General features: G+C 41.2%; 5 protein-coding genes, 1 long non-coding RNA gene and 1 pseudogene across 7 annotated transcripts in view; 6 read left to right on the forward strand and 1 right to left on the reverse strand.

Annotated features, from left to right (window-relative positions):
- Positions 1 to 1,670: 1,670 nt before the first annotated feature.
- Positions 1,671 to 2,294, reverse strand: LOC128309171 (uncharacterized). The gene has a single exon (XM_053045566.1). It carries the CDS (start codon positions 2,292 to 2,294, stop codon positions 1,671 to 1,673), a length of 624 nt encoding a protein of 207 aa, XP_052901526.1.
- Positions 2,295 to 3,821: 1,527 nt separating this feature from the next.
- On the forward strand, positions 3,822 to 4,445 carry LOC128309146 (uncharacterized). The gene has a single exon (XM_053045552.1). It carries the CDS (start codon positions 3,822 to 3,824, stop codon positions 4,443 to 4,445), a length of 624 nt encoding a protein of 207 aa, XP_052901512.1.
- A 17,226-nt stretch (positions 4,446 to 21,671) lies between these two features.
- Positions 21,672 to 22,818, forward strand: LOC128309167 (uncharacterized). The gene is made up of 3 exons (XM_053045564.1): positions 21,672 to 21,816; positions 22,295 to 22,468; positions 22,622 to 22,818. The coding sequence occupies exons 1-3, from the start codon at positions 21,672 to 21,674 to the stop codon at positions 22,816 to 22,818; spliced, it is 516 nt and encodes a 171-aa protein (XP_052901524.1).
- A 6,122-nt stretch (positions 22,819 to 28,940) lies between these two features.
- Positions 28,941 to 30,490, forward strand: LOC128309147 (uncharacterized; annotated as a pseudogene).
- Positions 30,491 to 52,811: 22,321 nt separating this feature from the next.
- LOC128309164 (uncharacterized) lies at positions 52,812 to 57,425 on the forward strand. Of its 2 annotated transcripts, none has more exons than XM_053045562.1 (5): positions 52,812 to 52,939; positions 53,029 to 53,159; positions 53,234 to 53,341; positions 53,413 to 53,755; positions 57,334 to 57,425. In XM_053045562.1, the coding sequence occupies exons 2-5, from the start codon at positions 53,036 to 53,038 to the stop codon at positions 57,389 to 57,391; spliced, it is 633 nt and encodes a 210-aa protein (XP_052901522.1). In that variant the 5' UTR covers positions 52,812 to 52,939; positions 53,029 to 53,035; the 3' UTR covers positions 57,392 to 57,425. The 2 variants fall into 2 exon arrangements, with proteins under 2 accessions (XP_052901522.1, XP_052901523.1); XM_053045563.1 differs by having other exon boundaries at positions 52,828 to 52,939; positions 53,002 to 53,159.
- Positions 57,426 to 57,585: 160 nt separating this feature from the next.
- On the forward strand, positions 57,586 to 58,258 carry LOC128309168 (uncharacterized). The gene is made up of 3 exons (XR_008288836.1): positions 57,586 to 57,837; positions 57,896 to 58,035; positions 58,111 to 58,258. It is a non-coding gene; the product is annotated as an uncharacterized LOC128309168 (long non-coding RNA).
- Positions 58,259 to 71,203: 12,945 nt separating this feature from the next.
- LOC128309148 (uncharacterized) overlaps positions 71,204 to 72,089 on the forward strand; it is a 4,573-nt gene continuing 3,687 nt past the window's right edge. Inside the window, exon 1 of the mRNA XM_053045554.1 lies at positions 71,204 to 71,832. Within this exon, the coding sequence (XP_052901514.1) occupies positions 71,204 to 71,832 (629 nt within the window). The remainder of the gene's footprint in view (positions 71,833 to 72,089) is intronic.

Raw genomic sequence — 72,089 nt, forward strand, 5'->3', positions numbered from 1 at the left:
TTCCACAACTCCACGAAGCATAAATTGCAGAAGTATTCGAATAGGTAATTTTTGTCGCATTGATGTAATATTTTATCACCTTTTACCTATTACAAAATCGAGGTTCGTTCTTGATTGTGGTTCTCGTAATAATAGTTTAAGTAACGTAGTTGCAACCGCATTGAAATTTCACTACAATAAACATTCACGGCGTTTTATGTATTACATATATTATATTTAAGCACTGCTATTCGATTTAAAATTCGAATAAAATCTGCTCTTGCGTTATTTCGCTCGACACAGCTACTTGAGTCATCTGATTCATACCGACCAGATCAGACCTTTTCTCCAGCTTGTTCAATGTTTCTGTATGTTGGTCTGATTCTCTGGTTTCATTTAACTGCGAGAATGTTTTCTAATGTGATTCGCTGATGTTCTAGGTAATATTACTATTCTCATTTGAAAATGCAATCTAAAGTCAATTTATATGTTATGTATCGTTTATATGTTGTATGTTTATATGTTATGTAGCTTTACGCAGAACTGTGTTGTCCTTCTCGATCGCCCGTTCTGTACTGCTGATAGGGACAGTGGCATAAATAGTCATGCTGAAAGTAAAACCTGATGTCCTGTTGCAAAGTTTAGATGTGATATAAAATAGCAAAATGAGCTTTTCTAGGCAAACAATTAAAACGGTTGGTCATGTAGATTTTTGTTCATACTATCGTTTATTTGAATCTCTGTTTTTTTAAGAATATTAAACTATTATTGTTATGTACTCATAGGAAAAATTTTAAAAGCTGTAACTGATTTATTGACCAAACATACAAACGATATAAGCAAGTAAAAACACAAGGGTTTTACGGGAGCTAAGAACGAACATGAGATCACGTCATGCGTTGATAGAAGAAATATCCTAACGGTAGTGAACGCAGTAATAAACGAATAACGATGATCGTCAGCAACCCGTTTGGTTACACGTTAAGGTTTACCGGCCGTTCTTGCACACTACACCGGTTGCTCAAGTACGCCAATGTCGTTTGGTGCTCGCACGAATTGAGTCCATCCAGCGAAAGTCTACTTGGTTCACTCTGCGCTCCTGGGATCATCACCTCGACTATTAGACCAGATGTTTGTAGCCAGGATTCTTGCCCCTCATGGAAAGGGTGCTAAACGCCAGGCGATTGTTCCTGTCGGGATAAATAGATGATCAAATTAACTTTTTTTACTTAGCTATGGGCCAACATCATAAACGTACCGGTTCGTGTCTTACAAGTGTGCGGTCCTAGCTCGCGGTGGAAAATCGGCGCACAGTTTTTCGATGTGTTGCTAATCCGGCGTCCGAATTGCACCGATTTCTGCGACGTGTTCGAGACTGGTATGTTGATCTGAACATTATGTTCATTAGCAATCTGGTCCGTTCAACTAGTAAGAAAAAAAAAATTCTTCTACATATAGATAAGTCCCCCGTCTCAATTAGTGAGTAATCACTGTGTGTTTTGCACAGCAATTACTCTCCAGTCAGCACCACGAGGAGGTTTGAGATCGGAGTTCTAAAAATGCTCGATCAATGCAAAATGTTAATTTAACATTGAGCAAGCATCTTTAGCATTTGCCAACCACCTACCTAACCATCTAATCTTTTCTGCACTATCTAAACTAAGCTCCTATCAGATGCTAGCTATTTGGCCCTAATCTGCTTTCAGTATATTTAAAATCTCCTCAAAACTATTCTGGTTATGACGCTTAAACTGATACTCCCTCAAATAACACCTCATGCTACCTTTGTGCGTTCCCTTACTCCTAATAAAATCCTTTACATGCCTCCATAAATTTTCTATATTCTGTGTATGAATATCGCGATTCCCTGGATCTACAAAATTCTCTGAATGATTTACCCTATTGTGCCTATATCCATGCTGCTCTAATCCTCCGTACGCTGCCCAACAATCTGTCACTACTGTACTATTCCTATCTACGTTGTTCAAAACTAAATTATGTAAAGTTGCCCTATCTCTTTTCTCTACTATTTCTAAAAATATCTCTTTCGTTTCCCTACAAATTCCTCCAACTAGCCAAACCTGATTATTATTTGAAATACGTCCCCTATGATTCTTACGCTTAACTACTACCGACTCGTCTATTTCTACCGTTAATCCTAATCCTCCTATCGGTCTTCTGTTAGCCTCGACGTAACTAGCACATTTTTCCCTAATTTCACTAAACCACTTATAAACTGTGTTCTTATTAACTGCAAATTCCTCAACTATCGTTTCTACGCTAAGATTCCTAGTCCATCCTAATATCAACAGCATACTTTTCCCTAATGTTAACCTCGATCCACTAAAAACACTGCCCTTCCTAACCGAACACTCTGCCCTATTACACCGCGGGTCACAACAAACCCACTTAAAACAGCCTTGCGAACTTATCGGTTTCCTAATCATCCCTGCACTACAGTTCTCGCAATTCTGAGCTGCCCTCAACAATCCTGCATCTAACATCAAACTAACTAGCCCTACCTCATCTTCAACTAACTTCACTAGCTTCGTCACTGTACTTGCCTGTCCTAACACATTCATTTTCCTACACTAATTGCCTACTAACTGCGCTTTTGATATAGAAAAAATTTATATTTGCAAAACACAAAATTTTATCTTCTAGCTGTGTTATTTTATGCGTTTGTTTGTTGGTGTGAAGAATGTCGTTTTTTATGATTGGGGCACCTTAAGCAATGGTTGCCAACTTTACATTCGAACGTGCTTTGGCGCCTATATTTCGAATAAAAATAATTACTGCCGTAATGCTTGTTTAATCTTTCATTATGTGAGTCGTTTTACAATAAAATAATTTGTTAATTTTTCATCCACAATTTGTAAATACACAGTTTAAAATTTTCTGCAAAAACATTTATTGCATTTCGAAGATCGAAAACTAAGCCGTGATGCCAAATATATCCGAATTCAAAAATGCAAAAAGTTGATAATTTTTGGTATCAAAAAAGAAAAGCCAGGCCAAATTAAAAATCATAGAGTTAATTTTTTTTTTCATTTATTCCGGAACGGAGAGTTAAAAAATTAATATGTATTTGAAATACTATATTGAACATTACTCATTATCATTAAACTAGTGAATATTTTATCTGTTGCTTTAAATAAAACAAAACAAAAATTATCAACTTTTTGCATTTTTGAATTCGGATATATTTGGCATCACGGCTTAGTTTTCGATCTTCGAAATGCAATAAATGTTTTTGCAGAAAATTTTAAACTGTGTATTTACAAATTGTGGATGAAAAATTAACAAATTATTTTATTGTAAAACGACTCACATAATGAAAGATTAAACAAGCATTACGGCAGTAATTATTTTTATTCGAAATATAGGCGCCAAAGCACGTTCGAATGTAAAGTTGGCAACCATTGCTTAAGGTGCCCCAATCATAAAAAACGACATTCTTCACACCAACAAACAAACGCATAAAATAACACAGCTAGAAGATAAAATTTTGTGTTTTGCAAATATAAATTTTTTCTATATCAAAAGCGCAGTTAGTAGGCAATTAGTGTAGGAAAATGAATGTGTTAGGACAGGCAAGTACAGTGACGAAGCTAGTGAAGTTAGTTGAAGATGAGGTAGGGCTAGTTAGTTTGATGTTAGATGCAGGATTGTTGAGGGCAGCTCAGAATTGCGAGAACTGTAGTGCAGGGATGATTAGGAAACCGATAAGTTCGCAAGGCTGTTTTAAGTGGGTTTGTTGTGACCCGCGGTGTAATAGGGCAGAGTGTTCGGTTAGGAAGGGCAGTGTTTTTAGTGGATCGAGGTTAACATTAGGGAAAAGTATGCTGTTGATATTAGGATGGACTAGGAATCTTAGCGTAGAAACGATAGTTGAGGAATTTGCAGTTAATAAGAACACAGTTTATAAGTGGTTTAGTGAAATTAGGGAAAAATGTGCTAGTTACGTCGAGGCTAACAGAAGACCGATAGGAGGATTAGGATTAACGGTAGAAATAGACGAGTCGGTAGTAGTTAAGCGTAAGAATCATAGGGGACGTATTTCAAATAATAATCAGGTTTGGCTAGTTGGAGGAATTTGTAGGGAAACGAAAGAGATATTTTTAGAAATAGTAGAGAAAAGAGATAGGGCAACTTTACATAATTTAGTTTTGAACAACGTAGATAGGAATAGTACAGTAGTGACAGATTGTTGGGCAGCGTACGGAGGATTAGAGCAGCATGGATATAGGCACAATAGGGTAAATCATTCAGAGAATTTTGTAGATCCAGGGAATCGCGATATTCATACACAGAATATAGAAAATTTATGGAGGCATGTAAAGGATTTTATTAGGAGTAAGGGAACGCACAAAGGTAGCATGAGGTGTTATTTGAGGGAGTATCAGTTTAAGCGTCATAACCAGAATAGTTTTGAGGAGATTTTAAATATACTGAAAGCAGATTAGGGCCAAATAGCTAGCATCTGATAGGAGCTTAGTTTAGATAGTGCAGAAAAGATTAGATGGTTAGGTAGGTGGTTGGCAAATGCTAAAGATGCTTGCTCAATGTTAAATTAACATTTTGCATTGATCGAGCATTTTTAGAACTCCGATCTCAAACCTCCTCGTGGTGCTGACTGGAGAGTAATTGCTGTGCAAAACACACAGTGATTACTCACTAATTGAGACGGGGGACTTATCTATATGTAGAAGAATTTTTTTTTTCTTACTAGTTGAACGGACCAGATTGCTAATGAACATAATGTTCAGATCAACATACCAGTCTCGAACACGTCGCAGAAATCGGTGCAATTCGGACGCCGGATTAGCAACACATCGAAAAACTGTGCGCCGATTTTCCACCGCGAGCTAGGACCGCACACTTGTAAGACACGAACCGGTACGTTTATGATGTTGGCCCATAGCTAAGTAAAAAAAGTTAATTTGATCATCTATTTATCCCGACAGGAACAATCGCCTGGCGTTTAGCACCCTTTCCATGAGGGGCAAGAATCCTGGCTACAAACATCTGGTCTAATAGTCGAGGTGATGATCCCAGGAGCGCAGAGTGAACCAAGTAGACTTTCGCTGGATGGACTCAATTCGTGCGAGCACCAAACGACATTGGCGTACTTGAGCAACCGGTGTAGTGTGCAAGAACGGCCGGTAAACCTTAACGTGTAACCAAACGGGTTGCTGACGATCATCGTTATTCGTTTATTACTGCGTTCACTACCGTTAGGATATTTCTTCTATCAACGCATGACGTGATCTCATGTTCGTTCTTAGCTCCCGTAAAACCCTTGTGTTTTTACTTGCTTATATCGTTTGTATGTTTGGTCAATAAATCAGTTACAGCTTTTAAAATTTTTCCTATGAGTACATAACAATAATAGTTTAATATTCTTAAAAAAACAGAGATTCAAATAAACGATAGTATGAACAAAAATCTACATGACCAACCGTTTTAATTGTTTGCCTAGAAAAGCTCATTTTGCTATTTTATATCACATCTAAACTTTGCAACAGGACATCAGGTTTTACTTTCAGCATGACTATTTATGCCACTGTCCCTATCAGCAGTACAGAACGGGCGATCGAGAAGGACAACACAGTTCTGCGTAAAGCTACATAACATATAAACATACAACATATAAACGATACATAACATATAAATTGACTTTAGATTGCATTTTCAAATGAGAATAGTAATATTACCTAGAACATCAGCGAATCACATTAGAAAACATTCTCGCAGTTAAATGAAACCAGAGAATCAGACCAACATACAGAAACATTGAACAAGCTGGAGAAAAGGTCTGATCTGGTCGGTATGAATCAGATGACTCAAGTAGCTGTGTCGAGCGAAATAACGCAAGAGCAGATTTTATTCGAATTTTAAATCGAATAGCAGTGCTTAAATATAATATATGTAATACATAAAACGCCGTGAATGTTTATTGTAGTGAAATTTCAGTGCGGTTGCAACTACGTTACTTAAACTATTATTACGAGAACCACAATCAAGAACGAACCTCGATTTTGTAATAGGTAAAAGGTGATAAAATATTACATCAATGCGACAAAAATTACCTATTCGGAATACTTCTGCAATTTATGCTTCGTGGAGTTGTGGAATATTCGGTGAAACAGTGCGTTTGCTTTTTACGATTACCCGTCTTAGCTCTCGTCTTACGATGACGAAGCCACAAATGAAACTGTTGATGTCGAGCAAACAAAGTTCAGCTGAAATTAATTAAGGAATTACAGTACTTATTGGAAGCATTATTGCAGCTGACGAGCGGAACTAAAAAGTGAAATTCGCTCAACGAAGCTCGTTCACCAAAAAGAAAAAGACATATCCCGGCTATGTCCAAACATATGTTGATAAACTTGCCACAAAAAAACTGACCGCGATCGCGTGAGGTCTGGGAAATCCGATCACCAAAAATGTTTGTCAACATAACCCAGCGCGGGCGAGTAATGTACACAGGAAATTGGTGCTTAGTACAATAAAGCTAAAGAATGTAAAGTTAAATAATCCTATTAATACGAAAGGGTAGATAATAAAGAACGTAATTCGAACACAAGTGCCCGGATCAGTCGGAGGTTCTTGCTTCCGGTCCGAACACACCCAACACAACACAACACAACAAATCAAAGCGACATACCAAGGAATAGGATGTAGACCGCAAGTACTGTAGCGCGATAGACATTTTAGCGTAGTTCCAATCCGACGCCACTAAAATGGCGCGTCTTTATTAAATCGCGTCGAGACGATTTTAACCTACATGTGAAGAGATTGCGTAAATTGGATAAACGTATCGAGCACTGGCACATTTTTTGAAGACAAACAAACTGCCTATTGTTGGTTGGCTAGCAGTGGGTGCAAAGCGAGATGAATATAACGAGCTAGTCAAGTTCGTCGAAGAGCAAGTGCCAATGTTAAAAAAATGGGCAATATTGCTGAAGGTGCAGTCAGCTAACAGCATCCTCAAGGTGGCCAGCACTGAAAGTATTAGTGTCGTCTATAATCCATCTCATGATTCATCCAAGAACATGCCTCGTGCATGTTCGTGGGATTGTCCTCTCTCGTGTACCTCTCGCCATGTAAACAAATATGAGGTTTTTTACATTATAAAATGTTAAAAAGCGGCAGGAGCTAAGAAGAACAGAAGCTTTGTTGGAACTGTTTGTGTGCAGAGCATACGGTGAAAAAATGTTGGTCGCAATATCCGCCCATGGCAGGTATGTCCATCATCGGTTGTTCGACTGTGTCGGGAAATCGTACCAGTAAAACATATTTGAATAAATCGGTTAGACGATATTTTGATTGGTGCAGATAAAGTAATATCTGCAAAAATACAAAGGAATCAATCACAGCAGATGCTTAATGGAACATACAAGGAAAGGGGCAAAAGGAGGCTAGACACATCAATTTCGCTAAGCAGGATCGAGGTGATAAAATTGACTTGAGCAAGAGAGCGTCTCTTTTGAAGGGTTTCAAGGCCAGGCCTGGCCTGGCCTGATTATATCTTTTGGAATGCAAAACGACTAAATGCTTTTTGCACTTGCTCAAGTCTCAGGATATGATTAGGAGAAGACGGCGACCATACAACACTAGAAAACTCTACAATTGGCCTAATAAGACTGCAATATAGCTAATATAAAGACTAAAACATATATAGACTCCAATATCCTTCAAACAGAGAGGATTGAAAAATAATACAATACGAGGCAATACGACGGAATAAGGAAAGGGAACGGTAGGATTTTTTCGAGGAGCATTGAAAAGCTAAGTCTGCGATCAAGACACCTAAATCTTTTACAAACGACACCTGATCAAGAGGAACGCAGTGACACAATAAACAAAATCAGTGCGGTTCGGGAAGCGACAAAATAAGATAACATTACATTTAGTAAGATATAAAATAAGATCATTAGCAGCACACCAGGTTGAAGAAGAGTTAAAATGGTCTTGAAGTAATAAACAATCCCTCATATTGCGAGAAGATAGGAAGAAACAGTTTGAGATCGTCAGCAAACATGATTGAGGAAGGTGAAGCATACACTGCCTTGCGGAACACCAGAAGGATAAAAGAGAAAAAAGAGGGAATAAAGGACACAATCGAATGCGGCCCTAAAGTCGGTGTATACAACATCGACTTAGCGATCAGCATCCAAATGGGAAAACAACATTGCAACAGAGTACATAAGGTTAGACACAACTGATTTTTTGGGCATAAATCCGTGGTGGTTGCGGGAAACATTATTATGCACGCAGGGACCTTACTTCGAGTGGACAATGTAATCGAGTATTGTAGATGACGCACATTGCTTTGTAATTCCTTTATAATTAAATACATTACTACGACTGCCCTTCTTCTAGGTTTTGATTAACCAGCAGGAAGGGTCGCATGACTCTTGCAAGGACCAAAATTGGAACAAAATTAACAGGCACGGAACAATAATGACGCCACAACACTTAACACATACATAGGTAGCCCATCAGGACCAGACGAAAAGTACTAGCCCTGTGTGAAACTAAAAGTAATAAGCCACGCACTCACAATCTAATTATCAACAGGTTCAAACAGCTTCCTTGCGGTACTGAGAATGTGAAACTGTTTGCCGTTTGTAATCGTTTATGATGTTGTAGGTTGTTAATGTACAGTGTATTTTGGTTACCCACCGTTCAACATTACTGTTGATGGACAATCCGTTGAAAAATTAACACGACTTGGGAAACATGATCGCACACACTATCTTCATTGTGCATATTAAGCTGCATTACATTGGCCGAGCATTACAGGAAAGCGAAAAGAAAATGTGCATAATAAAGAAACTAGTTTTTTTAACCGTTCCAAAGGATAAAGATTAGTAAATAGAGAACTGATCATGAATTGCCCGTAGATAGTTACAGTTTTACCTTTAAATAAATAATAATCAATAAATAAAATAAATCAATATTCCATTGTTATCATAAAATGCTACAATTGTTTTCCTTTTTTGAAAAGCACGTTGTAACCATTTGTGGTGATTTTCCCATTATTTGTACGCAGAATTAATAAATATGTACCGTTTGAATATTTATTAGACCCTTATACAATTATTGGAATGTAATAAAACATTAAACGATGAAACCCTTGTGTGCTGAAAAAAACAATTATCCAAAATTAATAAACCCACCAACGGTCAACTTTATTCGCAATTCGAAAAAAATAATTTGACCATTACAGTCATGTGGAATTCACACTGTTGCCGACGAAAAAATTGTGCCCCTACATGTATGCAATGTGAAAATGAGGGAGCATGAAATTTCACCGGGAGCTATATTAGTTTTTTACCAATATATCTACAGCGGAGATTAATACCACAATATATGGAGCAGCGAACAATTTAATAAGAGCAGATCAAATGCTTAAGATACTACTAGATTGTAGGTAGCATCAAATAATAAAATTAATATTATTTTTACAAATATTGTGCACCTATTAATCTTGTCCTAAATATTGTTTACTGCAATGCACAATAGATGGCGCTTTCGTAAAACGTCCCGCTCGATTTTCATCGAAAATGCTCGAACGCGTCTTCCTTGCGAGCTCGAACAATGGCTCGAACGACCCAACAAACAATTCGAACTGGTTCGAGGCTCGAACAGGTCCGGTTCGAGCGTCGTTCGAGCCATTGTTCGAGCTCGCAAGGAAGACGCGTTCGAGCATTTTCGATGAAAATCGAGCGGGACGTTTTACGAAAGCGCCATCTATTGTGCATTGCAGTAAACAATATTTAGGACAAGATTAATAGATGCGCAATATTTGTAAAAATAATATTAATTTTATTATTTGATGCTACCTACAATCTAGTAGTATCTTAAGCATTTGATCTGCTCTTATTAAATTGTTCGCTGCTCCATATATTGTGGTATTAATCTCCGCTGTAGATATATTGTGGTATTGTATCGTTTGAATCCGCTTTCCGATCACCCTTCTTTGAACCATAATGGCGTACAGCTGAAGAAAACAACAAAACCATCGTTGCGCGTTGTCTGGAAAAATATGTCCTTAATTAATGGGCAAGTTGTAACGAATGTTGATATCACTCACCGTATCCTGTGTTTGGCCGCGTCGCAATGTCCTTCCAACACATTCGTCATATAGTTGTTAAGATGAAGATGAAGTTATAAGATGAAGAGCAGGTCGAATATTGAGGATCTTGTACACCAAACCAGTCGCACGGCTTCTTTTGGATTCCATTTTGCACCTAGCATGGGAAGATCCAAACAGAGCGCTGTTTTCAAAACAACAATGTTGGCACGAATATTGTACGACATGCACACGTTATTTACTTACCAGAGTATTCAGAAACACCACAGATTGAATATATTAACACAATGAAAGATTGTTGCACAGATTTAACTAAAAGGATTACTTTTAGCAGAGGAGATGCTCTTTAATCACAGGTCAGGCTTTGTTTACATTTCTATTTCATTCAATCTGTCAAAGCGGTAATCACCGCAGACAAAATGCAAACAAGCCATGGAAAAAGATGAAGAAGAGCAATAGATCGCACCAATTCGATTTTTTCGTGCGGGAGGAAATCAAAGACCCAAACCTTTGACGCAAACTTAGCCAAGATTCGGAACCAATCTTGCTGATTTAGCCGCGCGCAGAACCAAACGACGCTTGATTCGACCAAAAAGGCTCGGACAACGCTTAAAAAATCGTCGAATTGTTTGTTGGGGACGCTCGAACCGGACCTGTTCGAGCCTCGAACCACCCACCCAACAAACAATTCGAACTGGTTCGAGGCTCGAACAGGTCCGGTTCGAGCGTCGTTCGAGCCATTGTTCGAGCTCGCAAGGAAGACGCGTTCGAGCCTTTTCGATGAAAATCGAGCGGGACGTTTTACGAAAGCGCCATCTATTGTGCATTGCAGTAAACAATATTTAGGAAAAGATTTATAGATGCAAAATATTTGTAAAAATAATATTTATTTTATTATATGATGCTACCTACAACATAAAAGTATCTTTAGCATTTGGTCTGCTATTATTAAATTATTCGCTGCTCCACATATTGTGGTATTAATCTCCGATGTAGATATATGTGGTATTGTATCTTTTGAATCCGCTATCCGGTCACTCTTCTTTGAACCATAATGCACTTGAACCATAATGGCGCACAGCTGAAGAAAACAACAAAACCATCGTTGCGCGTTGTCTGGAAAAATATGTCCTTAATTAATGGGCAAGTTGTAACAAATGTTGATATCACCCACCGTATCTTGTTTCTGGCAGCGTAGCAATGTCCTTCCAATACATTCGTCATATAATTGTTACGATGAAGATGAATCTAATATTACGGATATTGTACACCGAACCAGTCGCACGGCTTCTTTTGGTTTCCATGTTGCACCTATTAGCGGAAGATCCAAACAGAACACTGTTCTCCAAGAAACATCATTGGCACAAGTATTGTACGACATGCACACATTATTTACTTACCAGAGTATTCAGAAACACCACAGATTGAATATATTAACACCAATGAAAGATTGTTGCACAGATTTAACTAAAAGGATTACTTTAAGCAGAGGAGATGCTCTTTAATCACAGGACAGGCTTTGTTTACATTTCTATTTCATTCAATCTGTCAAAGCGGTAATCACCGCAGACAAAATGCAAACAAGCCATGGAAAAAGATGAAGAAGAACAATAGATCGCACCACTTCGATCTTTTCGTGCGGGAGGAAATCAAAGACGCAAACCTTTGACGCACATTTAGCCAAGATTCGGAACCAATCTTGCTGATTTAGCTGCGCGCAGAACCAACCCAACAAACAATTCGACGATTTTTTAAGCGTTGTCCGAGCCTTTTTGGTCGAATCAAGCGTCGTTTGGTTCTGCGCGCGGCTAAATCAGCAAGATTGGTTCCGAATCTTGGCTAAGTTTGCGTCAAAGGTTTGGGTCTTTGATTTCCTCCCGCACGAAAAAATCGAATTGGTGCGATCTATTGCTCTTCTTCATCTTTTTCCATGGCTTGTTTGCATTTTGTCTGCGGTGATTACCGCTTTGACAGATTGAATGAAATAGAAATGTAAACAAAGCCTGACCTGTGATCAAACAACATCTACTCTGCTTAAAGTTGCCCTTTTAGTTAAATCTGTGCAACAATCTTTCATTGGTGTTAATATATTCAATCTGTGGTGTTTCTGAATACTCTGGTAAGTAAATAACGTGTGCATGTCGTACAATATTCGTGCCAACATTGTTGTTTTGAAAACAGCGCTCTGTTTGGATCTTCCCATGCTAGGTGCAAAATGGAATCCAAAAGAAGCCGTGCGACTGGTTCGGTGTACAAGATCCTCAATATTCGACCTGCTCTTCATCTTATAACTTCATCTTCATCTTAACAATTATATGACGAATGTGTTGGAAGGACATTGCGACGCGGCCAAACACAGGATACGGTGAGTGATATCAACATTCGTTACAACTTGCCCATTAATTAAGGACATATTTTTCCAGACAACGCGCAACGATGGTTTTGTTGTTTTCTTCAGCTGTGCGCCATTATGGTTCAAAGAAGGGTGATCGGAAAGCGGATTCAAACGATACAATACCACAATATATGGAACAGCGAACAATTTAATAAGAGCAGATCAAATGCTTAAGATACTACTAGATTGTAGGTAGCATCAAATAATAAAATTAATATTATTTTTACAAATATTGTGCATCTATTAATCTTGTCCTAAATGTTGTTTACTGCAATGCACAATAGATGGCGCTTTCGTAAAACGTCCCGCTCGATTTTCATCGAAAAGGCTCGAACGCGTCTTCCTTGCGAGCTCGAACAATGGCTCGAACGACGCTCGAACCGGACCTGTTCGAGCCTCGAACCAGTTCGAATTGTTTGTTGGGCAGTTCGAATTGTTTGTTGGGCAGTTCGAATTGTTTGTTGGGCAGTTCGAATTGTTTGTTGGGACGTCTTTGCGCGGTCTTTTCGTCCCCGTAGAGACGACGGAAAGACGTCTTAATAACACCTCATCGGACCAACTGTCATTGCGGCACAAAAAAAAGCTACAAAAATTATTTTTTGTGCCGCTTTTTTCCGAGCTTTTTTTGTGCCGCTTTTTTCCGAGCTTTTTTTGTGCCGCTTTTTTCCTTCGGTCGTCTTTCCCCAATGAAACCCTACAACAGTCCGGTCCGAATGCAAGCTAGCTATTTATAGAATTGAACTTGTGTATGTCTGATTGTGCAAATGTTTCTAACGTTTTATTGAATTGTCCTATGCGTCTGTTTTGTTTAAAAGATGACTGTAGAGCTACAAAAGCAACAACGGTGTAGTGGAATGGAAAACGTAATGCTGTTGCATTTCTTCATCAACAAATCGCGAAAAATGCGTAAAATTGATGGTGTACGTACTACCCGGTAAGCGTTTTGATGTATTTATGACCTCGGCCACGAAAAATGTGTTTTCTTTATATGGTTTGAGATAAATACAGTGCGATATTTGTGAATCGTTTCAGATACGGTAAACGCTTCCGATGATGCCATTTTACCATCTGACTATGTGGAAAACCTTTCTCCTTCGAAAAACTGCATCGAATCGGCAATAGGTTAGAAACATATCCATGATGTGTTATCAACTAACGGAGGATTAGAAAATGTTTAATGTTTTGCAAACCGAAGTAAAACAGGTGTGTCATCGTTCCTGTATTACACAAAAAGTCATTTCGTCAAGGATGAGACCAATAGGGACAAATGGAATAATATTGTAAAAAAATGTTTGCAATCCTGCAGACCCGGTGGAAGAGATACAGAATCATGATTATACCGGCATGTGTAATAGGGCAGTGCACTCCTTTCTTTCAAATAAAAGCTTGCCTCGTGCAACCGCAGTGCAAAAACACGCTACCTGCAAAATGTACATGTATTTTTCATTCACGGCATTTAGTGCCACAAAAACTACACAAACATTACCATCAGCTACACAAATTCAACATGTTAAAACAGATTCGGACTCCGAGGGTTGATGGCGTTTAGAGAATCTATTCCGACAAAAAAGCATTGCGATGTGGTGCTGGAACAATCGCTGGGTGTGTCTACACAGGAATAAGGCAACACAGTTGTAGTTCGGGATCCTTTCCTCGTTCCTGTTCATACCAGCTATCCTGTTCAAAAACACAATCATTCTGTAGAAGGATCTTTCAAGCCGTCTGCTTCACTGCTGGCGATCCTATTTAGAATCGGTAACAGCTCATGAAGGTGATGCAGCTACTCAATATATTTGGATAGTTTCGGGAAAGTCTCCTGAATGATATTTCTATCAAGAAAACAACCGTATTTTAAAATATTACCGACAAAAACACGTTTATTTAACTCTTTATCTTTCCCTTGGTGTTGTTTACACGAGCTTGATGGTCTTCTTCTTTGTCTTCTTCTCGAGCTTCATATGGCATGACAGCCAAAATAACGCACAAGGTAACAACATCAACAATGCAATGCCTACAGTTGTTTGCTTAGGGCCTGCTCTGGGATTTGTCGTATACGACCAACGACAAATACAAACGTATGGCGTTCTATGGAGGTGCTCTGAGAAATCCCGTAAAACTTGGTAAAACATCTGTCGTCATACAAATCATTTTGTTTTTTCTATAAACCTCGTGAAACTTGTCGTTCGCATAGCTAGCATATGTGCATCTTGGGTGTCAAAAACATCTGACAAGCGTTTTGGGGGGGAGAAATCAAAACAAATCCGTTAAATCGTCAACAACAACAAAAAATCAACAGTTCTGAATATTCATAATTCTGCAACCTTTTTTGGATCGATCGAACGGTACGTATTCTTCATCATAAAAAGTAATGTATTCATAATGTATTTAATCGTTTTTTTTCAGAAATGCAACACATCAATGTTGAAATATTGATCAGTTTGGTTAAGAAGCGAAAGAAGTTGTGGTGCCCAACGGATCCGTGCTACAGCAAATCGGATGGTAATTAAATTTCAATGTTTCTTTTTAGGTTTTTTTAGGTTGTTGGGTCGAATATGTCTCTTTCAGCCTGTCCAGTCCCCTTCTCTACTGCCGCCGCTTTTTCTACCGGAATTTAGGTCGACGTTTTCAGCCGGGTTGGTTCTGGTGCTGCTAATCTGGTGGTTGTGCTCTTGCTTGTTAGATCCGAAAAAGAGAACCTCTAGGAAAAACATATATCGAACGCACTAAAACAGCGTTTTTTAAACCATAACGATATAAGTTATTATAATTGTAAGGTTAGTAATAAATACAACACTGGTAATAATATGTGAGTCTAAATACTTTTATTATGGTATAAGGTATTGAGAAACATACAGTTTTATAAATGTTAGAAAGGATATAATATATAATAAAACATCCTCCTTCGACCCTAATTCGGCTGCCTCAACAGGTGCTCGAACAGGACGCTGAATTCTTCGCTTTCCGGACGGTGCATCATTATTTTTGCACAACTTTAATGGAAACAAATTGACTCACAAATTGTACGCGTAGGAAGAATCGAACGCGCGCGCTTTTTGTTGTGTTTGTATGTATGACGTTCTTCTGCTAGGTTTGACGTCCTTCATGCTTTGACAGTTTGTCGTATACGACAACTCCTAGAGCACCCATAAAACTTGTCGTTGTCGTTGGTCGTATACGACAACTCCCCAGAGCAGGCCCTTAACCGTCAACTCTACGACCGGATACCCGGGTATGATTTTCGTTTTCAAACTTATATAACTTTTTATTGATATATGATAGCTACCTGATTTTTTTTACTGTATCTTTAGGAAATTTAGTTCTCTTTCAGAAAATATCCAATATGTGGCATTTGGATAACTGGAAACATTATTTTTTCACAAATTTCTTTTTATACCCCTTATCTCTACGACCGGCATACCCGGGTATCCCATACATTTTGTATGGGGAACGCAAAGTTTTCGTCTTTAAACTTAATCAACTTTTTTTGTATTGGAAATTTAAATTTCAAATTTGGAACACAAAAGCGGGCATTAGTATTCTATACAATCGTGAAAAAAACAGAATTTTAAAGTTTATTTAGAATTTTTTAATGGTGTTTTTGTGTATGAAAACCCAACTTTTTGACATGTAGCATTCAATAACTTACTGTGATATAAGAACTTTGCCTAGTGAAATTCTGTAATAAATCAATTTGTCAGCATATAATATTAACAAAAATGCATATTTCAAGCATATAATTGGTATATATATTGTATATAATACATATATAGAATAGTATATATACAATAACATATATATTGTGTATAAAACAACCCAGCCAACCAGACTACGACCACAGAGTCTGATTAGGGTCGTAGAATTTTCATTTGTTCTACACTACGACTTTGTGGTCGTAAAAGCAGATTGGTTCGAAATCGTGCTATTTTATATCATGCCAACAGAGAATAAATGGGAATAAAAACAGAAACTTTTCAAATGACTGGAAAACTTTCAATATTTAACTGTTTCGTTCTTAAAAGTTTTCACAAATTTCGTTCAATTGCCGAAGACTTGAAATACAACGAAAATTGCTTTGTCAAATTTGGCATTGCCATTTGACATTCCAACGCGTGCTTTATCTCATATGAATTGATAGAGATTTGGAGAGGTTTAATTTGGATTTATTTGTGGTTTGTGGTTGTGTGAATTAAATTAAAGTGAAATATCAAAAGAAAACTACGCGCAAAACTTAAAAAAAGTGGTGTTTTGTACCGACGAAATCGACTTCTGGACGAACTGAGAAACGAAGATACTGCTCATACTGCCGCAGAGCTACAATTTAACCAAACTGATGATGGTTTGTTTTATTGTCTATTATTTAGACTATTGGTTAAAATTTAACAGTAATTCATTCTTCGTTTAAGGTGTAGTGAAACCAGCTTGTGACACAGCAGAAGAGCTTGTTGGCGATGCATCGTTCATCGATGAGAAGGAAGATAACGCTGTTCCTAGTGTCTCCGGCAGCTCTAGTGATGATGAATGTGAGACTGACGAAGAGGTCATTGATTTGGCGAATTTCATGTTGATTTGTATGAACTGTCATCACAAACTCGACGAAGAAATAATAAAGAACGAATATATTTCAACGAAGGATTTTAACGGTTGAATTATTTCATTTAAACTTTTGCAAGAAATGAAACTGCGTTGGAAATTTCACGACAAAAATGAAATATTTCAATTTTATGGTTCATATGCTATAATTATGGCCCGTTTTAAATATTTCACGAAGTCTTATAATTGCTGCTGTAAGTAATGCTTTAAGACCGCTATACGACCGTCCTATATCGGTCTTAGAAGGGTCGGATATCGGGTTTTGGCTAACTGGGAATACAAAGGATCAGGCGTTCAAAGCAAGAAAACCGTATGTGCTCAACATTCAACAAACATGCCCAAATGTAACAGTTGTTGAACTCTAAATTCCATGCATAATATCAAATAAATATCATACAAGTGCAATAAACCTTCACAATCTTCAACATCAAAATTATATGCTTGAAATATGCATTTTTGTTAATATTATATGCTGACAAATTAATTTATTACAGAATTTTACTGGGCAAAGTTCATATATCACAGTAAGTTATTGAATGCTACATGTCAAAAAGTTGGGTTTTCATACACAAAAACACCATTAAAAAATTCTAAATAAACTTTAAAATTCTGTTTTTTTCACGATTGTATAGAATACTAATGCCCGCTTATGTGTTCCAAATTTGAAATTTAAATTTCCAATACAAAAAAAGTTGATTAAGTTTAAAGACGAAAACTTTGCGTTCCCCATACAAAATGTATGGGATACCCGGGAATGCCGGTCGTAGAGATTAAGGTGTAGATTTGGTTATTGACACAACGGTTAAAATAGAAAATTGTTGAAAAATCGTCTGATTGTGCATAAAACTTGTACGATAAATTATGAAACCAACTGTAAGTACAATTTAACGTTGAATTTTCACTCAATATGCCGTACAAACGATTTTGAAATAAATGAACTCGCTAACTAGTAGTATAAACACAAAGAATCGGTCTTTTCGTGGGTTCTTTGTAGCATGGGATAGCATGGCCAAAAACCAGTCTTACACTAGCAGCACCAAACGTCGATTTGTGAGCCAAAACTGAAGGTTCACCGCAATGACCGACAGAGGGCGTCGTTGTATTGCAATGTTTTGTATGGAAAGCAGACAGATGTGAAGAAACAGAAAAAGAAGAGTGAGAAGAAAAAGAAGAAAGCTGTTGAGCAGCGTCTGTTTAAATTTTGCAACTGCATTGAATTATATTAGAAGCGCCAAAAATCTTTGGTTTTTCTGTTCTTTACCCAAGAAATCTGCTGAGGAAGGTTGTTAAATTACAGAGGATCAGCCCGATGTTCATAATAATATATTGATTGATAATATTCGATTGTTTCACCTTACGTATGAGCGTATTAAAAACAGCTGTTATTTCATTATTTAGGAAACACCAAAACGTGCCGCCGATTCTACAGTTTGACTTAAACGTTGATGGCCTTCCGCTACACAACAGATCGAAAACACAATTTTGGCCTATTTTGCTAAAGATAGTGGATCAACCAGATTGGCCTGTGATGATTGTTGCAATCTATAGCGGTCAATCGAAACCAGATAACAACGAAGCATTTCTGCGACCTCTGATAGACGAAATAAACGCGCTGTACATAACTGGCCTAGTGCTGGAAGAAGCTACAATAAGGGTGTATTTACGCGCTATTATTGCGGATACACCAGCTCGAGCATTCATAAAAGGTAATGTATGAACATTTATTCCACAACCCGAATATTTAGTGTTACCATGTTTTATCTTTACAGGCGTGCAAGGCCATACAGGCAAACATTCCTGCTTGAAATGTTGCTGCGTAGGTGAATCGGTAGAGCAGCGGACAGTTTTTTTGGATACAACGGCTGTCAGGCGGCAAGATAGCGCGTTTCGCGACAAAGAGTACATTTTGCATCAAACCGGATCAACCCCACTGCTTGACTTGAGAAACTTCGATGTCATTCAGGATATACCTGTTGGGGATGTTTTGCACCAAGTTGACCTCGGTGGTACTAAAAAGCTGCTCAACATTTGGTATATGGGAGTGTTACCAGGAAGGAGAAGATGGAACCGAGCCCAACGGATTAGGATTCAACAACGACTACAAAACCAAACATTTCCGGTTGAAACAAACCGGAAGCTTCGATCGCTAGATGATTTGGGATACTGGAAAGAATCAGATTGCAAAACCTTTCTCCTTTATGCATCTCCTGTAATGCTGAAGGATATATTGACGAAGGAAGAGTATGAACACTTCATGCTCTATTTTTGTGGAATTACAATACTGTCATCAACTGCACATAAAAGGCTCTGGAGCGTTGCAGGTGATATGTTAAAGAGATTTGTAACAAATTATCCTCTTGTATATTCAAAAGCTGGTGTAACGTTGAATGTGCATAGTCTTATTCATATGTACGAAGAGGCAGTGCGATTTGGTGCCATCGGTAAATATTCGACTTATGCGTTCGAACGTAAATTAGGCAGTATAAAAAAAAAGCTTCTAAGAACTAACTACAGGTGTTTGGAACAAGCTATACGCCGGATTTTGGAGTTCGAAAGTTTTGAATGTCCACAAAATCGACAGCAGTTTAAGGAACCATTTTACAAGCAACGAGGACAAACATATACTTTGTATGTTAGGCGAGGTTTCAAGCTTAAAAACGATGGCGTGAACAGTTGGTTTCTGACGAGAGAGAATGAGGTGTTCAAATTTGAATCCGTAAAAAAAGGGGAACAAAGACTTATAATCACTGCAACAATGTTTTCACGGGTTTATGAATATTTCGATCAACATATTTCATCTAATGAGCTATTAATATTTGCTGCTAATATGAATGATTGCCTGACAAACGAAATCGAACTCGATTGTTCAGATATCAAAGTAAAATTAGTAAAGACTGTGGAAGATGATGATTGTAAACTAGTATTATTTCCCCTCCTAAACACATTCGAGGAGTGATATCCAATAAGTATAAATAAAACATGTATTATAAAAAGTATCGTACTCATGGGGCTTATATATTTTCACTTTCTGACATTTTCTTAGATCTATTTAAATACATAAGTGCATATCTCAGTTTTAAAATAAAAAATCGTGAAATTTCTCGATCATCAACTGTATGTAGTCGCGTGGACCCTATTTCTTTAAATAGTTTAACTATTCCTTTGCAGGTCGACATGGCGTGCTTCTTTGGTTTTCCCTTCCCTGTCCATGATACTTGGCATAAAAATTCGATTTCAAACAGCGCCTTTAATGCCCGTGCCATCCTTTGCTTGCTTTCTGCTACGTTGCCGATTGAAGCTTGCAACCAATGTAGCACATCTTCGAAGTACGAAGGGTCTGCAGCCAATTTTTCGTTGAAGCTGGTCAGTTCTTCGATGTTGGTGATTTTTGATATTTCTGTTGCACCGTTGTTTCCTGCTGGTGCTGGAGCCATTAAATTGAACAGCGCTCCCGAGGCTGCTTCTAAACTGGCGATCCGGGACACTAATGGCTTCAATTTCGCTGAATGTTACAAAGAATATGTTACTTAAAGATAGTTCCTTGCAAAAACAACCCAATGTACTTACCGGGAGCAGCGACAGCCTTGAAACCTTTCAACACAACAAATTGCTTTTTCGGGTTATTAGGACCTGTTAAATATGTAAAGTATAAATAAATTATATTTAACACAATTATAAATAACATATATCTACCGATAATCGTTTTATTACTCTTTGCATCGTTTAAAACACCAAGGACAACTCTTGGATTTGGTGTATCCAAATTTTCCTTATTCTCGCAATCCATAACTAAATAAAAAAAAAAAGGTTAACTAGCCGTGGCATCAATTTCACCGACACGATCATTTATATTGGTCCTTTGTACTTGCCTTGATCACCAGTATAATTAGCTCAACGCAAACGACACCGAACGAGAGTAGCACACGTTGCACCAGCCTTGGATCAAAACCTGATCAAATTGTAAGTATTATTCATCACATAAAACAATCGTATACGATATAATCTTCTCTCACCTCTCTCAACACAGAGGCAATTTGAAAATCGACGCTATCAGCGAATATGAGAGCAAAGACACACGAAGCAGCGCGGAGAGAGAACGATGAAGAGCACACACAACCGTAGGCAACCACATGAAAAACACAACTGTACTTGAAACTTAGGGGTAAAGGCATTGCGGTAGGGGTAAAAAATCTAATAAGAAAGAAAGGAAGGTAAACACAGGTACGTGTGTAGGTCTGCACATATGCATGCAAGAAAGGATAGATATACACAGGTATTTTTTTGCAAGATGGATATAGATATACATACCCAATTGACAACTGGTCTAAAATAAACGCTGTAATTGTAGAAAAAAATGCTCGACTCTGCTCGGGCCATACTCGAATCGCTCGAAACTGTATGTGTATGCGTGACCAACTGCTTTTCGAAACGTGAAATGTGGTTGTGTGTGTAATCGTCCGTGTAGCGACACGGCAACCATGAAGACGCTTCATCTATGTTTACATTTTCTATCGGCGCTACTGTCACAATTTCATCTTTCAACTGATTTCGGTCGTGTGTTTGAAATTTTACCAGCAAAGAAAAGCGAATAAATCTATCGAAATGTCTTCGCTGCCGTTGAAGAGAAGCCGCAAATTGACGAATCGGGCCAACAAGAAGCTGAAGGAGTTATTTTCTGAGCACCATCGCGAAGAAAGCCAGGATGCGGAAGTGCCGGGAACGAGCCGGTTGGTGCCTCAACATAGCGGTAAGTTTTTGCTTAATTATTTAGCTAATTTGGACACTTAGGATTGTTTGGTGTAATACAGTGTGTGAAATTCAGTGCAGTGACGAAATAGTGAAAGAATTCTCCTTCTTTGCCTTCGTATGTGTTGTGAAATTACACCCGGAGATCCCCAGGTAACGGCCGGCTGACCGGCTTGAGCATCCTACCGGTGTTTTCCGGCAGAACATTTTGTGTGAAAGTACGGTTCGATACGATTCGTGCGTTCGAAAGAATATTTGCGCACGATGAAATCTTTGAATTGCCCACTCTCACCGAAATAAAAAAGTGACTGAACGATGGGCTTTAATGTGAAAACATCGGGTCATGTTTGTACTGTTGCGTGTGCTTGTTATTGCTAAGGTTTAGCAGAACAGAAACCTTGTTACGATTAGCCGTTAAGTTTTGTTAATATCATTATATTGCAATAAAGGATTACTAATAAACTCAATCCGTTTTACAGATTCAACGTCGCAGGGAGCCAATCAACACCAGGAGATAGAAGATTCGTCGCAGCCTGCAAACCCGGCCGTCACAAGCGAAATTAGTTTTAATCTTTCTGGTGGTGGTGTTCATGGGGATGCAGTTTTAGATGACTTAGATGATAGCGTAGATCAAGAAGGTGGTGGGAATATTAGTTTAGATAGTAGTTTAGAAATTGTCGAAGAGGACGATTACGCGAGTAACCTTTCTTCTGATAGCGACAATGAAGATGTTGTTGGCGAATGTACGACTGCTCATAATTGTAGAAACCACCGCAATATAAGCGATTGCTTAAAAGATTGGGCAGTCGTACATAACCAACCACGTTCATCAATTAATGAAATTTTGGCTATTTTCAGACAATGGACCGACCTTCCGCTTCCCAAGGATTCACGTACGCTGTTAAAAACATCAACCACCATCAGCCAGGAGATACGAACCGTTGAAGGGGGAGAGTTTTGGTACAAAGGAATTGAGAATAAGCTCAACAGCTACTTCCAGTAAGTAAATATTTGCAATATGTTCAGCAATAATGTATTCCTAATCATGTGTCCATTATATTATATTTTAGGTCAACTGTTCCTCCAACGGACCAACTAACCATCATTTTGTCCACTGACGGGCTTCCCCTTCATAAAGGTGCACCAACACAGCTGTGGCCCATCCTAATGAAAGTGGTAGAGCTCCCCCAAGCCCCAATCATGATGATTTCAATGTTTTGCGGACCGGAAAAACCAACCAGCCTGCAAGTCTTTTTGAGGCCGTTGGTAGAAGAGCTGAATGCGATTCAACAGAGAGGATTGCAGCTCGGCGATAAAGTTGTGCAATTGAAGCTTCGCGCTATTGTTGCCGATTCTCCAGCACGAGCGTTCATTAAAGGTCTGTATGATACAAACAACATTTACAACATTTACAGTTCATTAACAAGCTAACTCATTGGGATTTGCAGCAACAACCAACTATAATGGATATCACGGCTGTATGAGGTGTACGTGTGTCGGCGAATATCATGCTCACCGAATGATTTTCGACACGGTTGGTGCTCCCCTACGGACGGATGCAGGATTTCGAGCGAGGGAATGTCCGGGTCATCATCAACTATGGCGCTCGCCCTTAGAAGACTTGCTGGGTTTCGACATGATCGAGAACGTGCCAACGAGCGATCGTCTGCATACATGCGATCTGGGAGTGACCCGTCGCCACCTATTATACTTAGTGGAAAATAAGTATTCCAATTTCACTCCTTTGTCCTCTGCAGCAAAAATGTGGATATCGAAATTCCTTACCAACGTACAACTGCCCTCTGAGATTAATCGTAAACTTAGAGGGTTAAATGTGATACGTTTTTGGAAGGGTTCGGAATTTCGATCATATCTTCATTACGCCAGTGTAGTGCTGATGGAAGAGTTTTTAAGCGTGGAGGCATATAGTCACTTTTTGCTTTATTTTTGTGCAGTGACTATATTTTCTTCCACGTATCATCAAAGACATTGGGATCGTGCAGCTGATTTTTTGAACAGCTTTGTTCAGCAGTATGGGGAGATTTATGGCCGTGAGAACCTCACCAGCAACGTCCATAATCTCCAGCACATTGCTAAGGACGTTTTTAAATACGGACCGCTAGACGGTTTTTCTACGTATTGTTTTGAAAACCACCTGCAGGTGATTAAACGGTCGATTCGATCGGGCTTTCGGTGTGGGGTGCAAGCTGCAGCACGTTCAGAAGAACGGTCTGCATTGGGGATGGCAAGTGATAGTACGAATCGTCACTATCCACGTTTGACCACAAATCGGAAAGGCATTTTTTTGGCATCCGATTTTTCTCTACGTCCATTGCCTAGAGACGAATGGTTTTTGACAAAGGGTAACGGGGTTGTCAAATTTTTGAATGTCGTTCAAACAAATGACAATTTTACGATAGTGGGTAAACAATATGATTACAATTTGGATTTATTTTCATTTCTTTTCAGCGAGGATGATCCGGAGTCAATGTTTTCTTCTTCGGATATCCTTATATATAAAATACCAGATGATGTTACGACACAAAACGTAGAAGTGGATATAGCAGACATCAGATGCAAACTTGTTGCCGTTCATCCATCTGTTCAACCCAAATCAACAGTTTTTTTCCCTCTTTTGCATACACTTCGGTCCGAGTAAGTGAGTTCAATAATGTTAGTGATAATTTTTACTGATGCATAAATTGTACTCTTTTTAGCTAACTCCAGCAAGACCGGAATACGAGACGATCGTGCTTGACCGTGAGTAGTTCATAGATTATATCCAGAAAGGATCGTATATCAGATAAGTTAGTAAATTCAAATCATAATTGTATTTTGAGTAGTCAAAGCAATTGTGATTTATAAACTAGGAATGCAAGTTGAGGAATAGTCATAATGCACATAATGAATCATTAACAATTTTTTATTTATTTATTAACATTTTTTTCACGTTTGTGATAACACTTACTAGAGCTTTTAATCACTCCTTTAAAATTATTTGCGCTGCTTTGCGCATTGTTAAGTTTTGTTACGAAGAATTTTTTTACATCTTCCTCACCTACTACAAACCCGACATCCTCACCTATGGCCTTAAATAGTCGCAAAACATTCCCTTTTTCATCTAATCTTATTTTCGGACCAGATTTTCCCCCGCCTCGCCAGCTGCACTGCACAACAAATTTTTTATCAAATAGTATTTGAAACGCGCTATGCATTCGGCTCTTCACATCTGTTTCCGATTCCAACCTATCGACAAGAGTTTTATGAATTTTTAGAAAATAAGTTTTTTCATGGAGCTGATCTTCAAAACACGTTAATTCTTCTTCAGACGTAATGAAAGGCAGAAATGATGACGAGTGCTGTTCTTCTTCCATTACAGCTGTTCCATTGGGTCGATGGCTTCTATAATCCGTCAAATTCTTCATCTCGGCCCAAAGAAGCATCAACGATTTATTCATCACAGCTAGTTGGTCTGCCGTGTCTTTTCCTTGCTCAGAACGCACTGGAACTGGGTCCGGTGTTGCAGCAACGACAGTTGATGATGCTGTACTGCAGGATGCGACTTTATATGATGTTGTAAGTATTGGCCGATAAAGTTTTCCTGGTTTTAAACGTAATTGATTCCCTGTTATTCCTACATTCTCAGGAAGGCAAGCTGTCGGTGGTGCTGAAGCGATGCTGGATGGTGTTATACTATATACAGGTAACCTTGAAGATGTTCGATGCTGGTTGTTACTGCATGGATTTTTAACTAAAGGTGTTGGTCGGTATATTTTTTCGGTTTTTGTAACTTTGGGATATGCTTTTATCTGTTTTAGCTCATCTGTTTTAGCTGTCGATGGTGATGTTGTTTGCTGGGAAGCTTTAACAGTAGATACTGGTGGAGAGCTTTTAATTGTTAACTGTGGAAACCGAGCCGCCAACGCAAGAAGCGAGCAATCCGGTGCCTTAGATACCGATTCCCGAGACATTTTTTCCTGCAAGCGAATGAGAGTAAGTTAAAAATCACTTTCAAGTTGTACAATATCAATATTTTACATACCTTTACGTTTTTATTTCAGCTTCTGCGCGCGATACTGGGTTTGGTTGGGAAGGAGGAAAAGAAGGTACGAACACATCGGTGGACAATGCCAACCTGGACTGACGATGGCCTATGGACTATGCCGAACTACTCTGGACCAAGGGAAGAGGATAAGGAGGAAGAACTAAACCCTGGCAGAACGGACCGATTATGCCGGAGAGCGCCTTATGGTGTCACACAATCGCTACCAGTTGTGCTACCAGTACCGCTACGGACAATTGTGTGATATTCTATTTCCACTATGACAAAAACGAGCATTGAAGGTTCCCAGATTTCTCGGAAAAAACAGTGATTGTTCTTGCAGTCGTACCCACGTACCCACCCCCGAACTTTTCCCCACCCCCGAAGATGCGAAATTTAACATTGTATACATATAGGGGCAGTGTTCTAATTCCGCAGTGCTTTAATTCCAACAATATAAAACGTCACAACAACGGCCCTTTTGATTTTTAATTTTTTTGTTTGCGCCTTTGGCTTTTGACAGCTTGGATGACAATGGTAGCGCTAGAAGAACTGCATGAAAGCAAGCGTCGAACTGGTATAAACGTGCCTTAAACGTTTGCGGTTTAAGGCACGTTTAAGGCGCCACTTTAAGGCACCAAACGCTCAAAAAACGCTACAATTCTGCTATAAAATGTCAGTTGGGTATGTGCAAGAGTAAAATTTTTGATTTTGGTCAACTTTTTTGACAGGCCACGATCACAGATGACTGTTTTGTGATATCACAAATCCGCTCACAGTTGCATGCAATGTGATCATCACAGTTGCATTAAATGTGACATTGGTGCTGCAGGTGTATAAACAAAGACCATTTCCATACCAAATCAAATTTATATGACTTTATTACGACCGACGGTCGTAGAATGGCTATATGGGTTAGGACGACCATAATCCACTGCAGTCGGCTAATTCTTTTGAGAGTTTAGTACCAGGCCATTCGATTTGAGATGCTAGAATATAATTTTAATACGTTTCGATGCTCCTTTTCAGTAGAGGTAACAAACACCTCCAGAACATTGGGATCCACTAATATATCGTCCATGAAGCGCTCAAATGGCTGGCTTGGGTTGCACAATCCGAATTGTATCATTGTGAAAATAATGAACGGAGTAATAGCGGCAGCCTAGAGATGGATTGCAAGTGCTGGAGCACTTTCTTCGACCGGAACGAAGTGGCATGTAGATCGTGGTTATTTGCAACGGGTCTCGAGTTATTTTTAAGCACTTTCAATCGATTGACGAACCAGTGGTTTGAATTTGATGCAGCCTGCATGATGTGACCTAGCACTGGAAATTATTTACTTATCGTAATTCGATTACCCACTTCCCGCTGAACGAATGATTCAGGCTAGGTTATAATCTTGCCCGGATCATATTCCGCATGCACAGGGGACAGATATACAGAGTAACACTTATTTATACCCAATATGAAGGCTGGTCTTTTCATATAAGATATGGTTAAACCTGTCAACATGAGAGTGTGTGTCAACCGGGATGAAGCACGTCGTGGTGGAAACCAGGCTTCATCGCCACTCACAGGTGACATGGACTGTCACCTGGTGGTTGAGAAACTGAGAACACACTTGGACTTGGACACCGGCACTGGGGCAAGAACGACACGACTGGAACGAGCGGACGTCGAGCGGGTCTTCGTCCTTTTAGCGTTGTGCTTTTTTTACGTTTGTATTTATAAGTGTGTTTTAATGTGTAATAAAAAAGTATTATTGTAATCAAAAATACAACAAAACCCTTTTGCTTCAAGCCGAATAGGATTGGCTGTCACCCTTAATCGTTGATGACTTGTCCTTTATCCAGGATAGAAGCGTCCCAACGAAAAAGACGGTATTCGAGGTTTCGCTTTGGATTACCTTACCTTAATAAGGGCTACTTAATGTAGGGCCATTTTCTGTCAGCAATACAGCAACTAACATTAGTGGATTAGTGGATTGATTTTATAGTTTGACCGTGGCCTATGGTGTGGTCTGGCTTGTTGAATTATATGTACTTTAGGAAGCTTATGGCGCAACAAGAAACACAACGTGCAACACGTTTGGATGTCCAAGCACAACTACATCAAGTTCTCTCCCAGCCCGCAAATGCTGTCAGATTTTTGGGCAAGGGGCAGTGAAACAGGTGGAAAATGGCAGCCGCGGTGCGCTTGACGTTTAGTTGATGGGCAAAGCGAAAGAAGTGGGTGTGCAAGGGACAGCGAGGGGCGCATAAGAACGACTGTCAACAGTTTTCGAAGTTGCACCCGGTTAATTCGTTGAGAAATTCGTACTGTTTGTGCTTATTTGTGTGTCCCCGAATTAAAATGGAACGTTCAAAACGAGCCAAAATAAGCTACAAAGTTTCCAAAGTGGGAAATATGTTGTGGGAACAATGTGCAAAGGAATTAGAAGAAGAAAATCGACCTGGATGTAGTAGTGGTGGTCTTCCGGAAGCAACAAGTAATAACAAATTATTATTATAACGCAAATTACACGAGTTTAAGTATGATGTTATACTGTTTCTGATCTAGATAATGAACAACCATATGAGGTGAACGATTAACCTATGGAACATCAGCACAATTTACAATATATCTTAGAAGATGATGAGGATGCTCTCGATGAAAACTTGCCATATGAAAACATGACCGACGATGAAAGCAATACAAGTGGATTTGCAGAAAAACTACGATCTTGGGCATTATCAAATCAAATACCACATGCTGCATTGAACATGTTGCTTGTATTGCTTCGAGAAAATACCGATTTTATACTTCCAAAAGATTCTAGGACTTTTTTGAAAACTCCTTGTAAAGTTGGGCATGAAATTGTGAATGTAGCCGGTGGACAGTTGTGGTATCAAGGAGTGCAAAAATCGTTGCAATATTATTATGGGTATGTTTTGCTTCACACATTTATCGTTTTAAGTTGTAATAGTTATTTAAAAATACATTACAGCCAGGAGATTCCTAGCCGAAATTATTTCGACATCAACATCAACATGAACGGATTGCCTCTCCACAACAGCGGAAAAACCGAACTTTTGCCGATTTTGATGCAGGTGCACAATGATGATACAATACCAATTATGGTCATCGGAATATATTGCGGCTTATCAAAGCCTGGAAACGCAGAAGGATACCTACGCCCATTTGTTGATGAGATGAACTGGATTTTAGATCAAGGAATTGTTATTAACGGTAACCTTATAGATATCCGTATCAGAGCGATTATTGCTGATACACCGGCAAGAGTTTTTATCAAAGATAAGTTTGATGAATTATATGAATATTATCTGACATAAACTGATCTACCTGTTTTCTTTTATTTATTTTATCCCATTATGACGGCCGAGTGCCGTATGATCAACCTGTTTTTGCTAATTTTTTTAGGAGTAACCAGTTATAATGGTTATTATGGATGCATGAAATGCAAAATTGTCGGTGTATTCGACAAAGACGCGAGAAAAATGGTGTATGAAGGAGTTGGAGAGGATAGAACGGATGCCGAATTTAGAAGTGGCTTATACGCCAATAGCCACCAAAAACGTCCTTCTCCATTATTGGTACTGTTGGACATCGATATCGTACAGGATGTAGTTGTAGCCGATCCGCTCCATGAAATAGACTTAGGGGTAACCAGAACTTTACTAAAGGGATACGTTTACAGAACGTTACATCCTTTTCGTAAGTGGTCACCGCTAGAAGAACAGCAGATTTCAGATACATTAGCGATCATACTTTTACCATCAGAGATTCATCGCAAATTAAGACCTTAAGACCTATTTGAAATTTTGGAAAGGATCAGAGTTATCCTCATTTTTACTTTATGCTAGTATTCCGGTATTAAACGCGAGAATATCGAAGCAAGCTTTTGATCATTTCACATTATATTACATAGCAGTGACTATTTTTTCGTCTAAAGTTTATGAAAGACACTATAGCTATGCAGCAAAATTAATGGAAAAATTTGTGGAGCAGTTTAGTTCTATTTACCATAGTTCTTATGTTACAAGTAATGTTCACCATAATGTTCCATATTTATACAGATGTTAATAGATTTGGACCTTTACCTTCTATATCTACATATCCTTTTGAAAATAGACTTCAATACATTAAACATTTGATCCGAGGAGGAAGTAAATTCCTAGAGCAGGCTGTAGGCAGACTAGCAGAATTAAGAGAAATCGAAAAAGCATCGAACAAGAAACCATCAATAGAATATCCATTTTTAAAAACTCAAAAAGGTAAAGTAATAGTTCATGTTGCAAGTAAATTTCAGTTAAGGCAGGGGAACAGAGACGGGTGGTTTCTAACGCGTGATTTTACACTGGTAAAATTCGATAGTGTAATAGAATCATCAAATCCATGGACAGTAAATGGTCATCCGTTAATAGCGAAGCAGCCAGCATTAAGTTATCCACCGAATGCAGGTATTATAAATGTATTTAAAGGTAGAACATCGGATTTATCACCAGATCTAATATCAGCACCCATTAATAATATATTATGCAAAATGGTGGCAGTTTCCATAGATAATGGAATTACATATCATTTCACTCCACTTGTGCATACGTTAACTGTTATGGCCCAACCTGATTGCTAGCGCCACGCACTGACAGCCGCTCGGCTATGGTTGTCACGTGTGATGAGTGCGTGAGTACCCGAAGGGCGCTGACCGCAGGATCGGCTTAGCGCGCAATCAGGATGAGCGAAGCGTGAGCTCAGAAAGTGTTAGCGTTCGGTGTGTTACGGGCGGTGCATGTGAAACTCTAAAACTGTAATAAATTATTTCTATCGTTTGTGTCTACAGTCATAGTGTATTAATTTAAACTTAGCCACCAAAACTATCTCGGACACCTCAAAACAGACACAACAGTGGCGACGAGGATATTTTCGTGATAAAGTTTGTTCCAAAAGTAATTGTGCTAAATACGTGTAGTGACGCGCACAGTCCACCATCGCGTTGCATTCGTTTTCGTTCACTACGTTGTCCCATCGTATCAGTTTTTGCGTCCGCGTCCGCGTCCGTTTGTACGTGTTAAAATTCCGTCGTCAAGGAAAAGACGCAGGATGAGCAACCCGGGAGGAGATCCATCATCGGATGAACAGCGGCGTATATCAGACCTGTTTAATACAGCAGCCGTTTTTCCCCAGCAGCAACCGCCTTATAATTTGCATCATCCGCCATCGCAAAATGCTGCCCAAGCGTCATCATCGGCGTCAGCATTCTTAGCAACATCGGCGGAAGGGAACATCATTCTGGAAATGCTGCAACTCATGCGACAGCAAATGGCACAGCAACAAACATTCATGGCTCAATTCGCGCAGCAAATCCCGCAACCAGCAACGCATACGCTGCAACCGCCACCCCCGCAAAGTAACACCACCGAACAGTGCATAGAATGGATAGCAAGCAGCATCACCGAGTTCCGGTTCGAGCCCGAGTCAGGCATTACATTTGAAGTGTGGTATTCGAGATATGAGGACCGTTTTACCAACGAAGTTTCCCGATTGGACGACGTAACCAAAAGCAGACTGCTTTTGCGCAAATTAGGACCGACCGAGCATCAGAGGTTTGCTAATTTCATTCTGCCATCCTTACCGAAAGATTTGTCGTTCGAACAGACAGTGGAAAAGCTTAAACTAATCTTTGGTAAAGTCGAGTCACTTTTGAATAAGCGCTACAAGTTGTAGCATATCTGCTATACAGTCTTAAAAACATTCCAAAATCTATTTATGTTGAAATTCACCCCATGCTCCTCTATCAAGATATTAGAACAAGAACTGCAATAAACAATTAACGCAAATAGCATAAACCTCAGGCGCAACTAGAACAAACATTAATCGCTCACAAGTTACAGGTACTCATTCAATGCACACAAGTTACAGGTACAAACCCAATAGGCAAAACATAAAAAACACACACCATAGAAGCATCGACCGCGCAAAGAGCTTACGCAAACTCAATCCATACCCGATCAATACGCAGCGTCAAAAAAAAAACCCATCGCGACCTCATTGCAAGACAGTACAGGTGCGCTTCACGCCAGAGTTGCAACCTTTGCAATATAGCAATAGACCCTATTGCTTGACTTGGTTCAAGTTAACAACAGGAAATAACCCGTCCATACATAGCTTATATGAAACAGAACTACGCCACGCAATTAATAAGAACTAGAACTCAAGAAAACAATTAAACCAACCAATCAAAATTCAGACTAACAAAAGCATCAAATTTCAACTAGCTCGATATCTAGGTTAATGGAAATTTCCATTAAATTTGTTCTCACGATGTTTACCCGTAATTATGATATAAAATAAAGATTGACCGTTGACTAAACAGTCACTCGCAGCCACGTGCACACGCGGTTACTGTCGTAGTTGATCGTTATGCTCAACTAAAGAAGGCTAGTGTTTTATTGGGGACTCTGTCCCAATCCGTACTGAAAGAAATGTAGACCTATACATGGTGTGTTGTCCCGTGGTGATCCCGTATGACCGTGTTGTATCTATGGAACAAGAAGTTATATTACAAAGTATTTACACACAAAGAAATCAGTCGGAGAAGATATTTTGGAATACGTTTCAAAAGTAAATCGAGCATGCGAGAATTTTCAGCTGGCTGGTATGACTGAGGACCAATTTAAATGCCTTGTGTTCGTATGTGGCATGAAGGAAGAGCCAGACACAGAGTTACGAACAAGAGCATTAGCGGCAATCGAAAAGGCAAAGGTGTCAAACCTAGAGCAACTTTCAGCAGAATGCCAGTACATTGCAAGTATAAAACAGGACACCACGTTACTTGCTGCAAAGGATGAAAAAGTCCTAGCAATACAAAAGAGCCATCATCAGCGGACAGCATCTCGTTCGAACCAACAGCATCAGCAGGGCAACCGGCAAGAGCATCAGCAGCGTCAAGATCATCAGCGATTATTCAACAAAAAGGACAAACCGACAAATCCATGTTGGTTATGCGGAGCACTTCATTGGGTGGGCGAATGCACTTACAAATCGCATAAGTGTCGTGATTGTGGTCGAACAGGTCATCGAAAGGGCCACTGCAATAGACCCAATCGGCCTACACATCGTAGATTTCGAGGGAAGCCCCAAGCCGACTTGCGTGTCGTCACCGCAGGTATGTAAAGCTAACGATAAATGGAACTCTCGCTGAATTTCAGTCAGATACGGGTTCCGATATCACGATCATCAACCGTAACCGTAACCCCAAATATGCGCGACCTTCGTTATCCACTAGACAATCTGTTGAAGAACGACGGCAAATTCACCTGGAACCAGCAATGCAAAAATGTGTTTCGTAAATTTAAACAAGTCCTGTCATCAAAACTGCTTCTTACGCATTACGATCCTGCAGCGGACATCATTGTCGCAGCGGATGCCTCATCAGTGGGGCTTGGAGCAACAATAAGCCACAAATTTCCGGATGGATCAGTGAAGGTAGTTCAGCATGCTTCACGAGCATTGTCAAAGGCCGAACAGAACTACAGCCAAATAGATCGTGAGGGGTTAGCCATCGTCTTTGCGGTCACAAAATTCCACAAAATGCTGTACGGCCGACACTTCAACCTGCAAACCGATCACCGGCCCCTGCTTCGTATTTTTGGAACAAAAAAGGGCATTCCAGTCTACACGGCGAACCGTCTGCAGAGGTTTGCCTTGACGTTACAGTTGTATGACTTTACAATTGAGTACGTGCCAACTGGATCGTTTGGAAACGCCGATGTCTTGTCTCGACTGATCAGGAATTACGCTAAGCCGGAATCGGAATACATCATCGCTAGTTTGAGTTTGGAGGATGATTTAAGGTTCGTAGCAGTGCAAGCCATTAATTCATTTCCTCTGACTTTTGTAGATGTGCAGAAAGCTACACGAGAAGACACACTGTTACGGAAACTCAGCCATTATGTAACGGACGGATGGCCCCGTAACGCATCTTTCGGGTCGGAGCTGGCACGATTCCATCATCGGAAAGAGGCCTTGTCTACGGTAGACGGCTGCGTTATGTTCGGGGAGAGATTGGTAATCCCTGAAAAGCTCCGTGCCAGATGTTTAACGCAACTTCACCAAGGACATCCAGGCATTCAACGGATGAAGGCGTTAGCCAGGAGCTACGTTTATTGGCCATCCCTGGATAAAGACGTTCAGGAGGTTGTTGAGACTTGTTTACGCCAAAATGTAGGCAGTCAGGACAGCAGCACTAGGAGGGAGTAAAGAGGGAGACAGTTGTATAAGTAAGCTCTACTCTTGTAGTTCAGAGGATTTGGAATAGGATAGGAAGGATTCTCTTCGATTCCAACCATCACCGAGTGCGGACGTAAAAATACATGTGAAAGTTTTAGCAACGAATATTATCGCGTTTTGGTTTATTGCTCTTACAAAGTGGTCCTTCGAACCGGATTAGGATTGAGGCAGAGATCGGCAAAGGTCTACCTCGTAACCAGAGACATAATTCAGTGATTTGCTTGCGATAGTTATTTTTGTTGCATTGAAAGGATTTTGCGTGTCAGTGAGCGTTTGCACAGTGAGGTCAACGGTCGTGGAGCGTCACTCTGAAGATAGGACTACCACCATTGCGTTTTTGGTGCGTCACTGCTTCAGGAATCGAAAATCGTGATTTCGTTAAATTCACAGTGGATTGATTAAGTTGAGTAAGAATTTAATCAAGGAATAATTGAACAATTTTGCTCGCGATAGTGAATCCGCGAATAGTGTTTGGTTGGTGTTTGGTTGGTGTTTGGTTGGTAATTACAACCTGGCAATTAAGTAGTAATATTTCACGTGAAATATTTCTGAAACATTTCAAAGTGTACACCCGTACACAACACGTATTCGCTATTACAACTTCTAAGGGACGCTTCTACTCCCTGAGAACCTGTTCGGTAAATTGGCACTAACAGATTTAGATTGCTATCGAAATGTCGACAGCCGAGAAACGTCTGAATACGTATTTGCGAAAGAAGCAGCTGGCGTTGAACGTTTTGTCAAGCGCGGAAGACTTTAAGAATGCGTACGATGATAGTCAGGTATTGGAAGTGCCAGTGCGTTTGCAGTTAGTAGATGAGTGTAAAAGTGAGTTCCAACACATGATGGAGAAAATAGAAGAGTTGGACGCGTCAAAGATGTCCGATCCAGCTCAAGTGCAAGAGCATGCCGATTTTCACACGCGGTACTGCAAGGTGAAAGGCTTCTTACTACATCACTCATCCGATATGAGTGCCGCGAACACTTCGGTCTTAAATGCAACGCTTCGGGACAATGTTTCGAATGTTCATTTGAAGTTGCCAAAAATTGATTTACCGAGTTTCGACGGAGATGTAACAAAGTGGTTGACGTTTAGAGATCGTTTCATTTCGATGATCCATGCTGCGAGTGAAATTCCGGCAGTGATGAAACTGCAATATCTTCTTGCATCGCTGAAGGGTGATGCAGCCGCATTATTTGAACACACGGACCTGACGGCGAACAACTATGCGATCACATGGAACGCGCTCAACAAGCGGTATGACGACCAGAAGGCGCTCACTCGCGAATATTACCGAGCCTTGAATTTCCTGCCGGCGATGTCTTCGGATCGAGTGGAGGATTTAATGCATCTAGTGGACGAGTTTTCCCGGCTCGTGAAGGGTCTCATCAAACTAGGTGAGCCTGTTGATAAGTGGGATGTTCCATTAACGCATATTCTTTATTTGAAGCTCGACGAAAGAACAATTTTGGCTTTGGAGGAATGGTCTGTGTCTACCCGACAGGAGCGCGATGAATATGTCAAGCTGATGGAGTTTCTCAACGATCGCATCAAAATGTTGAAAGCATCTCGCAAGCTCACACCTTCGACACAGCAAGTGATGAAGCAAGATCCTGGCAGGGTGACTGATAGTCAGCGACGAGATACTGCTGGAGTTGAGAAACATGCTGCGGTGCTACCAACGCAGGGCCCTAGGGCGCATTTCGAGGACAAGTCCTGTGGGATGTGCAAGGGACAACATACAGTACATTCCTGCTCGAAGTTTGCGGAACTGTCGGTGGAGGAAAGAAGAAGAATGGTCAGGGGATTGAAACTATGTTTCAACTGTTTGCGTCACGGGCATATGAGCCAGCATTGCACATCTGCGTTTTTGTGCGTGCATTGTAGGAAACGGCATCACACAAAACTGTGCACTATGGGATCGAATAATAGGGGCTACAGAACCGTATTGAGCGCTGCTGCATCATCTCCCACACCCCGACGTCGAATATTACTTGCAACGGCGTTAGTAATTATCAGGAGCGTGCATGGTGAACCATATGTTGCTCGAGCGTTACTAGACAGTGGGTCTCAGGTGAATTTTGTAACAGAAAGGCTCGTTCAACAATTAAAGCTTCAGCGGTATCAAGACAACGACCTTGTAAGTGGAGTCGGAGGAGGAGAAGTAAACAGCAATAAGGCGGTCTTGGCAAACATACAATCACGTGTGACGGATTTTAAGGCCTCTATTGAATGCTTAATTCTACCAAAAATCACCAACGAATTACCCGGTATTAGTATGGCAATAGACAACTGGCGCATCCCGAAGCATTTAATGCTAGCAGATCCAAGGTTTAATGAGAGCAATAAGATCGACTTGCTAATAGGTGCGGAATTGTTCATGGCGTTACTGAAACCAAACAAAAGAGTTTTATCAAACGATGGATTGATACTACAGAATAGTAAACTAGGATGGATATTGAGTGGGCCCTACCACGGAGATCCAATGAACCATCGCCACACGTGTCTAAGTCTAGCAAGCATTGGTGCCAAGCCCAGTATGGAAGAGCTGGTAGAGAAAATGTTTGAACTAGAAGAAATACCCGAAGGGGACATCTTAACGAAGAGCGAGATAGAGTGCGAAAGGTTCTATGCGGAGACAACCCGCGTGAAAGACGGAAGGTATGTCGTACACCTTCCCAAGGTAGAGGATGCTTCAGCATTAGGAGATACGATGGAGATAGCCAAAAGACGATTCGGCAGTGTTGAACGGCGTTTACAACAGAATCCTGAGTTAAGTCACGCATATCGAATGTTTATGAGAGAATACTTGGAGCTAGGACACATGTCCAAAGTAGCAGATGATGTAAGGAACATCAAAGCACATTCGTCACCAGTGTACTACATGCCACATCACGCGGTTTTGAAAGCAGAGAGTTCATCGACTAAGTGTCGAGTTGTTTTTGACGCTTCCTGCAAGTCGAGTTCAGGTCGGTCACTGAATGATCTTCTTCTAGTGGGGCCGCAACTGCAGGATGACATAGTCTCGATATATTTGCGTTTCCGTACGAAAGCAGTAGCAGTTGTGGCAGACATTGAAAAAATGTATCGACAAATACTGGTCACGGAAAAAGACAGATGCTTACAACAAATCCTATGGCGAGAGAATAACAACGAACCGTTAGCAGTTTACCAGTTGAACACCGTTACGTATGGTACTGCAGCTGCGCCTTATTTGGCGATAAAAACGTTATACAGAACATTCGAAGATTATGGGCACTTATACCCCAAGGCTATGGCATGTTTGCGTGATTTTTATGTTGACGATTTATTATCGGGAGAAGACTCCGTCGAAGAGGCTAAGGAGATGGTGAATCAAGTAAATCTATTACTCGAAAAGGGAGGGTTCACACTTCGAAAATGGGCGTCAAACGTGGCTGCAGCAATAGAAGGCATACCTACGGAAAATCAAGCTCACTCGCCGCAACACGAGGTTGAGTGGAAGAATAATGCGATTGGTACGTTAGGGTTGATTTGGGAGCCATCTACAGATCGAGTGAAGGTACGAGTTCGCGAAACAGATATAAGTCAGCCTATGACAAAACGCAACCTTCTAAGTAGCATTGCGCAGTTGTTTGATCCTTTGGGATTTTTTGATCCCGTAAAAATGTCGGCCAAGATCCTAATGCAACGATTGTGGTCACTGCAGACACCGAACAACCAACCGTGGCCATGGGATGACGTAGTCCCCGCAGAATTCCAAAGGGAATGGACTAGATATTCAAGAAATCTAGCGCTGTTGAAAGATATAACGGTTCCTCGTTCAGTGCTGCCAGCAAGCAGTCATGAATTGGAGCTACACATATTTTGTGATGCGTCGCAAAGGGGATATGGGGCATGCTGCTATGTCCGAAGTGTGGATGACCACGGAATGGTTACATCGCGACTATTAATATCTAAATCAAAGGTGGCGCCGCTCAAAAGGAAACACACCATTGCACGTTTGGAATTGTGTGCTGCACTCCTTGGGAGTCGATTGTATGGCTTGGTGAAATGTTCGTTGCAACGAGAGATGCAGTGCTATCTGTGGTCTGACTCGATGACGGTATGCTACTGGGTTCAAGCATCACCTAGTAGATGGAAGGCGTTCGTTGCTAATCGCGTAGCAAAGGTACAACGGTACACCGAAAGCTGCACATGGCAACACGTACCAGGTCATGAAAATCCGGCAGACACGGTTTCTAGAGGGTGTCTCCCAGAAGAGCTAGTAAAAAATGATTCCTGGTGGGTCGGTCCTGCATGGTTGCAACAAACACCAGATCATTGGCCAACGCAATCAGCACTGACTCCAACGTCAGACGAGAAGGAGGAAGAAAAGGTGGTCACGATGGGTGCAACCAATGAGTCAAATCTGTTTAGTGAGGAGCTGTTCGGAAAATGGTCATCGGTTAGTAAGCTAAAAAGGGTAGTTGCATTTATGCTAAGATTCGTGGACCATATGAAGAAAGGAGTACAACAACGGAAGACTCGTGCACGTAGCGTGCGCCCAATTGAACCGCTCTCTACAACGGAACTACAGCGAGCCGAATTATGTTTGTGTCGGTTAGCGCAGCGAGATTCATTTGCTGAAGACATTGAAGCATTGGCAAGGACGGGTACCGTTAAGCGAGCATCGGCATTGAGGTGGCTTAATCCATACTGCGATCAAGATGGAATCCTTCGTATTGGTGGCCGGCTGGAAAATGCAGAAATACCTTTTGACGCGAGACATCAAATCATTTTGCAGGGGAAACATGTGTTTGCTGGTATGCTTGTGTCACATGTTCATCTAAGATTGCTTCACGCCGGACCACAATTAATGATGACCACATTGCGGCAGCGATTTTGGATTTTAGGTGGAAGAAACCTGATGAGAAGAGTCTACCATGAATGTCACCGTTGTTTCCGATGCAAACCTACATTGATCCAGCAGAGTATGGCAGATCTTCCACGATCTCGGGTGTCTCCAGCGCGTCCATTCACGGTGTGTGGTGTGGATTACTGTGGGCCATTTAACGTAAGAAGTGGTCCAAGATGCCGTGTTCCAACGAAAGCGTATGTGGCGATATTTGTGTGTTTTGCGACTCGCGCGGTGCACATTGAGTTAGTAGGGAGTTTAACCACGACGGCATTCTTGGCTGCGTTACGAAGAGTTGTAGCACGCAGGGGCAGAATCACCGAGTTGCATTCAGACAATGCTACGAATTTCCGGGGGGCGTCTCATGCGCTGCATAAGGTGTATAGGATGTTGAAAGTAGACGCATTAGAGAGGGACAGAATTTTTGATTGGTGCGCTGATCAAAGTATCGTATGGAAGTTTATTCCTCCCAGAGCACCTCATTTTGGAGGTTTATGGGAAGCCGCGGTAAAGTCATGTAAGGTTCACTTGATGAAGGTATTGAATACGACCAGCATAGCTTATGAAGAAATGTACACCGTGTTAGTTCAGGTTGAAATGTGTTTGAACTCAAGACCGTTGATTGCGATACCAACCGATTCCAATGAGCTAGAAGTATTGACACCTGGCCACTTTTTAGTAGGACGGAACCTGCAAGCAATTCCAGAAGCAGATTATCAGGAGGCACCGGATCATCATCTTAAATCTTACGAAAAAATGCAAAGAAGGTTCCAACACATTTGGGCTAGATGGTATCCCGAATATTTACAACAATTGCAATCCAGAGCAAGAAAGGAATCCAATTCACCTGTTAAAGTTGAGTTGAATCAGGTTGTGATAGTAAAGGAAGACGGTGTGCCACCGACAATCTGGCCACTAGGTCGAATAGTAAAATTACACCCTGGTAAGGATGGCATTGTACGTGTTGTTACCTTGCGTATGTCTTCTAGTAAGGAAATTATGCGTCCAGTAGCGCGAATTGCAATTCTCCCGTCTTGTAATTCAATCAACCAAGGCAATGCTACCTAGTAGTAAAAATGGGATTTTTAGGTGGCCGGAATGTTTACGCCAAAATGTAGGCAGTCAGGACAGCAGCACTAGGAGGGAGTAAAGAGGGAGACAGTTGTATAAGTAAGCTCTACTCTTGTAGTTCAGAGGATTTGGAATAGGATAGGAAGGATTCTCTTCGATTCCAACCATCACCGAGTGCGGACGTAAAAATACATGTGAAAGTTTTAGCAACGAATATTATCGCGTTTTGGTTTATTGCTCTTACAAGACTTGTGCAGCCTGTGCCGTCGCTGCAAAGTATCCACCACATTCAGCTCCAGCACCCTGGCCTACGGTTAATTCACCTTGGCAGCGAGTGCATATCGACTATACAGGACCTTTAAACAGAGAGCATTTCTTAGTAGTAGTCGATGCATTTTCAAAGTGGCCCGAAATTATTAAAACGTCCAGCACCACAACAATAGCAACCATAGCGATATTAAGATCAATTTTTGCTCGTTTTGGAGTACCAGCTACCATGGTCAACGATAATGGCACACAGTTTGTAAGTTCAGAGTTTAGGGAATTTTGTGTAAAGAACGGTATAAATCATGTGACTACAGCACCTTTCCACCCTCAGTCCAATGGCCAGGCAGAACGTTTCGTAGACACATTTAAAAGGGCAATCAAAAAAATAACGTACAGTGGACTTGCAATGCAGGAGGCTTTAGACATTTTCCTACAAACATATCGCTCAACACCAAACGCGCAATTGGAAAATTACAGTACGCCAGCGAGGATTATGTTTGGTAGGCCAATACGTACATGTTTAGAATTGCTACATCCCGTACCATCCCCTCGTTCAGAGAGTCAGCATGGAGCAAGAAGAATGTTTCAAAACGGCGCTCCAGTGTATGCTAAAGTGTTTAGGCGTAATAGTTGGGAATGGGTGCCGGGCACTGTTGTTGGAATCATTGGTAGGGTGATGTACAAAGTAAAGACGAACGAACGATTAATTCGATGTCATATAATTCAGTTAAGGAAGCAAGTACAAAACAATGAAAGGGTTACACATGACGCGAATCCAAAGGTCGCATTGGATATACTCATGGACACGTGGAAGCTGCCTGTAACGCGTACTACTCAGCATGCCAATCCATGTAGTCCAACACCAACACAAAATCCATCAGCAGCGACAGTCAGGCCATATATCCCCATACAAGATAACACCACGGTGTTTTCGCCACGCCGCTCTTCTAGGCCTAGGTCCCGCGTAGGTTCGACGCATACCACCTCAATTAAAAGGGGGAGATGTTATGGCCCAACCTGATTGGCCCAACCATCACGTGTTATGAGTGCGTGAGTACCCGAAGGGCGCTGACCGCAGGATCGGCTTAGCGCGCAATCAGGATGAGCGAAGCGTGAGCTCAGAAAGTGTTAGCGTTCGGTGTGTTACGGGCGGTGCATGTGAAACTCTAAAACTGTAATAAATTATTTCTATCGTTTGTGTCTACAATCATAGTGTATTAATTTAAATTTAGCCACCAAAACTATCTCGGACACCTCAAAACAGACACAACATTAACGTTGTCAACGATATCGCCGTTATCGTTACCGTGTCCGATAGTTAGTTGGGTAAATGCGCTCGGGGGATTTTCGATCTTCGAAAACTCGCAGCGCGAGGGAGAGTAACGAAGAAGAGAGAGAGAGAGAGAGAATAAAGCGACCGTGTCGTTCTTGCATACGCACTATTACAAAGGCACAGAACGGTACGGTTTTTTTTAGCACCGCATAAAAAAGTATTGTCGCCTAGTAATTCTTCTTGCATACGTCCGAAGATCTGTTCGCATTGCGAACATTCTAAAAAAATCCATCCTAGTGATTGTGTCCTGGCCGGTTTTAATAATCGTATTCCCATTTAAACCTAGATTCGGGACGAAAATCCGCTATCGTGAAGTGAGTGATTAAACCGCGTGTTCGCTGCCGAAGACCGGGTTTAACGACCTCACGCCGAAATCGATTGCCTGATTATCGTACAGGACGTAAGCAAGGACCGCGACTTACGAACGTATACTGTTAACGTATTAAACAGCAAAGTCAGTCGCGAGTGAATCCAGTTTCATCAATTGCACGTTATGGATCCGTTACCCGTCAAGCCGACCCCTGAGGAGGATAAGTGCGGGGAATGCAACGGAGCGCCTCACGATGATATGGCGCAGTGCGCTGGATGTTACCTCTGGTTTCATTTCGAGTGTGTTGATTTGACCATCGACACAGTAGCAGAAGAATGGCAGTGTCGCGCCTGCCACCCTTCCGAGCAAGACGTAACTCCGGATAGTGACAGCGGGTTTAGCGCCGTTACGCGCGAAATCAATGCCTTAAGGCAGGAGCTGGAAGGTCAACGAAAACGGTTTCGTGAAGAAAAGGAAGCTATGGAGGCTGAAATAAGCAAGCTGTATCGCACTAAAGATCGCGCGTGTGAAAAGTGCAATCGCTCGCCGAACGAGAAAATGATGTCATGTGACTCATGTACAAAATGGTTCCACTTCGAGTGTGTAGATATAACAGAAGAAATGGAGTGCACAGCATGGCGATGCTGCACGTGTTCACCTCCATTGCCCCTAAATGCGCCATTTTCAAGCGATGAATTAGGCGTTGTTACACGAGAAGTGAAGGCTTTGAAGTTAGAGCTAGCAAAACAACGCGAGGCGTTTCGTGAAGAGCGGCAAGCAATGCAGGTCGAGATCAGCAAAATGTCCCGGTACCATCGAGGTCCTTACGAGCAACAACATAACTCCTTCGATCATCGGAATGCAGGAGCGCATTCGACAACGCGTCGCTTCTCGACGCTCGATGATGTATGCGAGTTGACCCGCAGCCAGATAGCCGCTAGAAAGGTTGTCACGGGGAAGCTCCCAGTGTTCTCTGGAAACCCAGACGAATGGAGCAACTTTAAGAGCCGTTTCGATACAACGACACGTATGTGCGGGTACACCGATGACGAGAACGTGCTGAGATTGCAGGAGTGCCTGTCCGGACGGGCGCTGAAGATGGTGCAGAGCCGCTTACAAGATGCGGTAAACGTGCACGATGTAATGGACGCTTTGTAAAAGTTTTTCGGACGCTCGGAGGTGCTTGTCGACGGTATTCTGCAGCAGATCCGTTCAGCTGCTCTACCCAAGGTAGAGAAAATGCAGACGCTGATAGACTACGGAGTATCAGTAAAGGAACTGTGTGCCACGATCAAGGCACGCCGTATGGATGAGCAGAATCATAACTCTTCATTAATGAAGGAGCTCGTTGAGCGCCTTCCACCGTGCCTAAAACTAATGTGGGGTATTCACAAAGAAACATACTTAAAAATGCTTCATTGCAGGAATACGGTACGTGGATGAGGACGATTACCAACGCGGCTGTTTCCGTTACGCCACCACCACAGCCACAAGCGAAGAGAAATGATAACAAAGTAGTAAACGCTCACCACGAATCCCGCTCAACCAGGGCACCACCACGAGATGACTTTGGTTGTTTAATATGCCAAAAGGAGACATGCAAAAGCGGCCCTGATTGTGAGAAGTTTACCGCGTCTACGACAAATGAGAGATGGGGATATGTACGCAGATATCGCATTTGCAGGAGGTGTCTGTGGAGGCACACCGGACGATGTCACATCTCGGCACCATGCGACAAGGATGGATGTTCCTTGTTTCATCACGAGATGCTGCATGGGGATGCGACCCCTCAAGACCCTGTTGCTACGCTTGCCCACGACTGCCGTTCTGTAACATCCTTGCTAAGGTATGTGCCTGTTACTTTGTATGGCCCAGGCAAGAAAGTTAATACGTTCGCGCTTCTCGACGAGGGCTCTTCCGTTACGCTCATGGATCACGCCCTACTAGATGAGTTAAACCTCACAGGAACACCCAACCCAATTTGTCTAAGTTTTACCGGTAATCAAAAGAGGGAAGAGAATCTATCTCACACAGTTGCTGTTGGCATATCAGAAGTCGGCAAGGAAGGAAAGCAATACACGATGCCGAAAGTACACACCGTGGTTAAGCTGGCGCTTCAGAAACAATCGTTAGCGCTACCAGAACTTGCCGAAAAGTACAACCACCTGCGAAACGTAAAGGCGCGGAGCTATCGTGGGGCTACTCCCAGAATCTTAATCGGCGTCAACAATTTCTTCCTTACTCGCCCGTTAAAAACAATCGAAGGAACTGCAGAGGAGCCGTCCGCTACCAAAACACGTCTCGGTTGGGTGATCTGTGGTCCACACAAGCAGCACACGCACCGAAGTGTAGAAAGACCAAGCGATGTACATTTGTGCACGTGCACCAAATCTGATAGTGACCTAGAAGCAGCATTGCGGGAATATGTTACTGCGGAAAACAGTGATGCAGTGACCCGGCGAAAGGTCCTGTCGAAGGATGCTGAACGAGCCCTTGCGTTACTGGGTGCCCACACAAAGTTTGTCGACAAACGTTACGAAACCGGATTGCTGTGGCGATCGGACAATATCAGCTTGCCAGACAACCGTCACATGGCCATACATAGGATGGAGTGCTTAGAAAAGCGATTAAAAAAAGATAAGGACCTCGCCATAGTGATTAACAACAAGCTGGAGGACTTCCTTACAAAAGGGTATGTAAGAAAAATATCGGACGATGAACTAATATCTACTCGTAGCTATCCTAGGAAGTGGTACCTGCCGATATTTCCAGTGACAAATCCAAATAAGCCTGGGAAAGTCCGTTTGGTGTGGGATGCTGCTGCAGCGGTAAGAGGAGTATCCTTAAACTCGAGCTTATTATCCGGACGCGATCTGCTTATAACTCTGCCTACAATTCTGTATCGCTTCCGAGAGTATCGTTTTGCCGCCGCTGCGGATATTAGGGAGATGTACCACCAAGTGTCGATACGCGTGGAAGACCAACATAGTCAACGCTTTCTCTGGAGGTGGGGTGTTACGGAACAGAAGCCAGAAGAATTTGTGATGACCAGAATGACTTTCGGAGCCGCAAGCTCACCAACTAGCGCGCAATATGCCAAAAATCTAAATGCCGATCGATTCATAGATGAGTTTCCCCAAGCCGTCAGATGTATAAAGGAACAGCACTATGTTGACGATTTGCTGATTAGTATTGAACGCGAGGATGAGGCCATAAAATTAGCAACGGAGGTGCGCTACATCCATGCGCAGGGCGGTTTCCAGCTTCACAACTGGCTTTCTAATTCAAACAAGGTTGCAGCAAAATTCTCGGGAAATGAGTTACAGCAGCGCGTTTTCCATATAGACCCCTTGTCTCACGTGCAGAAGGTGCTCGGAATGTGGTGGAATCAGCAGACAGATACTTCCAGCTTCAAGCTACTACCCAAACGAGACGGAGACGTCCTGAATGGAGAAAGCGTGCCGACGAAGCGACAAATTCTTCGCGCACTCATGAGTATATACGATCCCCTGGGACTAATCGCTGGATTTCTCTTATATTTGAAGGCTATTCTGCAAGAAGTATGGCGAACTGGTACCGGATGGGACGAAGCAATCCAGCATGATGCATACAAGAAATGGAAACTGTGGCTTACAGGTCTACCCCTTGTGCAACAAATCGCTATTCCTCGTTGTTATCGTCAAAACATGCAACTCGAAAATACTACATACAGCTACATGTATTTGTGGACGCTGGGCAAGATGGGTATGCGGCCGTAGCTTATCTTCGTTTTCAGCAAGGCGAGGACGCTGAGGTATCGCTTGTAGGTGGCAAAGCAAAGGTAGCTCCTATAAAATACATATCTATCCCACGAATGGAGCTCCAAGCGACAGTTCTAGGATCCTGACTATTTACGACTATACAACAAGCACACGACCAACCTATAACACAACGATTTCTATGGACAGATTCCAGAGATGTTATGTGTTGGATAAATTCCGATCACAGAAAGTATAGCATCTTCGTAGGCAACCGAGTAGGAGAAATCCTGGACAACACTGACGTCAAAGAATGGCGATGGATTCCGACGAAACTCAACGTTGCAGACGAATGCACAAAGTGGACAAATTTTCGCCAACATCTAAGCTCAAGTCAGTGGTTTTCCGGTCCAGATTTCCTTAAAAGACCGCAGCAGGAATGGCCAAATGCAGAAACCAATAGCTTTGAAACGGATGAAGAAGCACGAAAGTGTGTAGCACTACACCAAGTCAGCGAGCCGTTCATCGCTTGTGAACGTTTTACAAGCTGGAGAAGACTCCTCCGAGCAGTGGGCTACGCATGGCGTTTTATACACAACGCAAGGAACCCTACCACGCGACACGAAGGAGCACTCACATCTCTCGAACTGCAACTGTCCGAGCGAACCATCCTGAAAGCTGTACAAGAACGAGACTACCCCGAAGAATGCAAACAGCTGAATGAAGCGAAGACGACGAAGACATCAGTACGCATCAAACGAAGCAGTCCTCTGTACAAGCGAAGCCCGTATCTCGACGAAGAAGGACTATTACGGGTTAAAGGGAGAATAGACGCGTGCCCTTTCATAAGTTCGGACTTTAAAAGGCCAATAATACTCCCTAAATCCGGTATAGTAGTAGATCTAATTATCAACGATTACCATCGAAAACTCCGGCACGGAAATCATGAAACGGTTTTAAACGAAGTAAGAGCCAAGTTCGACATACCCGCCCTACGCAGAGCCTGCCGTCGCGTGAAAAATAATTGTTTTTTTTGTCGGATCAGGGAGTCTAAATCCTATTCTCCCATGATGAGTCAACTTCCACCAGCTCGATTAGCCGTGCATATGAGACCGTTTTCATTTCACCGTTCATCGACTATTTCGGTCCACTGTTCGTCACGACGGGTCGCGGAAGGACAGAAAAGAGATGGGGTGTACTGTTTACTTACATGACAATCCGAGCAGTACACATAGAAGTAGCCCATGCCCTCTCAACAGACGCGTGCATTCTGGCGTTAAGAAACTTCATGGCACGAAGGGGCACACCGAACGAGATTATTAGCGATAACGGCACAAACTTTGTTGGAGCCAACAGAGAACTGCTAGAAGCCGCCAAAAGGATCGACACACGAAGACTGATGGAAGAAATCAACATCCCAAACACGAAGTGGATCTTTAATCCGCCATCCGCACCGCATTTCGGTGGTGCATGGGAGAGGATGATACAAACAGTTAAAAGAACCCTCGAAAGAATGCCGTTTCAACGACTACCGACTGACGCGGTGCTGAACTCCATGCTCATCGAAGTCGAAAACATTGTTAACATGCGCCCTCTGACGCATGTCCCTGTTGACGGAGATGAAGACGCACCGCTAACCCCAAACCATTTTCTTTTAGGGTCATCCTCCGGTGTAAAACCCCTGCTCCCCTTTGACGACAGGTCGGCAACGTTACGCAACACATGGGCAACGTCTCAAGTATACTCCAATATTCTGTGGAAAAAGTGGCTAAAGGAATATTTGCTGACTCTCACGAAGCGAACAAAATGGTTTGAACCCGCTCCACCTATCGCAATAGGCGATCTGGTGTTAATAGTCGATGAAAATAACCCGTGAAACTGCTGGCCACGTGGAAGAGTAGTCGAAACGGTGAAATCAAAGGACGAAATAGTACGGCGAGTAGTGATTCAGACCGCCAAAGGGACACGGCTCGAACGACCGGTTGTGAAAGTAGTAGTTTTAGAAGTCGGACAAGAAGGAAGTACCACAGCCGTGTAGCTGTCGCACGGGGGGAGTGTCAACGATATCGCCGTTATCGTTACCTTGTCCGATAGTTAGTTGGGTAAATGCGCTCGGGGGATTTTCGATCTTCGAAAACTCGCAGCGCGAGGGAGAGTGCACTGTGTGCTTCCAATTAATTCGTTTGCGTAGCTCTAAATGTGTTCCTAATGTGTAACACGTTGTGATACCTGTGTGATACCCGTAAACAAGATCGTGGGTGAGCTAGAGAATTTCGGACGAACAATTACGTACCTGTCTAATGACACACAACACTATTGTTAGCAGCAGCAGTATTTCGTGGGAATATATGAGGTTTACGCAAAATGATTACACCGATGCCCGTGAATAGCTCAAGAGAAGATTAGAAATCTGCCGCCATTCTGTCGGTTAGCACAATTTTGAACCAATCCTATGGACATAGGTTTATCTCCAAGGATCCATTGCTGCACATTTAAATAAATCTGTTGCATACATAGAATTAGAGCGATTCGGGCATAATTCTTCAAATACGTTATCCAATACATGTTTTTTAAACCTTTTCACAATTTTTTAAACATATTTTGCACCAAAACTTATCAAGTAACTAAAAAAACAAACAATATTGCATATAAACAAATGCTACAAACTCAAACCAATCTTTCACAAGGGGGGTTATAAACATGCGGCCGAAAAGCTTTCAAGCGTCTGGCTGTTGAAATTAAATGCTCCCGATCAAAAATCCGGTGCTTGCAATCAAAAATGTGCGCTCGCGACAAGAAATCGAGTGCGGCGTGTCAAAAAATGTGTGCTGCCAGTCTGAACTAAAGTGTAAAACCCTGTATATCATGCCAACAGAGAATAAATGGGAATAAAAAAAGAAAGTTTTCAGATGACTGGAAAAGTTTCAATATTTAACTGTTTCGTTCTTAAAAATTTTCACAAATTTCGTTCAATTGCCGAAGACTCGAAATTCAACGAAAAATGCTTTGCCAAGTTTCGCATTGCCATTTGACATTCTAACATGTGCTTCGGTTCATATGAAATGATAGTGATTTGAGTTGTTAATGGGTTTAATTTGGATTTATTTGTGCCCAACAAACAATTCGACGATTTTTTTAACGTTGTCCGAGCCTTTTTGGTCGAATCAAGCGTCGTTTGGTTCTGCGCGCAGCTAAATCAGCAAGATTGGTTCCGAATCTTGGCTAAATTTGCGTCAAAGGTTTGCGTCTTTGATTTCCTCCCGCATGAAAAGATCGAATTGGGGCGATCTATTGCTCTTCTTCATCTTTTTCCATGGCTTGCCCAACAAACAATTCGAACTGCCCAACAAACAATTCGACGATTTTTTTAACGTTCCCAACAAACAATTCGAACTGGTTCGAGGCTCGAACAGGTCCGGTTCGAGCGTCGTTCGAGCCATTGTTCGAGCTCGCAAGGAAGACGCGTTCGAGCATTTTCGATGAAAATCGAGCGGGACGTTTTACGAAAGCGCCATCTATTGTGCATTGCAGTAAACAATATTTGGGACAAGATTTATAGATGCAAAATATTTGTAAAAATAATATTTATTTTATTATATGATGCTACCTACAACATAAAAGTATCTTTAGCATTTGGTCTGCTATTATTAAATTATTCGCTGCTCCATATATTGTGGTTTTAATCTCCGATGTAGATATATGTGGTATTGTATCTTTTGAATCCGCTATCCGGTCACCCTTCTTTGAACCATAATGGCGCACAGCTGAAGAAAACAACAAAACCATCGTTGCGCGTTGTCTGGAAAAATATGTCCTTAATTAATGGGCAGGTTGTAACAAATGTTGATATCACCCACCGTATCTTGTTTCTGGCCGCGTAGCAATGTCCTTCCAATACATTCGTCATATAATTGTTACGATGAAGATGACTCTAATATTACGGATCTTGTACACCGAACCAGTCGCACGGCTTCTTTTGGTTTCCATGTTGCACCTATTAGCGGAAGATCCAAACAGAACACTGTTCTCAAAGAAACAACATTGGCACAAGTATTGTACGACATGCACACGTTATTTACTTACCAGAGTATTCAGAAACACCACAGATTGAATATATTAACACCAATCAAAGATTGTTGCACAGATTTAACTAAAAGGGCAACTTTAAGCAGAGTAGATGTTGTTTGATCACAGGTCAGGCTTTGTTTACATTTCTATTTCATTCAATCTGTCAAAGCGGTAATCACCGCAGACAAAATGCAAACAAGCCATGGAAAAAGATGAAGAAGAGCAATAGATCGCACCAATTCGATTTTTTCGTGCGGGAGGAAATCAAAGACCCAAACCTTTGACGCAAATTTAGCCAAGATTCGGAACCAATCTTGCTGATTTAGCCGCGCGCAGAACCAAACGACGCTTGATTCGACCAAAAAGGCTCGGACAACGCTTAAAAATTTCGTCAAATTGTTTGTTGGGTTGTCCGAGCCTTTTTGGTCGAATCAAAGGCTCGAACGCGTCTTCCTTGCGAGCTCGAACAATGGCTCGAACGACGCTCGAACCGGACCTCCCAACAAACAATTCGATCTGGTTCGAGGCTCGAACAGGTCCGGTTCGAGCGTCGTTCGAGCCATTGTTTGAGCTCGCAAGGAAGACGCGTTCGAGCATTTTCGATGAAAATCGAGCGGGACGTTTTACGAAAGCGCCATCTATTGTGCATTGCAGTAAACAATATTTAGGACAAGATTTATAGATGCAAAATATTTGTAAAAATAATATTAATTTTATTATTTGATGCTACCTACAACCTAGTAGTATCTTAAGCATTTGATCTGCTCTTATTAAATTGTTCGCTGCTCCATATATTGTGGTATTAATCTCCGCTGTAGATATATTGTGGTATTGTATCGTTTGAATCCGCTTTCCGATCACCCTTCTTTGAACCATAATGGCGCACAGCTGAAGAAAACAACAAAACCATCGTTGCGCGTTGTCTGGAAAAATATGTCCTTAATTAATGGGCAAGTTGTAACGAATGTTGATATCACTCACCGTATCCAGTGTTTGGCCGCGTCGCAATGTCCTTCCAACACATTCGTCATATAATTGTTAAGATGAAGATGAAGTTATAAGATGAAGAGCAGGTCGAATATTGAGGATCTTGTACACCAAACCAGTCGCACGGCTTCTTTTGGATTCCATTTTGCACCTAGCATGGGAAGATCCAAACAGAGCGCTGTTTTCAAAACAACAATGTTGGCACGAATATTGTACGACATGCACACGTTATTTACTTACCAGAGTATTCAGAAACACCACAGATTGAATATATTAACACAATGAAAGATTGTTGCACAGATTTAACTAAAAGGATTACTTTTAGCAGAGGAGATGCTCTTTAAGCACAGGTCAGGCTTTGTTTACATTTCTATTTCATTCAATCTGTCAAAGCGGTAATCACCGCAGACAAAATGCAAACAAGCCATGGAAAAAGATGAAGAAGAGCAATAGATCGCACCAATTCGATCTTTTCGTCTGGGAGGAAATCAAAGACCCAAACCTTTGACGCAAATTTAGCCAAGATTCAGAACCAATCTTGCTGATTTAGCCGCGCGCAGAACCAAACGACGCTTGATTCGAGCAAAAAGGCTCGGACAACGCTTAAAAAATCGTCGAATTGTTTGTTGCCCACCCAACAAACAATTCGATCTGGTTCGAGGCTCGAACAGGTCCGGTTCGAGCGTCGTTCGAGCCATTGTTCGAGCTCGCAAGGAAGACGCGTTCGAGCCTTTTCGATGAAAATCGAGCGGGACGTTTTACGAAAGCGCCATCTATTGTGCATTGCAGTAAACAATATTTAGGACAAGATTAATAGATGCAAAATATTTGTAAAAATAATATTTATTTTATTATATGATGCTACCTACAACATAAAAGTATCTTTAGCATTTGGTCTGCTATTATTAAATTATTCGCTGCTCCATATATTGTGATATTAATCTCCGCTGTAGATATATGTGGTATTGTATCTTTAGAATCCCCTATCCGGTCACCCTTCTTTGAACCATAATGGCGCACTGCTGAAGAAAACAACAAAACCATCGTTGCGCGTTGTCTGGAAAAATATGTCCTTAATTAATGGGCAAGTTGTAACGAATGTTGATATCACTCACCGTATCCAGTGTTTGGCCGCGTCGCAATGTGCTTCCAACACATTCGTCATATAATTGTTAAGATGAAGATGAAGTTATAAGATGAAGAGCAGGTCGAATATTGAGGATATTGTACACCAAACCAGTCGCACGGCTTCTTTTGGATTCCATTTTGCACCTAGCATGGGAAGATCCAAACAGAGCGCTGTTTTCAAAACAACAATGTAGGCACGAATATTGTACGACATGCACACGTTATTTACTTACCAGAGTATTCAGAAACACCACAGATTGAAAATATTAACACCAATGAAAGATTGTTGCACAGATTTAACTAAAAGGGCAACTTTAAGCAGAGTAGATGTTGTTTGATCACAGGTCAGGCTTTGTTTACATTTCTATTTCATTCAATCTGTCAAAGCGGTAATCACCGCAGACAAAATGCAAACAAGCCATGGAAAAAGATGAAGAAGAGCAATAGATCGCACCAATTCGATTTTTTCGTGCGGGAGGAAATCAAAGACCCAAACCTTTGACGCAAATTTAGCCAAGATTCGGAACCAATCTTGCTGATTTAGCCGCGCGCAGAACCAAACGACGCTTGATTCGACCAAAAAGGCTCGGACAACGCTTAAAAAATCGTCGAATTGTTTGTTGGGCAACAAACAATTCGACGATTTTTTTAACGTTGTCCGAGCCTTTTTGGTCGAATCAAGCGTCGTTTGGTTCTGCGCGCAGCTAAATCAGCAAGATTGGTTCCGAATCTTGGCTAAATTTGCGTCAAAGGTTTGCGTCTTTGATTTCCTCCCGCATGAAAAGATCGAATTGGTGCGATCTATTGCTCTTCTTCATCTTTTTCCATGGCTTGTTTGCATTTTGTCTGCGGTGATTACCGCTTTGACAGATTGAATGAAATAGAAATGTAAACAAAGCCTGGCCTGTGATCAAACAACATCTACTCTGCTTAAAGTTGCCCTTTTAGTGAAATCTGTGCAATAATCTTTCGCTAGTGATAAAATATTCGATCTCTATTATTTCTGAATACTGTGGTAAGTAAATAACGTGTACATGTCGTACAATATTCGTGCCAATATTGTTTCTTTGAGAACAGCGTTCTGTTTGGATCCCTCGGTACTAGGTGCAAAATGGAATCCAAAAGAAGCCGTGCGACTGGTTCGGTGTACAAGATCCGCAATAATAGATCTGCTCTTCATCTGAAACAATGTGTAGCGAACGAGATGGAAGAGACAAACAGATCTAGAACAGAAGGTGAGTTTCATCAATTTTATCAACGCCGGAAATGTTTCCTACGTAATTACTAATACAGATTGGATGTGTTTTAGCTCGATCAGTGTTGCAGGGCGGATCGCCAGAAGAGATGCATACCGATTTAGATGGCCAAGAAAATATTCTGAGACAAAATATGGACACGGAAGAAACGAGGACAATCGGTGAGTACTATACATTTTACGCGCAGGTAATGTGTTCAACATTGTAAAAAAATGGTATGCGTAACTTGTAGCTTCTCCAATGCTGCAGCCGATAATTAGCTCCGTCTCTAATGGCCACGAAGATATTTTGTCCGATGATCAAGATTATAGTGAGCAGGATGAATCATTCGAACAAATTTCCGACGATTTATCTTTCCGAGAAAAGCTTCGATCGTGGGCGTTATCAACGAACCAAACGCATCATGCCCTAAATTCGCTTTTGGAAATTTTGCGTAAAAAAACTGATTTTCCACTACCGAAAGACGCCAGAACGTTAATGCGTACACCGACCAATACAGCCGCTTGTATTTCTACAATTGAAGGTGGTCGTTTCTGGTATCATGGCATCAGCAATTGTCTACAGGAATATTTCAGGTAATTGTTACTATATTAGTCACATTAGTTTATTATGGTGCATTAGTCGTGACGTGTTCTGCAACGTGTTCTGTGCTTCGTGTTCCGTCTTCTGTCATTCGTGTTTTGCATTCTGTGTTCACTGTGTCGAATTTTAGTGTATTGTGTTTCATTGTGATTAGTAGTAGTCCTTCCTTATTTACCAATTTCTCAACCTGAGAACGTATTCGAACACGAGGAGCTCATGAAATCAGTGTTCGATAATATTTGTGTAGTAGCACATAAATGTGAGGTGCCTCGGCGATATATTGGTAGCGACGGCCGTATGTAGGATTGACTATCCGGTTATGGAATAAAAATATGACTTGTAAGTCATAACATGACTTTGTAAGTCGTTACACTACGAAAAAGGAAAAAAAAAATAACATCACGAACATATTTTTTGTAACAAATTTTAAAGCCAAACAAGCCCAAAAACTCAAGAAATATGGGTTGATTTTTCCATGGATGGACTTCCACTTCATAATAGTGGGCCAACAGAGTTCTGGCCAATTCTTATGAAATTGTGTGAAATGCCGGATGTACCCGTTATGGTAGTGGCAATTTTTTGTGGCCCATCAAAGCCAAAACAAGTGGAGCAATACCTGCGGCCATTTGTCGTAGAAATCAACGTGTTGCAGGAAAATGGTTTAAATATCAATGGAAGCAGTTATAAATTAAACTTACGGGCAATTATCGCTGATTCTCCTGCACGTGCGTTCATCAAAGGTATGTATTGAACAAATTCTTGTTGTTGCTAGCTCTAATTGATTTTTTTTTAGGTGTTGTGTCTTACAATGGTACGAGCGGCTGTATCAAATGTGAGACTATCGGTACATACGATTCTGCGACAAGAAGGATGTTTTACAAAGGAACTGGTGCATTGAAGCGCACCGATTTGAAATTTAAAAATAACGAATACCCGATGCATATCAGAAGACCAACTCCCCTGACCGATATTGTAAATTTTGACGTGATTCGCGATGTAATTGTTTCCGACCGTTTACATTTGATCGACCTGGGAGTAATGAAAAAGCTGTTAAACGGGTGGATGCATGGACGTGTTGGATTCCGAACAAAGTGGAGCGTGGAACAGACCAATGCAATATCCACTTTTTTAGAAAACTTGGAGCTTCCGTCTGAAATCCACCGACAGATGCGAAGTCTTAAGTACCTACATTACTGGAAAGGCACAGAACTACGCACATTCTTACATTACGTGAGCGTCGTAGTCCTCAAGGATACCATTCCTTCTGCACACTACCAACATTTCCTGCTGTTATACTTATATTATATTATAATTACACTCCTTTCCTCTCAAACATACGAACAACATTGGGAACAGGCAGGGGAAATGTTGGATAAATTCGTGAATGAGTTCGACTTGTGGTATGACGAAACTTTAATTTCAAGTAACGTCCATAACATCCAACATGTTTACGATGACGTGTGTAGGTTCGGTTCTTTGGAGGAGGTATCATCCTATCCTTTTGAAAACGACCTGCAACGCATTAAACGTTTGCTGCGGAATGGTAGCCGAAGCTTGGAACAAGTGGTAAATCGAATAGCAGAGATAACAGATTATAAAAATACCAACAGAGGACCACAGATAAAAAAACATCCTCTGCTCGTTACAAAAGGCCACAATATTGCGCTGCACATAAAAACTGATTTTATATTAAAAAAAGGTCATCGAAATGAGTGGTTCTTAACAAAAAAAAATACGATTATGAAATATTGCCGTGCTGCACTAGAAGGATCAACAATAGCTGTGTACGCATATCAGTTCCAAAAGTAATACGAACTGTTCCGAGTGAATTCGTTTTCTTCTACCGTACTGCATACGTTTAGGACTGATATAAAGGACTTATCTCGATTTATTATAAAGGTAGATGTTCGTGATATAAAATGCAAGCTTGTTTCTGTAAAAATAGACAATGGAGAAGGGCTTATAATAACACCCCTCCTGCATACTTTGTCATAGGCAAACGGCCTGAAATATCATGATTGTTTAGTTTAGTACGAAGTATAAATTGTTATGAATGTTATTTATTTAATTATTTTTGACAAGCAAGCCATGTTGTCTTTGCATCCATAGTTCTAAGACTTGACTTCTTTTTTTGTCAGTTGGATAATAATGTATACAATTACGACGCGTTAATCGTCCATGCTGTGCTAAGTGTAAGTGTTACGTATTGCGCTACTGTGATATTCTTGAATAGCTACAAATTTTAGAACCGAAGATAAGTTTTTTTTGTTGAACATGTTGATTTGTTTGATACATTTTTTGTTAAAATATGATACACATGGAAAACATCAAAGTCAAGGAAAGCACAAAACGACTTAATTTATGCCGCATAAAGGTTGTCAAATAATTTAGTTTGCAACATATTGTCCTTACTTACACTTACTTACATGGAAATACATAAAAATAAATACATAATTAAAACATAAAATACATAAAAAAGCAGCTCACAAATACCGTCTCATAACGTGTCCCTTCGATGACATCGCGATCTATTATAGTTTTGTAATGAAATTCTATTTTTAGCATATCTAAGTTTTTTTAGGAAAAAGTCATGAACCAATTTATCAGTTCCTATACTGTAGCGATTGCTTGCCACATGCTTGAAAAGCCTAAGCACTGAAACTTGAGCTGCCATGGGAATTTTTCTTTCACCTGGCATTGAACCGCCTCGCCAACTACATAAAGGCAAAAAGGATTTTTCGAAAACCAAATCCAATGCCAGGTGCATTCTATTGAACGGATCCTGTTCTATTATGACCATATCAAGCCAATCCGCAACTTTTTCATAATATTCAGCATCCGTTGACATCCTTTCCTCAAATACAGCTAGTTCATCTTCACTGGATATTTTTTCGAACTCAAACTGCGACCTGATAATATTTCCCGTGTCTCGATCGCAAACGGTGTTTTGTACTACTGAAATTACAGCTTCTAACGTTCCTATACGCTTTTCCATCTTCGTAATATCCTTTCGCAAGTTTGACATTTCACCAGTTAAGTTATCTACGCTACGCTTTACATCTGTTAATAAACTGTATATATCGGGCTGCTGTAGGGCGGTTGCTGCTGCGTGCGGTAGAACAGGTTGCTCTCTAGCGCATTCGGTAACCCTTTCCACCTGCTTCGGCTTGCTTGCTGGCCCTTTAAAGGATGCACGACGCTTAATTTCTGTAGCCGGTCTAAGCTCTTCGTGTGCAATCCGTTTGTTGTTCCTTTCTTCCACATTACACACACGACGAACATCCACTCTCGTTGAAATTTTTTTTAAAAGCTCGTTTAACAAAAACGGCTTTCGCGACGAGCCGGCACCTTCGTCGTTACCGTTAAATGCCATCACTTTGCCTAAAATTATCATTTGCACAAAATTTATATTTTTTTTCACATATCCTCGGTTTATCGTGCATCAGTCATACACATTACCTGTGTAAATTTTGTAGTATATGAAGAGCAGAAAGCAGAATTTTTAGCGAAACAAACAGAGAAACAGTATGCACTTTTGAAAAGTTTAAAATTTTTTTTTCCTTTGTTGCAGGTTTCGTATCCGTGATGCTACTGATGCTGCGGTCTCCCGCCAATTTGAACCCTTTTAACCTTCGTGTGACACGAAGTAACCCGATCGTTATCGTTATCGATCATCGCGGATCGCGGTCGTTCTTGATCGATAGAACCTGTCCAACTGTCAATTTGACTAGCAGTGCTAATCACCGATGTTTACCAACATTCTGCTGCGAGTCAACCATACGGAAAACTAATCTTCGCCGATGCATTCTTTATGAATATTCGTTGCAGCGCTTATATTCATTCAACACATTTCTTTTTCGGTAAGCCACCATTCATTCTAAATATAAACTTTATTTTTTGTAGGTACCTGCCAATTAATGCAAAGAGAGCCAACACGATAAGCTTCCGTTGTTTATGTGATTAGAGTTTAAAAACATTTTAAACGACGAGTTCAAAAAAACATGCTCAAAACTATTATATGACAAAGGTGCTGGAAGGACGTTGCGACGCGGCCAGAAACAGGATACGGTGCAAGGTAAATGATATCAACTTTCGTTACAATCTGCCCATTAATTAAGGTCATATTTTTCCAGACAACGCGCAACGATGGTTATGTCATTTTCTCAACGCTTATAGTGTGGAGAAGTGCATTATGATTCGAAGAAGGGTGCTCTAGGGATCATGTGGATGGATGATTTAATGATAGCAGACAAAATGCCTAAGATGCAACAAGGTTGTAGGTTTTGTTTTTAATTTACTGCTCACGCAAACAATCCCAATATAATCTTTCGATCACTTCTCTTTACAGTGCATATATTACAGTACACATGAATTGGACATGACTGATTTGGTAGATCGGGTTTCAAATCTAGTATTCTGACGGTGTCGTTGCTGCACATAGTTGCCTGATCGATAGGGTTAATGCAAATATCTTGCTGATGCTGTTGCCAGACGCTCGCTGGGTGACCGATATTGTTTACGGTTATGTGCATGTGTATGTTTATTAATTTGTTTGCCTCGCGGATTAACCATATTAATTAAAGCTTCTAAAATTTCTAAGCTAGATGCTAAATTCTAAAACATTACTAGCATCGTAAAGCAGCCAGGAGAATAATTGTAAAGAGGATCTAGGGCGTGCGCAGAAAGGAGGACAAACTAAGGTGATTCGATCTGATGATTTGCGTATATAAAAGGGTCTTTGCAACCTGCCGAAGTTGAACGAGTTGGAATTTACAGAGGAGGTCGGTTAAGTAAACCACCATAAGGAATACATAAAAATGGATCATAATTAATCAGGACCATCGGTATGATCAAATAGGAGATATGCTTTTAGTTATATATGGTTTATTAATTCACCACGTGACGTTGGTGTTATGTCCAATGTTTCGTAAAATTCATCTTTTTAAAATTAATTAAATTTATCAATTGTTGATTAGTTCAGGGCCAAGGCTTAACACATAACATTTTGCAAATAATATGTCGTAGGCTACATAGGACGAACACCGTTTAAAAACGTGGAATACGACTAGCCAGGTTTGAAATTGGAAGAAACGACAATGAATTTAAGACAAATTGTTCAGAAGAGTCTTAATAGGCATTCATTTTTTTATGCCTAGTAGCGATAGTTTGAGCAGGCCAATTAGTTTGTTACCCTTAGCTGCAATGTGTATTAGTAGTCGTAGAAGCTCAACTTTACGTTTACGAAGAAGCACTGGATTAAGAACATTAGCAAAGACGTGTACCGTAATTAACAGCAAAATTAAGGAAATATCGTATAATAAAATGAACATTATATTTCCAAAACATTTTTTATCCATTGATCGTCTTAATATTGTTTACTGCAATGCACAATAGATGGCGCTTTCGTAAAACGTCCCGCTCGATTTTCATCGAAAATGCTCGAACGCGTCTTCCTTGCGAGCTCGAACAATGGCTCGAACGACGCTCGAACCGGACCTGTTCGAGCCTCGAACCAGTTCGAATTGTTTGTTGGGATTGTTTGTTGGGAAGCGTCGTTTGGTTCTGCGCGCAGCTAAATCAGCAAGATTGGTTCCGAATCTTGGCTAAATTTGCGTCAAAGGTTTGGGTCTTTGATTTCCTCCCAGACGAAAAGATCGAATTGGTGCGATCTATTGCTCTTCTTCATCTTTTTCCATGGCTTGTTTGCATTTTGTCTGCGGTGATTACCGCTTTGACAGATTGAATGAAATAGAAATGTAAACAAAGCCTGACCTGTGATTAAAGAGCATCTCCTCTGCTAAAAGTTGCCCTTTTAGTTAAATCTGTGCAACAATCTTTCATTGTGTTAATATATTCAATCTGTGGTGTTTCTGAATACTCTGGTAAGTAAATAACGTGTGCATGTCGTACAATATTCGTGCCAACATTGTTGTTTTGAAAACAGCGCTCTGTTTGGATCTTCCCATGCTAGGTGCAAAATGGAATCCAAAAGAAGCCGTGCGACTGGTTTGGTGTACAAGATCCTCAATATTCGACCTGCTCTTCATCTTATAACTTCATCTTCATCTTAACAACTATATGACGAATGTGTTGGAAGGACATTGCGACGCGGCCAAACACAGGATACGGTGAGTGATATCAACATTCGTTACAACCTGCCCATTAATTAAGGACATATTTTTCCAGACAACGCGCAACGATGGTTTTGTTGTTTTCTTCAGCTGTGCGCCATTATGGTTCAAAGAAGGGTGATCGGAAAGCGGATTCAAACGATACAATACCACAATATATCTACAGCGGAGATTAATACCACAATATATGGAGCAGCGATCAATTTAATAAGAGCAGATCAAATGCTTAAGATACTACTAGATTGTAGGTAGCATCAAATAATAAAATTAATATTATTTTTACAAATATTGCGCATCTATTAATCTTGTCCTAAATATTGTTTGTTGCAATGCACAATAGATGGCGCTTTCGTAAAACGTCCCGCTCGATTTTCATCGAAAAGGCTCGAACGCGTCTTCCTTGCGAGCTCGAACAATGGCTCGAACGACGCTCGAACCGGACCTGTTCGAGCCTCGAACCAGTTCGAATTGTTTGTTGGGTGGTTTGTGCGATTTATTTTGTAATTGTGATTTGATGTCAACCTTGTGAATTGAATGAAAGTGAAATGTCTAAAGAAAACTGTTGTGTATACACCTCGGTCGTGAAGCGGCTTACGGCTCGTTACGGCTTTGCTCGATCCTGTCGTCGTGCGACAGCGATCGACGTACGTTGTTCGGCTATCGTCGGCTGTGCGCGCGGCCATCGTCTTGTTCTCTTCCAACGCAACCGCCCAAGCGAAGGGACGTGTTCTTTAGCGTCCCGCCTTACTGTTATATTTGTGTTAAGTCTTAAAATAAAGTGTGTTGTATTAAATGTTTTAGAATTCGACCGTGTCAGTTTTTATTTAAGTTAAACGAAAGTGACTTTTAAACACAAAAGTGGCGACGAGGACTAAAGTTTAGTGAAAAAAAAAGTATACCGCTAAGTGCAATCTGTTGAGAGTTTCGACTATGTTAAAGAAAATATCAGGCAATGATTAAACTTCTAACATAAGTAATTCAGTTTATTCTTCGGTCTGTATGTCCACACGGTTAGGAAGTTGAAACGCAATAGAATAGTTCAAAAAGGATCAGCACAAAAACCAGCGTTTCTGGCTGTCAAACAAAATACGCATTAAACCTATTTGACGGCTGATCAAGGTTGATAAAGTAAAGGTGCAGTTTGGATTATGGGACGTAACTATTTCAACACAATCATTCCGCTCCCACGCAAGCGGCGTCGCAAGGATACGGACCTGAGAGACAATAGCATGGAAGAGGATCAACGTCGTCTCTCGCAGCAATTCGATGTTCCGGGTACCGCGCATCTACAACCCGGGTTTGGACCGCCGTTCCAGCCGAACGGTGCAACGTTGGATCATCAAGCAGGATCACCCACCCAGCATCCGCCATCCCTTATCACGGCGTCATCAAGCCAGCATCCGCCATCGCTTTTCACGGCGTCATCAAGCCAGCATTCCCCATCGCTCCCAATGCCGTCATCACAGACGAATTTGTATCAAAGCGGTGAGCTCACAATGTTGCAATTGATCCAGCTCATGCAGCAAGTAATGACCAAGTTGGAGCAGCAGCAATCGGTATCACAACCGCAGTCAGCATCACAGCCACAGCAGCAGCAGCAATCGGTATTACAACCGCAGTCAGCATCACAGCCGCAGCAGCAGCATCACCAGTTTCCCTTCAATCCTGAGCAAATCCTTGATTCGTTGGCCAGGAACATCACGGAATTCCGTTTCGATGCTGACGCAGGCGTAACGTTCGAGAAATGGTATTCGCGTTGCGAGGATTTGTTCGTCAGAGATGCAGCCAGGATTGACGATGCGGCCAAAGTGCGCTTACTCCTGAGGAAGCTGGGTCCGTTAGAGCACGAAAGGTATGTGAACTATATTCTTCCCCAAAAACCCCGTGATTTTACGCTCGAGGCAACCATTGCCAAACTAAAATCCATTTTTGGAAAAACAGAATCCTTGCTAACTAAGCGTTACAAATGCATGCAGTTAGTAAAGAGCAAGAGTGAGGATTTTTTGGTGTACGCATGTCGCGTTAATCGGGCGTGCGTGGATTTCGAGCTAAATGGAATGAGCGAGGAACAGCTCAAGTGCTTAGTTTTTGTCTGCGGACTGAAGGAGGAAACGGACAAGGATTTTACAGTGAAGCTGCTCACTCGCATTGAAGAGCGCACCGATATCACTCTAGAGCAAATATCGGCGGAATGCAACCGCATTGCCAACCTGAAGCGTGAAAATGCAATGATCACTGGTGCGTCGGAAGAGCGTGTGCTTGCATTACAAAATGGCGGCCGAAACCATTTTAAGGGCTCGGATAAAGGATCGCGCTCGCATCGCACGTTTCGCGATAACCAATCAGGGAGAAAGAAACCGAGTAACGCTTGCTGGCTATGCGGTGGTTGGCATTGGGTGAAAGATTGTCAGAAATCAAATTATAAGTGCAAAGAGTGTCAAAGGATCAATTCAAGTATCCGATCCTGGTGCGATATACTGAAATCAGTTCCAAGTTCCGTTCCAGTGTAAACGCGAGTTTAGGTATAAGCAAGTTTTGTATATATTTGGTTGCATCGAATAAACGAGTTAGTTGTCTGCTAGTTGTCTTTCGAGTTGGTTTAAACAATGTACAAATCACAACAGGTTATGGGCCCAGGCACCATGGAGAAAGTCATTCTCGGAATACCGCGGTTTAACGGGATGGAAACATTGACAATTGGAGTTTCCGTATAAAAATGGTGCTGGATGCGGAAAGTGTGTTGCACACGCTTACCGATGAAGTTCCTGAGGACACAAAACTCAAGGAGAAATTCGATCTTGCTGATCGAAAAGCAAAGTGCCTGTTAGTGGGGTTTCTAACGGATCAATGTTTAGAAACAGTGCGTGATGCAAAAACCGCGAAGCAAATGTGGAATTGTTTAAACGAAGTGTACGCGAATAAATGTGTAACAAGTCGTACAATTTTGAGGAAACAACTGGCACTACTCAAGATGCACGAATGTGATTCCATGCGTGTGCATATTAATGCTTTCGAAGATATAGTGCGGCAGCTCCGGACGACTGGTTCAAATGTAATAGAAGGGGAAGTAATTTCCCAACTTTTTCTAAGTTTACCCGATTCATATGACCCGCTGGTCACGGCGCTTGAAAACCTCCCGGAAGAGGAATTAAGTATGGAATTAGTAAAGCAACGTTTCTTAGCGGAAAAAAGTAAAAGAAGAGAACGCGTAAAAGAAAAAGCCAGTGGTACACCAGCGGCCTTTGTAGGGCACAAGGATTACAAACGTAAAGGTTTTACGGGAAAATGTCGTAAGTGTGGAAAAATAGGACACATGAAAAAGGATTGCCGTACGTCGACGAACATAAGAACAGACAAAAGAAAAAGTGAAAAGCATAATGAAAGATGTTTCATGAGTGCAACAACAACCACTTCGGTTATGTGTGGATCAACAACATGAATTGTTGATTCGGGTGCTTCAGAGCACATCACGAACAATATGATTATGTTTTCAAGTTTAGAAAATATTAAACAACCTTTTGCGAAGATTGCGGTAGCAAAGGAAGGTGCGGAAATCACAGCTACACATAGAGGTGATATAAAACATTTGAAATGTTTGAAAAGTGAAAAAGCTGGCCTAATCACTCTACAAAACGTGTTGTACATTCCGGATGCAAGAGTGAATTTATTGTCCGTTCGAAAAATGGAAGAGGCTGGTTTAAAAGTTATTTTCATGGGTGGAAATATCAGAGTATTCAAAAACTCAGAATTGTTGCTAGCCGGTGAAAGATGTGGTAAGCTTTAAACAGTTGAACTTTACCGTTAAAACGTGGAAACAGGAACAGATTTATTATTCAGTGGAAAAATACCAAAGGAACAAGATCTGTGGCATCGAAGTTATGGACATCTAAGTTCAACAAACCTTCAAATGCTGGTCAAGAACAATTTGGTGTTAGGACTACCGATGAATGTTTTTCCTGGTAAAACGGACAAAGTATGTGAAACATGTGTCACAGGCAAGCAAACAAGGGCTTCTTATTGTTCGCAGAAAGGAAGACTATCCTCGCGAGTTATAGAAATTATACACTTGGACGTGTGCGGTCCGATGCCAAACAATGGAGTGAGCAGTGAGAGATATTTTGTATCCTTTATCGACGATTGGAGCAAATTCACCGTTGTGTTTTTGATGAAAACAAAGGACGAGGTTTATCGGAAGTTCCGTGAATACGAAGCGGTGGTATGTGCTAAGTTTGGAAGGCGTATTTCCAAACTTAAATGTGACAACGGTGGTGAGTACAAAAACCACGAATTTCAAATGTATTGCAAGCAAAGAGGCATACAAATGGAATGGACAAATGCATACACACCCGAACAAAATGGAACAAGTGAGCGGATGAATAGAACGCTTGTTGAGAAAGCACGCTGCATGCTGGAAGACAAAGGAGTCGAAGAAAAGCTGTGGGGTCCTGCAATAGAAACTGCTGCCTATTTGGTGAACAGGAGTCCGGCTGCTTCTCTTGGAAAAACTCCATATGAGGTATGGAATGAGCGGAAACCAAACGTGCAGAACTTGAAGGTTTTTGGAACAAATGCTTTTGTACACATCCCAAAACAATTTCGAGGTAAGTTTGGAGTCAAATCTTGGAAAGGGATTTTTGTTGGATATACTGCAAACGGCTATAGGATTTGGAATCCTGAGAGAAATTGCATCAGCGCTTCTCGCGATGTGATTTTTGATGAAAAAGAAGTTTCCGGTATGAAAAACAGTGTAGTGATTTTGCCAAATGAAGATAGTTCCAATAATTTGCAAGAAAAAGAGCAATTAGAAGAGCAAATCATTCCACAGTTAGAAGTAAAAGAAGATTCCAATGAAATAAGTTTCAACAGTGCAAGAGATACATCATTAAGTGATTGTGAAGAAACATTAGTAGAAGAAGGGACTTCTCAACGCGAAAGAAAAACGCCAAAATGGCACGAAGATTACGACATGAATTATGCTGGCTGTGCATTAAACGCGTTAAGTTTTGTGGATGACATTCCAAGCTCGATTAACGAACTAAGTCAAAGGCCTGATTGGAGAAAATGGCAATCTGCTATGGATAGAGAAATCCAATCCATGAAAAGGAACAATAGCTGGACACTTATGGAACTTCCTAAAGGTAGAAAAGTTATCACCTGTAAATGGGTTTTCAAGATAAAACGAGGAGATAACAAAGAGATCTATAAAGCCAGATTAGTTGCCAGGGGTTTTTCTCAGAAACTAGGTATAGATTATACTGAAACTTATGCTCCTGTGGCCAAACTAGATACACTACGAATAGTTCTTGCATTGGCAAATGAAGAAAAAATGCACATCCATCAGATGGATGTGAAAACTGCATTTCTAAATGGTGATTTATGCGAAGAAATTTATATGGAACAGCCTGAGGGCTATGAAGAAGAAAAGGGACTAGTTTGTCGGTTGAATCGTTCAATATACGGATTGAAACAAGCCTCGCGTGCATGGAATGAAAAGTTTCATAATTTCATATCAAGTATTGGATTTATACGAAGCTCGAATGATATGTGTCTGTATACACAACAAAAAAGGAACAGAAAAGATAATACTTGTTTAGTTTGTCGACGACATTTTAATTGCAAGTTCTTCGTTGACGGAATTGGGAATTATCAAACAAAAATGTGCTGAAAAATTTGAAATGACCGATGACGTTCAAGTAAAGATGTTTTTAGGAATGAAAATCGAACGCGACATTAATAGGGGAATAATGGAAATAAACCAAAAAGATTATTTCGAAAAATTGTTAGATCGATTCAATATGACTGAATGCAAGCCTATATCAATACCTATTGAGAATCGTTAAAAACTAAGTAAAGGAAATGAAGCACAAAGAACATCTAAACCGTATCGCGAATTGAAAGGATGTCTTACGTATGCGTCTGTTACAACAAGACCCGACATATCAGCGGCAGTTAATTTCTTCAGCCAGTTTCAATCTTGTCCAAATGAGGAACACTGGATTTATCTTAAGCGTATATTGAGATACATTAAGGGCAGTTTGAACGTTAAATTGTTGTATAGAGCTGACAGAAAAGAATCAATCTTACACGTATTTTGTGATGCGGATTGGGCAAACGACATATTCGATCGGCGTTCAATATCTGGTTATATAGTGAAACTTTATGGTAATACTGTTGGATGGCTGACAAGAAAACAACAAAGTGTTTCGTTGTCTTCAACTGAAGCAGAGTTGAATGCATTATGTACGGTAGCATGTCAATATGTCAATGTGCTTTGATGGAAGCTGGACGTTCGTAAGATAGCTCTGTACATTCCGTGAAAGTCTTTGGGTTTAAAGGATCGTTACAGTTTCTATTTCGTTTTAACGGTTCGTGAAGTTTTGTGCGTCAATCGTGTGCGATTTGTTTATTATTTACCGGCATTGTTTGCTGAAACTATTAAGTGAAGAATAGACTGTCTGGCGTATTTCTCAGCCATTCAACGATCCCAAATCAGCTGTTGCCACAACTACTATCATCCATCACATCATGTCGTCAACGGCCAACGTGTGTCCTGCTTGCAGTACCGATATAGCTAATGCGGAATACTATGTGTGTGATGGTGTGTGTAATAGTGCCTATCACAGTAGCTGCTTGGGTATTAACAATACGTGCATAAAAGAGCTGAAACGTACCGCAACACCCATTTCTTGGTTCTGCTGCAAGTGCAAGCAACTTCGATTGATTGCAAAAACCGAAATGGATGTCATACTGAATGCTGCTTTGACCGAATTTAAAAAGGATCTTCTATCGCATCTGGACGCTCATAACAAGGATGTGTTAGTTTCGATGCAACGCCTTATCGCTGAGTCACATAAAACACAACCGCATACAGTCGAAACTCCTCATCATGCCATACCACTATTACAATTAGCCGCAGATCCTCTCTCGCGAACCCCATACACTGAACAAGACACTGTTGACACGAGCACATACCAATTTCAACCATCGAACGCACCGAAATCATCCACCCACCTTGATCGTTCACCACGTAACCGCAACTACCGTGCTGCTCTTCTCCATGGTACCGCACAGCCATCTTCTGCACTTAGGACGGTCGCAGTACCCCCTAATGAGCAAAGAGCTTGGATCTTCGTCTCTCGTCTCTCTCCTGATACCACTATCGATGAGATGACGTCATACGTTGCACAACAACTGGACACAAATGACATCAATATCTTCAAACTGCTCGCAAGAGACAGAGATATAAACTCCGTCTCATACATCTCATTCAAGATCGGTATACCATGGTCCCTTCGCGATCGTGCATTATCACCCGCAATTTGGCCAAAGAACGTAATTTTTCGTGAATTCGAAAGACGTACTGAGCGTTTCCAAAATTTTTGGCGCCCGCAATTTTCAACCAGCCAACCCATAATGCAGCGGGAGACACAACAGGATCCACTTCAGGAAACGCAAGCCACAACAACCGTACACCTCGACAACCCGGATCACAACAATCACGCACTCATTCCACAATGCCCGAACACGCCTGCTTAACATATCCAACCGACAATATAACCGCATTGCCCCTCGATAATTTCATCACTATTTACTATCAAAATGTGCGCGGACTGCGTACAAAAACGAACAACTTTCACCTGGCTCTTACAGAGAACGAATTTGATATTCTGGCTTTAACCGAAACGTGGCTCGACGATATGATTCCTACTAGTCTTTTGTTCGATAACGACTATAATGTGTACCGTTTGGATCGTAGCAGCAGTAACAGCACTCGCTCCCGTGGGGGAGGTGTATTGATCGCTATCCGTTCTGCATTTGTTACACGTGAGTGCAAAGTACCTGTAGGATCACTCGAAATCGTATGGGTGAGAGTTCAACTGGATGCTAGCACTCTTTTTATTGGCTGCATATACATTCCTCCATACCTGAGTTCTGATTATGTGACTATGCGAAATATTTCAATATGTATTGACGTAATCAGCGATATTATGAAAACAAATGATCAACTGATTCTGCTTGGTGATTTTAACCAAACACACCTGGAATGGAACATTAATGGCCCCCTAAGCACGGTGGGAAGCAAGGCATTTGTTGATATGATTGAACTATACATGTTAAAACAAATGAATTTGTTCAGAAATGACACGGGAAGAATATTGGATCTCGTCTTAGTCAATGAAAACGCTGCAAATCAAGTGCGAATGACTAAACCGGAACCCACGGAAAATATGCTGCCACCTGACCGTTACCACCCTCCTTTAGTTATCCATTTACACGCATTGTCCACCGTAACAGCTTTTACCGACCAGACAATTAGGCAACCAAATGAACATTTCAAATTTGATTTTAACCATGCTGACTACGATCGACTAGACGCCATATTATGCAGAACTAACTGGGAAGTTCTATTCACTGACGGAATATCCATTGATGACGCTGTTGGACACTTCAACCAGAAAATGTCCGAGATTTTTATTACCGCTGTGCCTCGTGTCCGTAAACGCATCAAACCTCCATGGTCTAATCGAACACTTGATCGAATGAAAAAAAATAAGCAAGCAGCGCTGAGACGTCTTCAACGGAGAAACAACGTAATGAACCGCCTAACATATCAAACGATTTCTCGGGAATATCGTGCTTACAATAGAGTGCGGCACAGAGACTATCTCCACCGTGTACAACGCAGTCTTCGGCGGAATCCGAAATATTTCTGGAAGTATGCTAGCTCGAAACGCTCACAAAAAAAGAAAATTACGCTTACATCACACAACGGCCAAATAACTAAAAATGATACCGAGATTTGCGAACTATTTGCAACCCGCTTCCGAGATATATTCAGCCCTCGAGTGATTGATCAAGAAAGCATAGAAATGGCAACAGCAAACACCCCGATGAACGCCCTCAATCTCTCTGACTTCTTAATCAACTGTGATACCGTGAAGCTCGCACTTCAAAAGCTCAAAATGAATTTTAACCCTGGTCCAGACGGAATCCCATCTGTTGTCCTCAAACGGTGTGCCAGTTCTCTAGCGCCCTGTCTAGTTCGATTATTTCAATTATCGCTAGCTTCAGGAGCTGTGCCTGAAATATGGAAGGTCTCATGGATGACACCGATTTTTAAAAAAGGAGACCCTCACCTTGCTTCAAGCTACAGAGGGATAACGTCGCTCTGTTCCCTGGTGAAAGTTTTGGAGTTGATACTGCATGGCCAACTAATGAGAGCTTCTACAGCCTACATATCTACCGCGCAGCACGGATTCATGCCACAACGCTCTACTGCCACAAATTTGGTAGAATTTGTTTCGGTTTGTATGAGCAGCATGGATATGGGACATCAAGTAGACTGCATATACACTGATATTAAAGCTGCTTTCGACACTGTATCCCATGATATACTGTTAGAGAAGCTACTCAAGCTAGGATTAAGTGTAAATGCAGTAAGTTGGTTTCGATCATATCTAACCGATCGTGTTTATAGAGTTAAAATTGGCAACGCGACATCGAAACCATTTAGCAGCACTTCAGGCGTTCCACAAGGCAGCAATCTCGGACCACTGTTATTTATTCTGTACGTTAATGATGTGTCATATGTGTTACCAGACCATAAGTTTTTGATGTATGCAGACGACGTAAAAATTTTTACTACTATCCGTGACCATTGTGATTCGTCGGACCTACAGAATGTCATCAACGTGTTCAGTAAATGGTGTAATTGTAATAAGTTAACCTTATGCGTCCAGAAGTGTTTTGTTGTATCGTTCTCTCGCGCTCGCGTATCTGTGAAATTTAATTACGCACTTAATGACGACACCATTCAGAGAAAGGACGAAGTTCGAGATTTAGGAGTTATACTCGACTCGAAGCTTAATTTTGCCCGGCACCATGACAGTATTATTTCCCGAGCAAATAGAACATTAGGCATGATATTTAAAATCACCAGAGACTTCAATGACCCAACATGCATAAAAGCTCTGTACTGCGCGTTAGTGAGATCGATTCTAGAATATGGTTCAGTAGTGACGTGTCCCTACACGGATCAGTGGAAACATAGAATTGAAAGCATACAAAGAAAATTCACTCGTTACGCTATTCGTAAACTGCACTGGAACAGCCCACTTCCACCATACAGTTCCCGTTGCTTATTGCTAGGCATTGAACCGTTAGAGAACCGTAGAAAAAATGCGCAAGCGCTTTTTGTCGCAGGAATTTTAAAAGGAACCATTAACGCCCCAAATATACTGAACAAATTAACGATATGGATTCATAGATGGACCTCCAGATCCCGCCCGTTTCTAAGGTTAGGTTTTAAAAATACCCAATACGGTGCAAACGATCCTATTGAGGCTATGTCACGCGAATTTAACGGCGCTTACAACATGTTCGATTTTCATGAACCGGTATCATCCTTTAGGGAAAGACTGCGTTACCGCGGTGTAGGCACAAATTGATCTAAAAATAAGCGAACAAATTTTGTAATACTTTTTGTTTAGCCAATGTATGGCGGACAAGTTTATATTAAATAAATAAATAAATAAATAAATGTCACACAATCTGGTTGTTGCGTTTATTGAAAGATTTGTGGATTACCATAATAGATCCGATACCTCTGTGTTGCGACGAAAGCGTTCGACACCCCTGTCGGTAAAGTAACGGCGCGCTTCGGCAGGACCCGACGATGAACGGCGCGCAATTGGCACGCGAGTAGGCAGCTAGGAAGCGTGTAGGGTCAGTACAAAAGTAGCAGTGAAGAATATTCAACGTAGAAAGTGACCAGTGAACAGGGAAACACAGAAAGGAGACGAAAGTAAGTGGACGGTTCTAGGATTAGAACAAATGGTTAATTGGTAATGTAGTTTCAGAACCGTCCGCAAATCCGTCCGTCTACAAGCTTCTGAGAGTAGAAACGGGCCAAATAAAAAGTGACGGTTATCGAAAAACCTCCGCAACAAACTTCTGAAATTTCCTCAGAAATTTCCTCTGAAATTTCTTCTGGAAGAACTTCTACAGTGGAGAGCGATGGACGCTACGAAGAAGTGTCAGCTGTGCAACCGACCAGGAGATGCTGAAGCCACGATGGTGCAATGCTGTCTTTGCACAAAAATAGAACATGCTGAATGTACAGGACTGACGTCGGAAGATTTCAACGATCCTGCATTTCGGTATGTATGCACTAAATGCAAGAATAAGCAAGAAGCCACGGCCGCAAAATTCCGGGATGATCGGGAAGCAACGATCGGATTGAAACCTTCGCTGAGATCAAGGAAGGGATCAACGACATCGACAGCGAAGAGAGGAGCAAAAATCGCTCCAATGAGCGTAGCGTCGACGTGCCTCTCGGTGAACATGGAAGAGCAGCTTAAATTAGTGGAAGACGAGAGGCGCTTACGAGTGCGTGAGATCGAAGAGAAGAGAGAAATGAAGCGTCGCGAGAACGCGGAACTAGCAAGACGGCTAGATGAGAAGAAAAAATTAGCCGAAGAGGAAAGTATCCTTCGGGAGAGAGAATTGAAAAGTGAAGAAGAAATGAGAGTGCTGGAGCAAAGCGTGCTCCGTGAGGCGCTAGAGAAAAAGCGCGAACTGATGCTGCAAGCCTCGCGCACTAGCCGCATAGGCTCAGAATGTAGCTACAGTGAGAAAATTATGTGCTGGTTAAACGAGAGCAAAGGAATGACTGGAGCAAAATCGATGCCGAATAAGGATATTCCTTACAGCTCCGGCTCTACAGTTTCAAGCGTTAAACCCATCGCGACATCAAGCGCTACAAAAAGAGAGAAAGAGATGGTTGGTGCGAGACAAGAAGAGGAAGTGTATGACGCACCATCGCGACGACAGGTTGCCGCTCGCCAAGTGCTTGGCAAGGATGTACCACATTTCAACGGCAACCCAGAAGATTGGCCCATTTTTATTAGCATGTTTGAAGAGTCGACGAAAACCTGCGGGTTTAGTCAAGCAGAAAACCTGATTAGACTGCAACGAAGTTTAAGGGGAAACGCTCTCGAACTAGTTAAAGGCCAACTTACGTTGAAAGAAAACGTGCCCGAAGTGCTAAAAACTCTAAGGATGGTGTATGGAAAACCCAGTTTGCTAATACGCTCACTACTAAACAAAATTCGCAAAACTCCACCTCCGCGGCCAGATAGAATGAGAACTGTAATAGAGTTTGGGTTATCGGTGAAGGCGCTAACTGATCATATGA

The sequence above is a fragment of the Anopheles moucheti genome, unplaced genomic scaffold (assembly GCF_943734755.1).
Source record: "Anopheles moucheti unplaced genomic scaffold, idAnoMoucSN_F20_07 scaffold_38_ctg1, whole genome shotgun sequence".
In the NCBI taxonomy this organism is placed as follows: Eukaryota; Metazoa; Arthropoda; class Insecta; order Diptera; family Culicidae; genus Anopheles; species Anopheles moucheti.

Bases quoted from the DNA above. Each gene is read 5' to 3' on its own strand.
- LOC128309171 (XM_053045566.1), bottom strand. From the start codon at position 2,294: ATGCTGTTGATATTAGGATGGACTAGGAATCTTAGCGTAGAAACGATA.
- LOC128309164 (XM_053045562.1), top strand. From the start codon at position 53,036: ATGGAATCCAAAAGAAGCCGTGCGACTGGTTCGGTGTACAAGATCCGC. The intron at 53,160-53,233 runs GTGAGTTTCATC...GATGTGTTTTAG, and splicing joins AAACAGATCTAGAACAGAAG to CTCGATCAGTGTTGCAGGGC. The intron at 53,756-57,333 runs GTAATTGTTACT...CCTTTGTTGCAG, and splicing joins TGTCTACAGGAATATTTCAG to GTTTCGTATCCGTGATGCTA.
- LOC128309146 (XM_053045552.1), top strand. From the start codon at position 3,822: ATGCTGTTGATATTAGGATGGACTAGGAATCTTAGCGTAGAAACGATA.
- LOC128309167 (XM_053045564.1), top strand. From the start codon at position 21,672: ATGTCTTCGCTGCCGTTGAAGAGAAGCCGCAAATTGACGAATCGGGCC. The intron at 21,817-22,294 runs GTAAGTTTTTGC...TCCGTTTTACAG, and splicing joins GTTGGTGCCTCAACATAGCG to ATTCAACGTCGCAGGGAGCC. The intron at 22,469-22,621 runs GTTTAGATAGTA...AAGATTGGGCAG, and splicing joins AGAAGGTGGTGGGAATATTA to TCGTACATAACCAACCACGT.